Raw genomic sequence first — 72,089 nt, 5'->3', positions numbered from 1 at the left:
TGTACAACATAGTAATTTGATATTTTTATAAATTATACTAAGTTATTACAAAATATTGACTGTATTCCCTGTGCTGTACATTACATCCTTGTAACTTGTTTTATTTTTTTAATTAATTTTTATTGGAGTATGCTTTACAATGTCGTGTTAGCCTCCACTGCACAAAATGAATCAGCCATACACATACAGATATCCCCTCCCTTTTGGACTTCCCTCCCATTTAGGTTACCACAGTGCATTGGGTAGAGTTCTCTGTGCTATACAGTATGTTCCCATCTGTTGTCTATTTCATACATAGTACCAATAATGTATATATGTCAATCCCAGTCTCCCAATTCCTCCCACCCCACCCCTTTCCCCCTTGGTATCCATACATTTGTTCTCTACATCTGTGTCTCTATTTCTGCTTTGCAAATAAGATCATCTATACCATTTTTCTGGATTCCACACGATATTTGCTTTTCTCTTTCTGACTTACTTCACTCTGCATGACACTCTCTAGGTCCATCCACATCTCTACAAATGACCCAATTTCATTTTTTTTATGGCTGAGTAATATTCCATTGTATATATGGACCACATCGTCTTTATCCATTCCTCTGTCCATGGACATTTATGTTGCTTCCATGTCCTGGCTATTGTAAATAGTGCTGCTGTGAACATTGTGGTGCATGTGTTTTTTTTGAATTATGGTTTTCTCTGTATTTAATTTATATATAGTAGTTTGTACCTCTTAATCCCCTTGACCTATTTTACCCCTTGTCCCAGCCCTCTCCCCACTGGTAACCGATAGTTTGTGCTCTGTATCTGTGAGTCTGTTTCTCTATAATTTGTTCGTTTGTTTTATTTTTTTAGATTCCACGTATATATGTGAAGACAGTATGGAGGTTCCTCAAAAAAACTTTTTTTAAAGAAGCTGTTTCTTAAAGATTAGTTGCCAGGGCCAGAACAAGGGTGAGTGAGGCACTCAGGGTACAAACTCAAGGAGGCACTCATTCTCAAGGGTGTGAAGTGCCTGCGCTTCATTCCTTGCACCTACCACCAGTCCTGCTGGTTGCAGTGTGAACTTTGAAACCTCAGCAATAAGCTTTGTTTTGTACTCTGTTCCATTAAAATTCACTTTTCTGTCTCGTACTTTGAATGGGTCCTTTGCCCATGCATGGTTTTGTAACTGTCAGGACTGGGATTGATTTTATCCTACTTAGAAGGTACTAAATCAGCTTGTTGCTGTTTCATGAATGCTGGCAAAAGACATGAGATTCCTTTGTCAGAGACAAAGGGCTTTATTACTCACAACATGCTTCCACAGCAAGCACTGTAAGCATCAGCCTGTTTACAGCACTTCTCTTTGCCCCTCAAGTCCCACAGAGGTGATGCAGAGCGGCCCGGATAGATGCTGCGCTAGCAGTGGGTTTGTGTTGCAAGTGACAGACCCTGAGCTTGGGAACCGATGTATTTTATAGCATACAGCAAGCAAGCCTGCTCTTTGACCTAAAGGGAGACAGTGCCTCATCCTTCAAGGCAGCTCACTACAAACAATTCCGAGAAACAGCTTGAATAAAGAGAGTGTCAGGACTTGCATTCTTGGCACATCCAGTGAGACCTGTGGGAGTGGGAGAAAGCCCCAGTGGAGGACTGTGTTCTAACAGAGACATGATGCATGGCCATTTGGAAAACACTGGTTCTCTAAATCATACAGAGCTTCCAAATGTTGACACGTTGCTTTAAACAATATCAAAAATCACATTCATTAAATCATCATTAATCTCATCAGAAAAGTTATGTATTGAGAAGCTGCGTAAACTCACAGTGGTAGGTACATGTTTCCCAAATTTCTAATTTTCACTTGAAAGTTCAAATTTTCTCTTCAACCACAAATACTATCAGTTGTTTTCTTTAAATGGACAAGCTTAGATCTTTTTCAATAGACTGTACTCCACATACTCAAGTCTGAATATCTTTGTGTGTCTGTCAGTCAATCTGTCAAGTCCAGGGCCATATGATCACACTCTTACCACTCTCCCCCTCATGTCTATTTCTCTAGCCCTTCTCAGTTTCTTGCTGCACCTTAAGAGAGTATGTCTCTGCCTCAGGGCCTTTGCACATGCTATTCCCTTCTGTCTAGAATGCTCTTCTCCCACAGGGCTTCCTCCCCCACTGCATTCAGGTATCTGATTTAAAAAGCACTTTGTCAGAGAGCACTGCCCTGACTTCCTGGCCTGTAATAATCACTGCCACACATACACTGAATACCCTCACCCTGCTTTAGTTTCTCCTTAATGTATACCATTTCTTGAAATTATATGATCTATTTTCTTGCTTATTTGCTATCTGTTCTTCCCACTACCACCATCGCCACTAGAATGCAGCCCCCTGTGGGAGGTAGTCCAGCACCTAGGACAACACCTTGGCACATGGTAGGTTCTCAAGAACTATTTGCTAAATGGATGTAGAACAGCTGTTACTAGGCACCAGGCTCTAGGAGACAGAATACAAAACACACACAGTTGCGACTTGTAAGATACTTGCAATTTACTTTATAGTTGACAAAGAGTCTAATAACAATGAAATGTGAAACTCTATGAGAAATAGGTATAGAGAGGGAGTGAAACAGTCAAAAACTCAAATACCCATCAACAAAGAAATGAGTAAATTGTGGCCTATGTATATAATGGAATACTATGAGAGAGAGAGAGAGAGAAAGGAATATTCTCAGTAACATGGATGAATCTTATTATGCCAAGTGAAAGAGCCAGACACAAAAGAGAATACACTGAATGACTTTATTTATATAAAGGACAAGAACAGGCAAAACTCTGTTATGATAGAAATCACAACAGTGGTACAGCTTGGGATGGAGAAGTATATAGACTAGGAAGGGACATGATGGGGGCTGTCTTGAAATGGAATTTTGTTTTTAATCAGATATGCTAAGGTGACAGACAGAGAGACAACTGCCTTTGAAGGAAAAGTTTACTACTTACAGTTCCCAAGAGAAAAGGGCTTGCCAGGCCATGCAGGGCCACTTGGGGAAGCACCAGGTTGGTCAGGAGGCAGAAGGAGCCAGAGGAAAGCATGGCCAGGGCTCATATTGTGGTTCCCAGGAAAGAAATGGGAGAGGCAAGTAGGCAAGTTTAGGATTGGATAGTTTGAATAATTTTGGCAAGCTCTGGACTATGGGGATGGTCTCTAGCTGTCTGGTACCTGTACTGGGGATGAGTTAGGGCAGGGGGATATTGGCTTAGCCTGTGAGTTAGATAAAGGAAGCAGTTTGGATTGGTTGGTTTGCATATAAAAGACACTCTTACAGGCAAGTTGTTTGCTGCCTCTAGGCTGGAATGGGCAGTATCACCCCAGCCAGCAAAGCATCAGAAGGTGCCAAAGCATGATAAAATACTGAAAGTAAAAAATGTAATTAGTATAGGAGCCTTACAGAGTGCTGATAAGCCTCTCTATACATGTAGAAATATTCACTGTAAAGATCTGCTTAATATTGTTACTGAACCAAACTTGGATTGGCTTGCCCACGTGCAGTAAAGTCAATCTATTGACACAAGGTTGTGGTGAAGGAAAGTGCAGCATATATTGCAGGCACCAACAAGGAGTCCAGGTGGCTAATATTCAAAAGACCTGAACCCCCTGATGGCTTTTTTAAAGACAGGGTGAGGGAGAGTGTTGTGGGATGTGTGATCAGCTCATGGACATTCTTCTGCTTGGTTGGTGGTGAGGTAATTGGGAGTCAACATCATCAACCTTCCAGTTCCAAACATTCTGGGATCCAGGTGCTTGTGAGCAGCATACAGTTAACTTCTTCCACATGGTGGGGGTTTCAGTATCTGCAAAACAGCTCAAAGGATATGGCTCAGAATATTATCTATAGCTCTTGAGGAGGAACTAAATGTCCTTGACTTTGTTTAATGGCTAAACTAATATTATTTTGTCTTGCTTGACTGTTTTCCTTTGTTTCTGCATTTTCTCACTTCTCTGATTAAATTTATTCTTTGGAAGGCCTAGGAGACTAAAGTTTTTCTACAAACATGAGGCAGGCGGAGTTTGGGGGGGTGGGGTGAATCTGTCCCAGGAAGGCCCTATAGGGTCCTGCTTGGTCATTATATGAGTGCACTTTATGCACTTTGTCATGATACCTCAATATTCTAAAAATACAAATATAGAATTCAGTTGGAAGAAACACAAAGACTAAGGAACTTACTAACTCTCACCGGTCACCACTCAGGCCCCTCGTGCTCTTTCCAGCATCAGAATCCTCCTCCTCAAGCCCAGATTTCAGTCTCAGGGGTCTAGGCACAGTTCCATCCCCTTCCAGCCTTCAGGCAGCTTGGCGCACTCACAGGAACCCTTTAGTCTCTCTGCAGCGACCAGTTGAGAACTTAGCAAATTCTCCCTTTGACTTACTATTTCTCCTGAGCCTTCCTGTAGGCAAAAAGGAGGGGAAATGAACTGCAGCATGCCACCCACTGCCACCTTCTCCAACCACTGTTCTCCCCTGTCCCACCCGCCTAGGATACTTGGGGGTTCCATCACCCCTTCTTGGAAATTGCTCATTTAGCAGCATGAATTTTTATCTCATTACTAGAAATAAGGCAAGAAGTGCTCACTAAGCACACAGGACTCCTGGAGTGAGCAGGGGGCAGGAGTGGAGCCAGAATAGCCATGATGAAGCCAAGCTTTAAGGCAGCCTGGGGCAGAGAAGGGTGGCTTGGCACTCTGCACTCAGGCAGGGAGACCGGGGGGACACCCCCCAATGCTGGACCAGGCATGACCTGCTCAAGTCAGACACAGACGTTCTTCTGGCCCGGTTCCCTCAACCTTTACCCTATTCTAGCAGTACATCTTCACATGGGGGTGCCTGTGTCCTAAGGCTCCCACCACCATGAGGCTGGAGTCTCTCACCTCTTCTGAGGCCAGCACGGAGCCTGCTTGGCACAGAGGAATGGGCAGTAACCATTGTGGATGGAAGCCATGGGTGGGTGAGGGGTTAGTATGGAGGTCATCAGAGTGACATCTGAGAGATTAGGGCACATTCTCTGGAGTGTCACCTCTGACATAGCTCAGTTAAGCACTGCCCAGAGCTGAATTTCCAGAGCATCCCTTCCAAGACATCATATTATAGGATTCCAGTGCTTCCATCCTGGGACAAGCTCAACCGAGTGGCCATGAGGTTGCTCCCAGCTTGATTCTGCAATATTACTATGAAATGCCTACTTTGATGGTGGCCAAGCCCTGGCCCAGCCAAGGACAGTTGGGGAGAAGCAGGGCCAACCCAGACGGCACAAACAGATGGGCGTACGGGCGAGACAGCCGGCAGCCCAGGGAGCCGGCTCTGGCCCGCTGCGGAGAGCCCTGGTTCAGGGGCTGTGTCAAGAACCTGCTCGCTCGGACAGTCCTTCCTCAATCCTGAAAGGGAACAGCCTAATTATAACAGCTCACGGCCGCACAGCTCTCAGCAGAGAGGAGGCCTGCACTGCCAGATGGGCCTGCTCATTAAGTTGGGGAGTGTGGTATTTCTTATGCAAATGAGGGCAAATAAATCCATCAGAGAAATGTGAACAACAAACATGAACAGGAGTGTGTGGACTTCGTGGGTGCTGGCTGAGGGAGGAGAGAGGAGAGGGAAAGGAGGCCTGGGAGACCCCCGGCGCTGTCCTGGCACTCTCCGCGCAGGTGCTCTGGATTCGCCTGCCCAAGCCGCCCAAGAGGGAAACAGACTCCGGGTCCCTGTCCAAGGCCAGACACAAGGGTAGCAGCTGAGCCTGGCCCGCAGCTGAGCGCAGGAGTGGGCAGGGAGAGTGGGAGGGGACCAGGAGCTGACAGGCCTGAGACCAGGCCCACAACTGTCCAGCCCACTTCCCAGCTCGAGCAACCATGCATATAGAGGGATGCTGACCACATGCAGCCAGCAGCCAAGACATAATGGAAAGGACACCAGGGCCCAGTCCATGGGACCAGTCCCATGAGAGGCAGGGCCTGTCCAGATCTCCTAGGTGCCTCCAGGACACCGCAATTCAACACACTCAGCTCTTGCCTGAGGACAGTAGTTCCCTGCTCTATCCAGGCCCATCTGACAAATGGTCCAGACCTAGGAGTCATCTCAAACCTCCCTTGCCCTCCTCCCTGGTGTCCTGCTCATCACACAGTCCTGCCAACTCTAGCTCCTAATTATCCTCAGCAAACCCACCTGCTTCTCCATCTCTACCACCTCCTCCCTGCCCCAAGTTCAGGGGGTGGGGGGGTGTTCCAGTAACAGACCTCATGCCCCACCTACCATTGCCCAAAAAGTACCTTCTCAATGAGGCCTAACCTGACCACCCTTTTTAATGCTGAAAACCACCTCTTCATCCCCCTTACTTTATCCTTCTTTGCCTTTCCACAGCACTGATCATATTCTAGCATCTTAGATAATTTATTCATTAATTTTTAGTGCTTATTACCCATTTTCCTCACTAAAAAGTGAGCTCCATGATGGTAGGAATCATTTTCTGTTTTGATCTCTGATGTATCCCGAGGGCTTGAACAGCACTTGTACATAGTAGGTGCTCAACACATATTATTTGAGTGAGTAAATACAAAATGCCTCATGACCACACTGTTTTTGAACAGCAGGTGAGTACAGCCCTGGGTTTAACCTCCCAAGCTTAAGACAAGAGATTAATAGGGTGAATATCTTTCAAGTGTCTTCCAGTTGAAAGTGGCAAACTTAACTCAAGATGACATAACTGAAAAGGTCTTTATTGGCTCATGTACCTTAAAAATCTAAGAGTAACTAGCTGCATGTGTGGCTGTATCCAAATAAGTAAATGATGCTGTTATAACTTGGTGTCATTATTGCTAGTTTGAGCTTCAGGCAGGCTGTCCTTCGTGTGTAGCCCTAATAGTTTCAGGGCAACTCCTTCCCCATCTCAGGTCCACAAGGCAGAGACTTTCTCATAAAAAAGAGTCCCAAAATTAGCTTGCCCAGCCCTGGCTTGAGTCGAGTGCAACCCCCCACCCCTGCCCCAAATGAATTGCCATTCCCAGGGAATGGAATACAGTGACTGGCCATACCTAGAGTACTGGAGTCAGCCTAAACCATGGACTTGGATCGGGGAGGAGTGAGGTCTACTACCCTACAAAGGTAGGGGCCACAGATTCAGGGCAGGCATAAGCAGCTGTCCACCCCTGGTACTTGCCTTCCAGGGGTGCAGGAATAGCTCCCAGATGCCCTGGTGGCTTCTAATGCTGACAGTGTTTGGCCTGAGGAGTGGCCTGCCTTACCCAGAAAACCTGAGCTGTCTTCTCACCACCCCAGGCTCCATCCAGATGAGAAGTAACTCTAGAAGGTGAAGACCTCAAAATACCACTTTAGCCAAAGTCTGGAATCTCACAATTAGATGTGAGAAAAAAATACAAAGTTTAAATATTCATAAAGAGTTGGCAATAGTATCATTATTTGTAGATGATACCATTACAAACCTGAAAAACTCAAGAGAACTCACTGAAAGTTACTAAAAATAATAAGATAATTCACTGAGTTATAAAATCTATACCCAAAACAAGATTGATTTCCCATAGTTTGTTATAAGAAATAGAAACAATACCAACTAGATTGTGTAACAGAAGAAACTATATCATTCACAAAAAGGACAAAAAAATTTTCAACTAGGAATGAACTGTATGAAAAAAATATTAAATGATGTAAAGGAGGACCTGAATAGACATACCTTGTTCTTGAATACAATACTGATACAAATTTTAAAGATGTTCTACAGGGTTTGAGTGTCCTCCCAAAATTCATGTTCTTCCTGAATCCTCAGAGTGTGACTTTATTAGGAAATAGGGTTACTGAAGATGTAATTAGTTAATATGAGGTCATACTGGAGTAGGGTGTGTCTTTAATCTAAAACAACTGGTGTCATAAGAAAAGGGCAAGATACACACAGGGAGAGCACCATGTGATGACAGAGACAGAGATTGGAATCATGTCTACCAGTCAATAAATGCCAAGAACTGCCAGTAACCACTGGACACTAAGAGGAAGGCATGGACCAGATTCTCTTCTAGAGACTTCAGAAAGAGCAGGGCCTGCTGACACCTTGATTTCAAACCTCTGGCCTCCAGAACTGTGAGACATTAAATTTCTGTTGTTCTAAGCCATGTAGTTTGTGGCAATTTGTCACTGAAGTCTAGAAAACTAATACAGATATCAATTCTCTCCCATATTAACTATAAGCTTAATTCAATCCTAAACAAAATCTTAACAGGATTTGGTTGGATTTGAAGTTTGGTTTGGTTTGACATTGCCTTCCTTCCTTCCTTCCTTCCTTCCTTCCTTTCTTTCTTTCTTTCTGGTTTAGGATAGTATCTTGCTCTATTTTTTTCTTCTATTTTTTTTTTGGAAAAGGAAGAGATTTAAAAGCCAATCTTGGGACTTCCCTGGCAGCACAGGGGATAAGACTCCATGCTTCCAGTGCAGGGGCCTGGGTTCAATCCCTGGTCAGGGAACTAGATCTCACATGCATGTTGTAACTGAGAGTTCATATGCTACAACTAAGGAGCCCGCCTGCTGCAACTAAGGAGCCCTGGAGCCACAACTAAGGAGCCCACATGCTGCAACTAAGGAGCTGGTGAGCCGCAGCTAAGGAGCCCGCAAACCACAACTAAGGAGGCTGCCTGCCACAACTAAGACCTGGTGCAACCAAATAAATAAATAAATAAATATTAAAAAATAAATAAATAAAATGTTGGCATTTAAATAAATAAATAAATAAAAGCCAGTCTATCCAAAGGAAAATAAAGTTATAACCAGGAAATTTCTGGAAACCAAAAGTAACAAAGCAGGATTAGCACTCTCTCCTGGATGTGATAATCCCACCCGGCACCACTGCCAAGAAGGAGAAATCGGGGCAGACAAGGGAGGTCAGAAATAGTATAAGTAAAAGCAGGGATCTGATATGTGTTAGAGGAGAACCATTGAATCAGTGGGCAAACATAGTTCATTCAATAAAAGGCATTAAGACAACTGGAAATTTAATCAGTTAAAAATAATACTAAAAATTTAATGCCAGGTCACAACCATACTCCTTTCACTAAAATAAAGTTCTCATGGATCAAATATTTAAAGCTAAATGAGTCAAACAGAGATGGCCAATTCAAGATGGTGAGCCATATTCATATCATATCCCCTACTTCCAAAATAGCTAAGAAATAGCAGGAGAAAACAGCATTTTCAAATAAATAAGTCCCCCCAGCAATATGGAGAAATAAAAATGATGCTCTTGATGGACCACATGTTTTGAGGAATTTCTGAAAAATAGAAAGCAACTAAGATCCAACTTATGAGAGAAATCAGAGCAGAGGAACTTTCATTCTGGGTGAGGATTTATTTTTCACACCAAACCTCTTTGCTGCTCTTGCAAAGGGATCCCGACACCCAAACGTACCTGAGACCCAGGGCATGTGCCTGCAGTTACACTTAGAAGGATTCTCAGAGATGAAATCCAACATTCTAATAAGGAAAAATATTACTAATCAGATAAAATTTTCTATTCATCTTATAAACCATTTTCCATTCAAAGATTTTAGAAAACTGAAGCAAACTCAGGAATTCCTGAAATCTAAAGGTTGTTATTCAAGTAAACCAATGTATAAGACATAGATGACATTGTATAAGACACTGTGTAAACCTAGGTCCCACTACTGATTTATACTCCTGCCACACCGAGCACCACTTGTCATGTTTTGCTCACAGCTCTGTCCAAAAGAGGAAAATAAACAATTGAGGGTGAAGCTGCTGCAACACCCCACAAGAGAAGAACACAAAGGACACTGGATTCAAGCAAAGGCCAAATTCCCTTCTCCTTCTCTCCTCCTACACAAATACCGTTCCGACAGTTTTTAGGCTTTTTGTAAGCTATCCTCCAAAGACCTCCCCCAACAAGGACTGCATCTGCTGAAATGGAATCATTCTCCTGACAACATCTCTGAGCTTGGCTGAGTCCTGCTGGTGTTCCTGCAGCGAGTGTGTCCTTTGAGTTGGTTCCAGAAGTTGTGATGGATTTTCACTTATCACCTCCTTGGCCCCTCTCAGGCAGCCCACAGAAACAGAGCTGGCCCCGTGGTGGGAGCAGAACACACTGGCCTTTGCTACACAGTTGGAGACATGCTCTGTATATTCTTGAGAAATGAGAAGACCACGTGGAGGCCAGGCCCTGTGTCCCAATTCTCTGGCACAGTCTGAAAGCAGCCCCATGGGCAGTAGCTAAGGAATAAACACAGTCCCACCACAGGAGAAAGAGCCCACACCAAACAAATCCATAGACATCTTCACCCCTTGCTATTAAAATTAAAGCAACATTGAAGTTTCATTTTACACCCATTAAATTAGCAAAGAATAGGAAAGTTAAATGGTAGCTCTGGATGCTGGCAAGGGCATGATGAAATCTGTGCACTGGTGCACATGGGGCTCCTGGGCAAGGCCCTTCCCCCAGGAGTTCTAGGGACCAATATCCCTCAGCTACTCAAGTCATCTTTGTCACTTACAACCAAAGAGTCCTGACTAAAACCAGGACTAAACACAGAGATGCTTAGAGCATCTCTGCAAAATTAGAGACAATCTCAGTCTACCACACAAGATTTACTAAAAAGCAATGACACACCAGCACAATAGAATCGGATGTGGCCTTAAAATGATATAAAGACTAAGTAGTACGTATATCAAATCATGTTGTACACCTAAAGCTCATACAATGTTACATGTCAATTATATCTCAATAAAAACAATAATAATAATAGATACCTTTCTAATTATCGGAAGAAATACACATAAAAAGACAGATAATATACGGAGTTTTTTAACAGCCTTAAAAACTAAATTATATGACAGAACTAAGACAAAACACATTTGTCATATAGGCTAGTACATAGATTAATACACAATTGGGACTTCCCTGGTGGTGTAGTGGTTAAGAATCCACCTGCCAATGCAGGGGACATGGGTTCAAGCCCTGGTCCGGGAAGATTCCACATGCCGCTGAGCAACTAAGCCTGTGAGCCATAACTACTGAGCCTGTGCTCTAGAGCCCACAAGCCACAACTACTGAAGCCTGCATGCCTAGAGCCCGTGCTCCAAAAAAAGAGAAGCCACCACAATGAGAAGCCCGTGCACCACAATGAAGAGTAGCCCCCGCTCACCGCAACTAGAGGAAGCCCGCACACAGCAACAAAGAAAGACCCAATGCAGCCAAAAATAAATAAATAAATAAATAAGTTTTTTGTAATTCTAAAAAAAAAAAACTACACAATCAAAAATGTCCCAAAAAGCAACATCCCACTCCACTCTAGGTACAAGAGATATAACTAAAACAGAATAATTGGGAAAGATAAACATAAAAGTATGAACAACTTATATCAGAAATGCAGCAGAAAGAGTATAAAGGAGGTTGGGTTCATGGTGAAAAACATTAATTAATATGAAGACTGGCCCTTTTTTATGGTCAAAGGTGCAATTCTCAACATAGATAATGATACCTAAATAACAAATAACATAGCATCAATATTCATAAAGCAAAAATTACAGAAGATATAAAGAATAATAGACACATGAATATTAAAACCTTAAGTTCACATCTCTTCTCCATGACAGTGCAGGAGACCAAAATAAGGATTAATTAATTAATTTAAAATAAATAAATAAAAGCTTAAAGTAAATAGTCTCTTTTGTGCATCTTCCCACTTAAAAAAAAGAAAACCTCCTCCTCAATATCAACAAATAGAAACAGACACAGACACACACAAACACACAGTATGAAAAAAACACACATGATGCCCAATTAAGGGAAAGAAGAACTCAGAATGAGATCCATCTCATCCTTCCAAATATACAAGAAGTTACCACATGTGTGGGCAAGAATGGGTCTTTACTTGGCCCGCATTTTATGCCAGGACCAGTGCTAAGTGACATACATATACTATCACATTTAACATTCACTACGGCTCTCAGGCAGGTAGGTTTTGCAAACAAGGACACCGAGGCTTCAAGAAGTAGCCTTAGGGATAACCCTCACCAAGGAGGTGAAAGACTTATATGCTGAGAACTATAAAATTTTAATAATGGAAATTAAAGATGATTTAAAGAAACGGAAAGATATCCCATGCTCTTGATTGGAAGACAATATCATTAAAATGGCCATACTACCCAAAGCAATCTACAGAATTAAAGTGTTCCCTATCAAATTACCCATGACATTTTTCACAAAACTACAACAAATAATCCTAAAATTTACATGGAACCGTAAAAGACCCAGAATTGCCAAAGCAATCCTGAGGGAAAAGAACAAAGCAGGAGGCATAACCCAAGACTTCAGACAATACTACAAAGCTACAGTAATCAAAACAGTATGATATTGGCACAAAAACAGGCATACATCAATGGAACAGAATAGAAAGCCCAGAAATAAACCCACACACCTATGGTCAATTAATCTTTGACAAAGGAGACAAGAATATAAAATGGGAAAAGATAGTCTCTTCAGCAAGTGGTGCTGAGAAAGTTGGACAGCTGCATGTAAATCAATGAAGTTAGAACACATCCTCACACCATGCACAAAAATAAACTCAAAATGGCTTAAAGACTTAAAGACAAGACACCGTAAAACTCCTAGAAGAGATCATAAGCAAAATATTCTCTGACATAAATCGTATCAATATTTTCTTAGGTCAGTTTCCCAAGGCAGTAAAAATAAAAACAAAAATAAACAAATGGGACCTAATCAAACTTACAAGCTTTTGCACAACAAAGGAAACCATCAACAAAATGAAAAGACAACCGATGGAATGGGAAAAAATATTTGCAAATGATGCGACCAACAAGGGCTTTATTTCCAAAATATACAAACAGCTCATACAACTCAACAACAAAAAAACAAACAACCCAATCGAAAAATGGGCAGAAGACCTAAATAGACATTTCTCCAAAGAAGACATACAGATGGTCAATAGGCACATGAAAATATGCTCAACATGGTTAATTATTAGAGAAATGAAAATCAAAACTATAATGAAGTACCACCTCACACTGGTTAGAATGGCCATCATTAAAAAGTCTACAAATAACAAATGCTGGAGAGGGTGTGGAGAAAAGGGAACCCTCCTACACTGTTGGCGGGGATGTCAGTTGGTGCAGCCACTGTGGAAAACAGTATGGAGGTTCCTCAGAAAACTAAAAATAGAATTGCCATATCATCCAGCAATTCCACTCCTGGGCATATATCTGGACAAAACTATAATTCAAAAAGGTACATGCACCCCTATATTCATAGCAGCACTATTCACAATAGCCAAGACATGGAAACAATGTAAATGTCTACCAACAGATGAATGGATAAAGAAGATGTGATACATATATACAATGGAATATTACTCAGCCATAAAAAAGAATAAAATAATGCCATTTGCAGCAACATGGATGCAACCAGAGATTATCATACTAAATGAAGTAAGTCTGGAAGAGAAAGACAAATACCATATGACATGGTATCAAATACCATATGATACCACACTTATATGTGGAATCTAAAATATGGCACAAATGAACCTCTCTACAAAACAGAACCAGACTCACAGACATAGAGAACAGACTTGTGGTTACAAAAGGTGGGAGTTGAGGGTGGGATGGACTGGGAGTTTGGGGTTAGTAGTTGCAAACTATTACATATAGAATGGATAAGTAGCAAGGTCCTACTGTATAGCACAGAGAACTATATTCAATATTCTGGGATAAACCATAATGGAAAAGAATATAAAAAATAATGTTGGGCTTCCCTGGTGGCACAGTGGTTGAGAATCTGCCTGCCAACGCAGGGGACACGGGTTCGAGCCCTGGTCTGGGAAGATCCCACATGTCGTGGAGCAACTAGGCCCGTGAGCCAGAACTATTGAGCCTGCGCATCTGGAGCCTGTGCTCTGCAACAAGAGGGGCCGCAACAGCGAGAGACGCGTGCACCACGATGAAGAGTGGCCCCCGCTCACCGCAACTAGAGAAAGCCCTCGCACAGAAACGAAGACCCAACACAGCCAAAAATAAATAAATAAATTTATTTTAAAAATTAAAAAAGTTTTTAAAAAATAATGTGTATAACTGAGTCACTTGGCATACAGCAGAAATTAACACAACATTGTAAATCAACCATACTTCCATTTTAAAAATCAATGTAAAGAAAAGAGTTAAGTAGTTTGACGGTGATCCCCAGCCACAGCTCTCAAAGGAAAAGGAGCATTCATTGAAGGTAGGGAGGACTGTTCAGAGGCTTTTCATTTGTTGGTTTGTTTTCAAATTCCATTTTGAGTTTTTCTGTCATCTTTTCCAATTAAAATAAAATCAAGAAAGCTGTGAAAAGATTAGCACCTTCCACCTGGCTCTCAAATCCACCTCCTTTTCCCCGTGCCTGGCACCCACTGCCCCGGTTCAGTCCTGGCCTCAGCCACACACTCTTCATTCTGGAGTAGTCTTTCTTCTGCTTGCCACCCTCCTGTTCATGTTTTTCACTGGCCCATCATGGCCTTCAAAGAAAATCCAGGCACCACAGCCTGTGTGCTCCAGCCCATGCCCACTGCTCTCGTCTTCCGCCACACCAGTGCCCCTCCACTCACTGCCAGCTGCCATCATCACATCAAATGTTCCAAGTTCCCAAACACACCCATTTATAATGCCGTTCCCCAGCCCAGCATGCTCTTCTTACTGCTGAGCGAATTCTTTTTTTATTAACAATTTTATTGAGATACAATTAACATACCATGAAGTTCACCTTTTTAAAGTATACAATTCAATGGTTTTTAGTGTGTCACAGAGTTATGAACCATCACCAAAATCAATTTTAGAACATTTTCATTACTCTCCCCAAAACCTCCATACCCATTAGCCTTCAGCCCCTTTTCCCCTCCAGTCCTAAACAACCAGTAATCTACTTTCTGTCTCTGTAAATTTGCCTCTTCTGAACGTTTCATATAAATGGAATCATATAATTGGTCTTTTATGACTGATTTCTTTCACATAACATAATGTTTTCAAGGTTTATCCATGCTGTCACATATATCAGAACTTTATTCCTTTTTATTGCCAAATAATATTCTACTGTATGAGTATACCATATTTTGTTCCATTCATCAGTTGATGGATTTTGGAGTTGTTTCCACTTTGGGGCTATTATGAATAAAACTACTATGAATATTCCTGTACAGGCATACCTCATTTTATTGTACTTCACTTTATTGCCTTCATGGATATTGAAATTTTTACAAATTGAAGGTTTATGGCAACCTGTGTTGAGCAAGTCTATTGGTGCCATTTTTCCAACAGCATTTGCTCACTTCGTGTCTCTGTGTCACATTTTAGTAATTCTCCCAGTATTTCAAAATTTTTCATTATTATGTTTGTTATGGTGACCTGTGATCAGTGATCTTTGACGTTACTATTGCAAAAAGATTACGATTCACTGAAGACTCAGATTATGGTTAGCATTTCTTAGTGTTAAAGTATTTTTCAATTAAGGTATAGACATTGTTTTTTTAATGTAAGGCTATTACACACTTAATAGACTAGAGTATAGTGTTAACATAACTTTTATATGCACTGGGAAACCAAAACATTCATGTGACTCACTATGTTATGATATTTGGGAACCGAACCCACAATATCTCCAAGGTACGCCTGTACAAGCTTTTGTGTGAACATGTCTTATTTTTGTTGGGTATATACCTAGGAGTGGAATTGTTGGGTCATATTGTAACTCCATGTTTCACCTTTCAAGGAATTGCCATATTGTCTTCCCAAATGACTGTACTGTTTTATGTTCCCACCATCAGTATATGAGGGTTCCAATTTCTCCACATTCTCACCAACACTTGTTGTTATATGACTTTTTTATTCTAGCCAAGCCAAGTATGAAGTGGTTCTCATTGTGGTTTTTTTTTTTTGATAGATCTTTATTGGAGTATAATTGCTTTACAATGTTGTGTTAGTTTCTGCTGTATAACAAAGTGAATCAGCTATATGTATACATATATCCCCATATCCCCTCCCTCTTGATCCTCCCTCCCACCCTCCCTATCCCACCCCTCTAGGTCGTCGCAAAGCACCGAGCTGATCTCGCTGTGCTATGTTGCTGTTTCCCACTAGCTATCTATTTTACATTGGTAGAGTATATATGTCGATGCTACTCTCATTTCCATGATAGCTAATGATGTTGAACATCTTTTTATGTGTTTATTAGCCACTTGTATATCTTCTTTGAAGAAATGTATATTCTGATCTTTTGTCCTTTTTTTTTTTTTCTTTTGGCCACGCAGTGCAGCATGCGGGATCTTAGTTCCCCGACCAGGGATCAAACCTGTGCCCCTTGCAGTGGAAGCGTGGAGTCCTAACCACTGGACCATCAGGGAATTCCCCATTTGCCCATTTTAATTGGGTTATTTGTCTTTTCTTAGTAAAATGTAAGAGTTCTTCAATATTTAAATACAGGGCCCTATCATATATACAAATATTTTTACATGTTTGATGGTGTCCTTCACAACACAAAGGTTCTTGACAAAGTACAACTTATCTCTTTTGCTGCCTGTGCTTTTGTTGTCAATCTGTCTATGTGCTATAGGTCTATTCAGATTTTCGAGTTCCTCCTGAGTCAGTTTTTGCAGTTTGTCTCCTAGAATTTGTTCATCTCATCTGTTATCTAATTTATTGACAAATAGCTGTTCGTAGTATTCCTTTATAATCTTTTTATTTCTGTAACGTCGATAGTAATATCCCCTCTTTTGCTTAGTAAAGTCTTATTCATCTTGTAAAATCCAGCTCTTACTTAGTGAGTTCACCACCTTCCCAACACACACACTCACACACCTTCCTGAGTGTTCTTCTGTGTTCACTGCCTACCTCAGTCACACTGTAGCCAGGGCACCTTGTCACTCAGTGTCACAGTCGGCTTGCTTACACATCAGGAGACTGTGAGTTCTTCAAAGGATAAGACATCCCCACTCATCTCTGAGTACCCAGCTACCAGGGCAGGGCTGGCTGGACTGTCACGGAACTGGATGAGTCTTTGCTGGCATCAAAGAAGGGGATATCCTTGGCTTTCTCTGGCAGTGCTGAGGACTCAAAGAGTGGGAGTAGAGAAATCAGGTGTGGGGGAAAATGAAGTAAGAACTAGTAAGGGGGCTCCTTTCCAAATGTAAGTGGTTCCCCAAGCCCTCAAAGAACAAATTCTTTGTAGATCATATAAATTAACTGCTAAGGAAGCACAGTGCATGGAGGGCCCTAGGGGCAACACTACACTATTAGGTATTCATAAAGTGCCTTTATGCAGCCCTCTTTCTTTCTCCAGAGGTATTTGGCATAAGGGACTTGACAGATAAGGTTTGAAAGTTAAAACCAGTTCCCACTAACACAGTCCCGAGGTCCTTTGGATACTATCACCAGCCATCTGAGCATGTAATAAATACTGGGGCTGAACAAAGCCTGGCATGGCTGTTTCATCAGGGCTGGTGAGATTTTATGGGATCCCTTTGCTAATTAAAATTCACTCTTCCAGACAGCTGTGATCTTTGGTGTCTTATGCACCTGAAAAATATATCTTGACATTTAAGCCACACTCTCTGGGATGGTTCTAGTGGCAGTAATAAGCCCTAAATTCCAATCAGAATGAAAATGCTAAATTCTATGTTGGGGCTTGATTTAAAGGGCAAGGACACCCAGACTCCTAAGGTTTGTCATTAATCCATCACTACCCAGAGGAACAACCCCTCTCCCTGTCCTTGGAATGACAAGGCCAACAACCCAAGGCCACTGCCCACTCCAGAAATTTGAGGCTATTATCACAACATACCACCTTCTTGCTCTGGACAATTTGGGGTGCTTTTAATGGGCAGTTGGAATATAGTTCAGAAACTCACTGGGCCACACAAGGTCAGGAGACTGGGTGAGTAGAGCCCCCAGCCCTGCTCCAGGCTCAGTCCCAAGACCATGGTGACAACTAGCTGCCACCTCTGCCCAGGATCCCAGGGTCCCAAACAGGATCCAAGTGACTGGGGGCGGGGGGGGAGGCTCCTCGCTTTCTGCCGGATCTCTGCTCTCAGGCTCTCCTATCCTGCGACCCTGGCCTTTCGGCCACCCACACAGGCCTCCTCCCCAGTCCCTCCCAGGTCCCCAGGAGGGAGCCCACGCGGAAAGGAAACACTGTGAGTGCAGTAGTCCTCTTCTGTCTGTGCAGGCCAGGCAGTGCATTCCTGACCAGGAAGGCTTTGAACCCTGTCTGAAGTGTGGGCCCCAAGCACACTTTGCCTTCATGCCTTTGCAGTGCTGCTGTTGGACCAAAATGCCCCTCCGCATCTGCCCCTAGACCAGGACTGCACCCCTCACGGTGGCTTCCCTCACCTGCACCCCAGCAACCAAAGAAGATCAACTACCTCCATCCTGGGGTCCCCCACATCTCTGGTGTAGACAGCCCTGATGGGCTAGTCGTGCTCCCATGGTCAGCCGTTGCCTGTCCCCTCATGTAGGGAAGGCAATAATGGCTCACGGGGTGGGGCTGGGGTCAGGAACACAAGGAGAAATCTGCCCCGGAGGTTAGCTAGACCCATCACCTGCCTCTTGGTCACATCAGGCCCAGGGAACAGGAGGAGCTGGGCTGTCTTCTCAGGTGGAAGAGCAGTTTAAGGAAACGCTGTCTTTGTTCTTCCTTCCTCTAGGAGACTGCCAGAGAATGCAGTTTTTACAGGAGACAGAGTCAAAGGATAAAGGGAAGAGTGAGAGAATGAGGCAGAAGATAACTGCAAAGGAAAGGGACACTGGGACAGCAGCCCTGAGACAGCCAGTGATGCTCATTCCAAATAAGCTGCTTCCTGCTCCAAGCTCTGTGTCCCATCTGTAACCCAGCACCAAGGTTTTTGGTTTGGTTTGGTTAACAATACAAATGTATTACCTATTCACAAAATTAAATTTATCTTAAAAATATGTGTGGAAGCTTGAGGCTGGAACATACCAGGCCGGCCGCCAAAGCCCTTTGTTGCCCTTGGGCCCGGCAGGCATGTCTGGTGAGGGTGAGTTGTCTAGGTATGACTGGAGATGCCCCTGCTGGGTCAACGCCACCAGCTGCAACTAGGGGAAAGCAGGATGAAGTGGTCCAGCTTTTAGGATAGTCGCTGCAGGGCAGCTTCCTACACCCTCTACTTCAGGGATCCCCAACCCCCATACCGGCCCGCAGCCTGTTAGAAACTGGCCGCGCAGCAGGAGGTGAGCGGTGGGCGAGTGAGCGAAGCTTCATCTGCCGCTCTCCATCACTCGCATTACCGCCTGAACCATCATATCCCCCCGCCACCAGGTCCGTGGAAAAATTGTCTTCCACGAAACCGGTCCCTGGTGCCAAAAAGGTTGGGGACTGCTGCTCTACTTAATATTCTCTTTAACTCAAGACATTCTGACTCTATCTTGGAGGCTGGTACCAGAAAATCCCACAGCAGAAGACTGTGTCTGAGGTGACAGCCCCAGGCTCCACCTTTTCTCTCCTCCATTGCCATGCTTGGGTTGGACCCAAGGCTGTTGGAACTGTGACATTTAAAAGCTCCTTGCAAAATATTTGTTGACTTTATTGTTAACCACCCCAGATTTTTGTTGCCTTAGTAGATTTATTCATTTTCATTGTTTTTTGGAGTATATACAAAGGCAATTGATTTTTGTTTATTGATTATATATCCAGCAGCTTGCTAAACTACCTTATTAATTCCAGTCTTCTGTCTGTCAATGGAGGGAGGGGGTCTATTTATACAAGCATATCGTCAGACAATAATTACTATTTGGTTTCCTTTTTCTAATCCTTTATGTTGAATTTCTTTTTCTTCTTTGTCTGCACTGTCTGGGACCTATAGGACAATACTGGATGGAAAGAGCACACTGGGTATCCAATCTTATTCCTGATTGGCTAAGAACTACGTCTAGCATTTCACCCTGGAGTGTAATGTTTGCCATATAGTATATAGCTTCTTCTATTTCTAATTTGCCGGAAGTTCATTAGGGTTTTTTTTTTTAATCTATTTATTTATTTATTAATTTTTGGCTGTGTTGGGTCTTCGTTGCTGTGCGTGGGCTTTCTCTAGTTGCCGAGCGGGGGCTACCCCTCGTTGTGGTGCACGGGCCCCTCACCACCGCGGCCTCTCCTGTTGCGGAGCACGGGCTCTAGGCGTATGGGCTTCAGTAGTTGTGGCTCACGGGCTTAGTTGCTCTGTGGCATGTGGGATCTCCCTGGAGCAGGGCTCAAACCCGTGTCCCCTGCATTGGCAGGTGGATTCTTAACCACCACGCCACCAGGAAAGCCCAGGTTTTTTTTTTAATCATGAGCAGCTTTTGAATTTTATCAAATTCTTTGTCTGCATCTATTGAGAATATCATTTGCTATTTTCTCCCTCAGCCTATTAATGTGTTGAATTCACTAGTAGACTTTCTAATTCAACATTGAATTTCTGGAATATTACAACCTAGACATGCTTATATTTATATATATATTGCTTTGATTCAGTTTGCTGATATTTTACTTAGAAGGGTTTTGCACCCATGTTCAGGAGTAGATTGGCCTATGATTTACTTTTCTTCTAATTTTGTCTAGTTTTAGTATCTCCGTTATTTTAGTATTAAAATTTGAATTGGAGAGTATTTTTTTCCAGATTTTATATAACCCTAAAATGATCTTCTCCTTCAAAGTTTTCTTAAACTTACCTCAGTCTGTTGTTTCATTTACAAAGTATTGTTTACTAATAATTTAGTTTCTTTAAGTATTATTAGGTTTTTTTCTTCCTCCCTGAGCTAGTGTTGTTTAATTGTATTTTCTAGATGTTTTTAGAAAGTTCTGGATTTAAGGGCATCAAATCTTCCATGTTATTTTCCTATTGTCTTTGCTTTATCTTCTCTTCATTCCTGAAATTTTTGGTGTGCATGTGTGCCTTTTTTTTCCAACTTTATCAGGATATATTTCATATAGCATAAAATTCACCATTTAAAGTGTAGAGTTCTGTGGTTTTAGCATATTCACAGAGTTGTGCAACCATCTCCACCATCTAATTTTAGAACATTTTCAATATCATTAAGAGAAACCCCATTCACATCAACAGTCATTCCCCATTCCCACTCCCTCCTTACCACCTGAATTGGCTTTTAATATGTTGAATGTTTACATTGGTTCAAAAGTCAAAAAACATTAAGTGGTATAAAATAAGTATAAAAATATACACAGGGAATTCTAACTCCCACCCCCTCTTTATAGGTAATCATTTCATTAGTTTTCTATTTATTTTTTCTGTATTTCTTTATGCAAACATAAGGAAATGCAAATACATTTATTCCTGTTTTCCATACTTTCCTTACAGAAAGATAACATAATTTACACACTATCTTGCACCTTGTTTTTTCACTTAGTAGCTAGAACTGCTGGTACTATGTTGAATAGCAGTGGTGAGAGCAGACATCTTTGCCTTGTTCCTGATCTTAAGGGGAAAGGATCTAATCTTTCACCATTAAGTACAATGCTAGCTACAGGTTTTTTGTAAATGTTCTCTTTCAAGTTGAAGAAGTTCTCCTCTATTCCTAGTTACCTAGGAGTTTTTATCATGAATAGATGTTGAAATGTGTCAAATGCTTTTCTATATCAATTGATACAGTCTTGTGATTTTATTGATATAGCAGATTGCATTAATTGATTTTTGAATGTTGAACCAACCTTGCATCCTTAGAACAAACTTTATATGATCATGGTGTATAATTGTTTTTATATATTGTTGAAATCTGTTTGCTAATATTTTGTTAAGAATTTTTGAAATATCTTACAATTCTATATGTCAGTTATACCTCAATTAAACTGAAATTGTAAAATAAAACTAAATTAGCAGAGAAAAAAGAATTTTTGCATCTATATGCATGAGGGATATATACATTATGTCTATACGCATGAAGGATATATACGCTAGTCTGTAGGTTTTTCTTTTTCTTTTTCATTTTCTTTTCGGCATTGTCTTTGTTTTCTAAGTTCTTGAGTGAAAACTTAGACTATTGCTCTGAGACTTTCCCTCTTTTCTAATGTAAGCATTTGGTGCTACAAATTTCCTTTTCAGCACTGCTTTAGCAGCATCCCATGAATGTTGATGCTATATTTTCATTTTCAATGTATTTTTTTAATTTGCTTTAAGAGTCCCTCTTTAATCCATGGATTATTTACAAGTGTGTTGTTTAGTTTCTAAGTGTTTGGAGATTTTCCTGTTATTTTTCTGTTACTGATCTCTAGTTTGATTCCAGCATAGTTGGAGAACATACTCTGTATGATTTCAGTTATTTTACATTTGTTGAGGTTTATTTTATGACACAAGATATGGTCTATCTTGGTATATAATCTGTGGGTGCTTGAGAAGAACGTGTATTCTGCTGTTGTTGTGTGGAAGGTTGTATAAATGTCAATTAGATCTTATTTGTTAATGGTATTACTGAATTCTTCTATACCTTTAATGCTTTTCTGTCTAACTGTTCTATTAATTGTTCAGAAGGGTGTTGATGTCTCTAACTGTAATTGTGGTGTTGTCTATTCTTTCCATTTTTTTCAGTTTTTGCTATGCATGTTTTACAGTTCTGTTATTTGATGCATACACATTTAGGACTGATATGTCTTCTTGACAGATTGGTCCTTTTGTTTGGTGGATTGGCTTTATTATCATTATGTGATTTCTCTCTCTGTCCCTGGTAATTTTATTTGCTCTGAACTCTACTTTATTTAATGTAAATATAGCCACTCTTGCTTTTTTTTAAATTAATGTTTGCATGGTATATATTTTTCTACACTTTTACTTTCAACTATATCATTATAGCTGAAGTGAGTTTCTTGTTAATAGATATAGTTGGGTCATGTTTTTTAATCCACTTTGCCAATCTCTGCCTTGTAGTTGGTATATTTAGACCATTTATATTTAATGTAACTATTTACATGTTAGGGCTTAGGTCTGTCATTTTATTTTTTCTGTTTATTCTCTCTTTTTCATTTCTGTTTTCCTGTTCCCATTTTCCTTTGGGTTACCAGGACTTTTTTTGTTTTTTGTTTTTTAGAATTCCATTTTGATATATCTCTGATGTTTTTGAATGTATATTTTTATAGAGCCCTTTGGTGGTTGCTGTAAGTATTACATTATATATACATAATTTATCACAGTCTAATGGTATTGCCATTTTACCAGTTTGAGTGAAAGAAAACTTACCTCCTTTAAAGTTCCTTTACCCTCCACCATTTATAGTTGTCTTAAATGTTACCTCTATATATATTGAGACCCACATTAGACAGTGTTATAATTTTTACTTCAACCATCAAAACTAATTTGGAAAACTCAAGAAGGAAAGTCTATTGTATTTATCTATATTTTTGTTCTTTCCATTGTTCTTGTTTTTCGATGTTCCAAGATTCCATCATTTTTAATTTCCTTTCTGTTTGGGGAACTTCCTTAGCCATTCTTTTATGTTAGGTCTGCTGGCAACAAATTCTCTTAGTTTTCCTTCATCTGAGAATATCTTGATTATCCCTCTATTCCTGAAGCATATTTTCATTGGGTTGACAGAATTCTGGGTTGACAGTCATTTTTTTTCAGCTCTTGAAAAATATTGTACCACTTTCTTCTAGTCTCCATGGTTTCTGGTGAGAAATCTGCTGTAATTTGAATTGTTTTTCTCCACAGGTAATACATTGTTTCTCTCTAGCTGCTTTCAAGATTTTTTATTTGTCTTTATTTTTCAGATGTTTGACTCTAATGTGTATTGACCTGGCTTTCTTCAGGTTTATCTTATTTAGAGTTGTTTCTTACATCTAGATGTATGTTTTTTGCCAAGTATGGGGATTTTTCAGCCATTATTTCTTCAAATACTTTTCAGTCCCATGCCTCCTCCTCTCCTGGGACTCTGATGTTATAGTCCCACATGTCCCTGAAGCTCTGTTCTTTTTTTTCCTTCTGTATTTTCTCTCTGTTATTTCAATTGGGTAATATATGTCATTCTATCTTTTTTTTTTAATATGGAGCACTTCAGGAATTTGCACGTCATCCTTGCACAGGGGCCATGCTAATCTTCCCTGTATCATTCCAATTTTAGTATATGTGTTGCTGAAGTGAGCACTATATCATTCTATCTTTAAGTTAACTGATTTAATTGATTCTTTCCCCTATCCTCTCCAATCTGCTATTAAGCCCATCCATTGAGGTTTTTGTTGCTGTTGTTATTGTATATTTCAGTTATAAAATTTTGCACTTAGTTCTCCTTTATATCTTCTATTTCTTTGCTGAGGCTTCCTATTTTCTCATTTGTTTCAAGCATATTCATAATTTGCACACTGCAGCATTTTTATGAAGGCTGCTTTAAATTTCTTGTCAGATAATTCTAACATCCATGTCATCTTGGTGTTGGTGTCTGTTGATTGGCTTTTCTCACTCGTGTTGAGATTTTATTGTTTCTTGGTGTGATGAATGATTTTCTGTTGAAACTTGGATGTTTTGGTGATTATGCTATAGGGCTCTGGATCTTATTTAAATATTGTATTTTAGCAGATTGCCTCTGACACTACTCCAGTGGGGAAGGGAATGCTGCCTCATTAATACCAAGTGGGGTAAAAGTTCAGGTTCTCCACTCAGCCTCCACTGACACCCAGCTTGGAGAAGGGGCTCCTTGTTACTGCTGGGCAGGGATGGGAGTTCAAGCTCCTTACTAAGCCTCCAATGAACCACCCTGCCAGGAGGGCAAGGATTACCTCATTACTGCAACCCACATCTGATCCCTTGAGGAGGCGGCCTCATTACTGCTGAGCAGTTGTTAAATTCCTGACCCTCCCTCAGGCCTCCTCTGACAACACCCCAACAAGGAGGCAAAGGTGTGCCCTGTTACTGCTGAAATGGAGGTGGAAGTCCAGGCTCCCCATGTGGTCTCCACTGACAAGCAGGGTGTTGGGGTGGCAATGCTTTGTTTTCACCCAACAAGGATAGAAGTCCTGGCTCCTCACTTGGCCTTCTCTGCCACGAAGCTTCTGATGGGGGCATAGATCGAGCTATCTCATTACAGCCTGGCAAGAATGAAGTCTAGGCTTTCTTCACAGCCTTTAATGATGGAGGTGGGGGTGAGGCCATCATTTTTTTTCTGTGGAGTTTGGCTGAAGTAAGGGGTTATTGTCTAAAAGTTTTCTGTCTTGCTAGGCTGTCTCTTTCTGGTCCTTTGGCCACAGAGAGCAGGCTTTGTTTAGTCTTTTAGTCGGTCTGCTTTTATCTCTCCACCTTTCAGAGTCTTCTTACATCTGTTTTATAAATAACTTCCAGGAGTTTTAGTTGTACTTAGCAGGAGGAGTAGGGAAAATTATATCTACTCCATCTTTCCAGAAGCAGACTGGAAGACTGTTTTAATATTGTCAAATGTATTTTACATTCCTACCAGCAATGTACAAGGGTTGCATTTTCTCCATGTCCATACTAACACTTGTTTTCTGTTTTTTTGATCATAGCCATTCTAATAGGTGTAAAGTGATATCTCATTGTGATTTTTATTTGCATTTCCCTTATGATTACTGATATTAAGCATCTTTCCATGTGCTTACTGGTCATTTATATATCTTCTTTGGATAAATGTCTATTCAAGTCTTTTGCTTATTTTTGAATTGGGTTGTTTGGGGGTTTTGTTATTGAATTTTAGGAGTTCTCCATACGTTCTGGATATCAATCTTTTATCAAACCAGTGCTTGCAAATATTTTCTCCCATCCCATTACTTTTTTACTTTGTTGGTGGTATCCTTTGATGCATAAAAGTTTTTAATTCTGATGAAATCTAATTTGTCCATTTTTTTCTTTTGTTGCCTGTTCCTTTGGTCTCATATCCAAGAAATCATTACCAAATCCCATGTCATGAAAATTCTCCCTATGTTTTCATCTAAGAGTTTTATAGTTGGGAGTTCCCTGGTGGTCTAGTGGTTAGGAATCTTTGCTTCCACTGCTGTGACCCAGGTTCAATTCCTGGTCAGGGAACTGAGATCCCACAAGCCATGCAGCCAAAAAAATAAATAAGAGTTTTACAGTTTTAGTTCTTACATTTAAGTCTTTTATCCATTTTGACTTAATTTTTGCCTATGTTAGGTAAGGGTAGAGTTCATTCTTTTTCATGTTGATATCCAATTTTCCCAGCACCATTTCACAGCACTACTGAAAAGACTGCCCTTTCCCCAATTGAATGGTCTTGGCAACATTGTCAAAAATAACTTTTTTAAAAGACTGAAATCATGAATTCATAAAAATATAAAATAAATACATTTAAAATATTTAATTTAACTCATTGACTAATGATAAAATAGATAAGATGTTACAACCAGTTTAAAGGAGAATTCAAAGGACAGAGACATACATAGAGCATGAAATGAATCTACAAATAGATATAAAATTGACCTTTTTAGGGGCGTATGTATTAGTTTCTTACTGCTGCTGTCACAAATTTACTGGCTTAAAACAACAAATTTATTATCTTACAATTCCAGAGGTCAAGAAGTCTAAAATGGGTGGGCAGGTCTTTTTCCCTCTGGAGGCTCTAGGGGAGAATCTATTTCCTGCCTTTTCCAGCTTAGGCAGGTTGCCTTCATTCTTTGGCTCATGCCTGTGCATCACTCCAACCTCAGCTTCCATTGTCATGTCTCCTTCTCTAACACTGACCCTACCAGTCAAAAGGACCCTTATGATTACATTGGGCCCTCCTGGATAATTCAGGAGACTCTCCTCATCTCAAGATCATTAACTTATCACATCTGCAAAACCGCTTCGGCTATGGAAAGTAACACATTCACAGGTTACAGGAATTAGGACATGAACATTTGGGGGGGGGCATTATTCTGCCTACCAAAATGGGGAGTCAATTGTTCCTTCCATCATAAAGAATTAATTTGCATATGTACAGGTTAAAATCATTTGCATTGCTATTGGTTATCTTTAATTTACAAAATTATAAAATAGCACAAAGACAATGAAAGGCGCAGACACAGGAGGTAATAATCCAGAAGGTAGTGCTTAGTTTTCTATCCCACTCCAAAGCATAGTTTTCCATTGAAGATACCCAATAATTCTTTTGGCCCATTTCAAAGTCTTTCACAGTTTGTACTGATTCTCTAATCTGTTTTATCACTTTATTTCTGTTTCAAGTTCTTTCCTCATTGATAACCTCTATATGCCTTATCATGCTTTCTGCTCTATTCTCCTTTGAGCTCCTTTTAATTTTGTGTTCATTTCTGATTTTGTATTTTCTTCTGCTTCTCTCCTAACTTCTACCAGGCCCTAATGTCCACTGACTATCGGCCCATCTCTTCCTCTTGTTTGGCTTTTTCTTTCCTAAGGTCTTAAATTTCTGCTTTGCTGTCTTTCTTCAAAGCTGCAAATACTTCATTGAGGTATTGTTATTATTATTAATATATGTTGTAAGGTTAGGGTACAATTTTCCCCCTCCTTTAGCAGCATTTTTTCTGATGTATTTTCTTCATCTGCAGAATAATTCTGTTGTCCCTTTTCAGGATTTTCCTTATGGTATTCTTATGAATGTGCTGCAATACCTATTATGTTGCTGATATTTAGGTGAGTTCTATTTTCTTGGACTAGCTATTAGCAGGGGAGTCCTGCGTGTTAGTGGGATTGGGGGACATGGCTCCAGGGCTCCCTCCTCTGTGACTACAAAGGACAGTTCTTTCACCTATATCTCTGCAGAGCCAGGCCACCAGACTAGAAGGGCTCCCCCAAGCTCACAAATACAACTAAACAACACACTCCCAGATAACCAATGGGTCAAAGAAGGAATTGAAAGTAAAATCAGAAAGTACTTCGAGATGAATAAAAATGAAGACACAACATACCACAACTTATGGTATGCAGCTAAAGCGTGCTTAGAGGGAAATGTATACCTATTACTGCCTATATTAAGAAAGAAGAAAGATCTAAAATCAATAACCTAATGGTTTACATTAAGACACTGGAAAAAGGAGAGCAAACCATCCTAAGGAAGGGTGTCTTCCCAGCCTCTGAGCTCCTTCAGTTCCTTCACCAGCAGCTGCTGTTTCCAAGGGATACTGAGGCTGCCTTCCAGAGATCTACTCTTTCTCCAAAGCAGTTATCCCTAGGTTGGCCACATCTGGGCCTCCTCCAGGCCCATCCACATCTTCTCTCAACCTCCTCCATCTGATTTTCAATCTTTATCACAGCAGCTTCTCCTCAGGGTGAGGCCTTCTCTTTCTAGGACCTGCTCGTTAGACTCTTCCCCACTCCCCCTGCTTCTCTGTCAGTCCTAGTGCTCCACTGTGAGAGCTTTTGGTCACAGTTAAATGCAGTTTGAGGCTTGGTGCTTTCTTCTTGTTCTTGGAGGGACAGTGGTCTTGAAGAAGGATCTTACTTCCCTGTTCAGGGATTGAACCTAGCTGCCAGTCTACCAGGGACTAGAGGCTAGAAGCAAAGTTCCCTGATTCTTACCCCATTTGAAAGCAAAAATGTTTCAAGGAGGCAAAAACTGAAAAACAGGTACAAAGTTTATTATTTAGAGACAGAGCACAACATATGGGAGAGCACACAGAGAAACAGTTTATTTATTTAAAGCAGAAATACACACCCGGAGAGGAGTGCGAGCGTCCTGAATGAAGAGTGCATGAAGAGGTGATTTAAATCACTTATATAAGACAGTTCTTCTGGGTCTTTTTTTACATTTGGCCAATTATCTTGTTTCTTTTTTTCACACCTGACTAGTCTTAGGACCCTCCCCAAGATGCCTGCACAACTCTTTTCTAAGATGGATCCCACTGCAGAGGCCTATGGGTGTATGTCCATACATATTATGGGGTGGCACCACCTCCCTTTCTGATCCCCAAGGAGCCTTCCTGCACATGTGCAGACAGGGAAGTTTTCCTTGACCCCAGGGGTGGGCACCTTATCTCTTTACTTTAGCAGAGCTCAGCTTCTGCCACTAGCTTTGTCCTTGGAGAGTCTGGGTGAGAACAAAGCTTCAATTTTACTCCACCTGACAAACACCAGCTGTCTGGCCCAGGGGCCCATCTATCTCCTACCTCACTCAGTCTCCTAGATTCACCGAAGGTGGAGCTTTGTTTTGTTATTGGGGGATGGGGGAAAGTTCAGGGTCTACACTGTTCTGCATGGTTTTTAGGACAAAAAGTGTGAAGGTCTGAACCCTCAGAATGGGAGAAAATATTCGCAAACGAATGAACGGACAAAGGATTAGTCTCCAAAATATATAAACAGCTCATGCAGCTCAATATTAAAGAAACAAACAACCCAATCCAAAAATGGGCAGAAGACCTAAATAGACATTTCTCCAAAGAAGTTATACAGATTACCAACAAACACATGAAAGAATGCTCAACATCACTAATCATGAGAGAAATGCAAATCAAAACTACAATGAGGTATCACCTCACACCAGTTAGAATGGGCATCATCAGAAAATCTACAAACAACAAATGCTGGAGAGGGTGTGGAGAAAAGGGAACCCTCTTGCACTGTTGGTGGGAATGTAAATTGATACAGCCACTATGGAGAACAGTATAGAGGTTCCTTAAAAAACTAAAAATAGAATTACCATATGATCCAGCAATCCCACTACTGGGCATATACCCAGAGAAAACCATAATCAAAAAGACACATGCACCCCAATGTTCATTGCAGCACTATTTACAATAGCCAGGTCATGGAAGCAACCTAAATGCCCATCGACAGACGAATGGATAAAGAAGATGTGGTACATATATACAATGGAATATTACTCAGCCATAAAAAAAGAATAAAATTGAGTCATTTGTTGAGACGTGGATGGATCTAGAGACTGTAATACAGAGTGAAGTAAGTCAGAAAGAGAAAAACAAATATCGTATATTAACGCATGTATGTGGAACCTAAAAAAATGGTACAGATGAACCGGTTTGCAGGGCAGAAGTTGAGACACAGATGTAGAGAACAAACGTATGGACACCAAGGGGGGGAAACCATGGTGGGGTGGGGATGGTGGTGTGCTGAATTGGGCGATTGGGATTGACATGTATACACTGATGTGTATAAAATTGATGACTAATTAGAACCTGCAGTATAAAAAAACAAAACAAACAAAAAAAAAAACCTGGGCCCTGCAGTGAAAGCGCCAAGTCCTAATCTCTGGACCACCAGAGAATTCCCTATAACCTCTCATTTATTTATGGCAAATCAAGGTTTTTTCTTTTTTTTCTTTTTTTTTAATTTTAAAAGTCCACTAAGTGTATACTCATAAAAGAAATCATTTCTGGAGTAATAAATGTTCTGAACAGCTCAAAATAAATAAATAAAGCTAAAGTGAGCTCCCCCCCCAAAAAAAAAAGTGTGAAGGTCTGGAACTAAGCTGCTGCCAAACTCCTGCCTGAGCCCCTGCAGGTGTTCCAAGGAGCTTTATCCCCACATAACTCAGTCTTGACCACAGCTCATGTGAGAGGGAACAGGGGGCTGTCCCAGCCCATGGTGTTGGGGGTACCCTAGGTTACACTAACATGGCTCCCACACCAAGGAACAGAGGCTACTGTCCCCTTGCATGCTCAATGCCACATTTTTACTGGGATTATTGAGCCAGAGTGCAATACTTCAGTTAAGTTCTGATGCCAACCACCAAGAACTAGCATCAGATTCCACAAGCCTTTCCTTACTTCAGACACAAGCTGGCTACAAATTTGGGGGTTCTCATGACCCCCTCAGTTTCAGTAATTTACTAGAATGACTCAGATCTCAGGAAAGCACTAGACTTATAGTTTTATTATAAAGGATACAAATCAGGATCAGCCAAATGAAGAGACACATAAAACAAGGTCTGGGAGAGACTCAAATGCAGAGCTTCCATAGCCTTTCCCCTGGAATCAGGACACATCACCCTCCTGTCACATCAAGGTGTTCATCAACCAGGAAGTTCACCTGAACTTCAGTGTCCAGAGTTTTTACTGGGGTTTCATTACATAGGGATGGTTGACTGAATCATTGGCCATGTGATTAAACTCAGTCTCCAGGCCCTCTTCCATCCCCGGAGGTTGGGAGTTTGGGCTAATATCCCATGGCTCAAAGCCCCAATTCCATGGTCTTCCTGCCATGACCAGCCCATCCTGAGTCATCTTTTTATTTTTTAAGTTTTTGTTTGTTTGTTTGTTTTTTATTTTGGCTGCATTGGGTCTTTGTTGCTGCACGTGGGCTTTCTCTAGTTGCGGCAAGCAGGGGCTACTCTTCGTTGCAGTGCCCAGGCTTCTCATTGTGGTGGCTTCTCTTGTTGCAGAGCACAGGCTCTAGGTGCACAGGCTTCAGTAGTTGCAGAGTGTGGGCTCAGTAGTTGTGGTGCACGAGCTTAGTTGCTCCACGGCATGTGGGATCTTCCCGGACCAAGGCTCAAACCCATGTCCCCTGCATTGGCAGGCGGATTCTTAACCACTGCGCCACCAGGGAAGTCCCCTGAGTCATCTTATTAGCATAAACTCAGGTGTGGTTCAAGGGCCACCATTAATAACAAAGACTCTCCTGTCATTTGGAAAATTTCAAGAGTTTAGAAGCTTCATCCCAGAAACCCAAGACAAAAACCAGACAAATTCTTTATCATAGAACATAAGGGCTACCAGATAAGTGTGCCCAAGACAGTGAGAAGCTGAAAACTGTCTTCAGAGCAGTCAAGGGGACCAAGAAAGAAGGCCTGGGAAAGAGAGGATGGCAGACCAGAGAGCTGTGCCCATAAGAAGCTACAAGGGACTTATTCCTCTGGGCTCAGAAGAACAGGCAATTCCAGGCCCAGGAAACAGGCTGGTCACTAGGAGAAAATGTCCCTCCTACTTGAACCCCTCTGAGACAACAATGGACTAGCATGTAAGCCAGTGGCTGCCATCTCTGGGCTCCCATGTGATGGGAGGCTAGAAAAGACTCTTCTTTAGGAAAGGAACCAGGTGACCTCTAAGGATCACTGAAACTCACAGGGGTCCCGCACAGTACCCAGACCTCAATGCACACTCAGTAAACGTTTTGTTAGTCTGTGCTAACCTGCCCCTCCAGCTTTTGGAGTAATGGGGGAGGGTGGAGTAATGGGGGAGCCACAGGATGCAGCATCAAGATTGCATTATCTGCAAAAGCCCCTCTGAGCAGAGCTCACCGGCCATCTTTCCTCCTCACACCTCCTTTTGCCATGGTCTGGGTCTACTCTCTTCTTCTCCCACAGTATCAGCCTCTTATCCTCAAATTCCTGTACACAACCCCAAATGAGGCTCCAGGACAACCTCTACTCAACTATGAACTCACTAAGGTGAACCGTAAGCAAAACACCAAGGACCCTTGGTCTCTGCCCTCAGCAGCACAGAAAGGAAGATTTGACCCCTCCTCTTTCAACACACCTGGGTCTGTTCTTAGCAGGGCCCCCACTGCAAGGGTGGGCTAGGGTGAGGTGTTTCCTCCCACTTTACCAGCCAGACCAGAGACAAATAACACCATCCTCCCAGGGGCTCTTCTGTCTGTCCTTCTGCTGCTCACCAGGCCTGGTTCCTTGGGTACTTGCTCTGGACTTGCTCGCCATGCACAAGCTGATTGGAATTCTGCTCCATGATGCCCCCTCTCTTGGTCCCCTGCCTGTCAAGTCCCCACCTGTGGTATCCTCAGAGTCTGCCCTTCTCTTCCTGTGTCTATGACTATCACACTCCCCTTAGGTGCTCCTACCCAGTCCTATGGCTTCGCATCCTACCCAAATGCTAAAGACCTCTATTTTCTGCCCAGGTCCCTCTCCCACCTGTAGATGGATATACAGGGACTTTTAACTGTGGTTTCCTCTGGGGAGAAGTTCCAGGAGTTTGGGATGGGAGGAACACCCTTTTTACTTTACTCATTCCCTACTACTTGAATATTTCACGATTCTGTGGTTTGCCATCTATGAAGGTTAGTGTTATGTATCAACTTGGCTAAGCTGTAGTATCCAGTTATCAACCCAACACTAATTGAGATATTGCTGTGAAAATATTTTGCAGACTTCTACCATCAAGTGACTTTAAGTAAAGGGGATTATCCTTGATAACCTGGATGGGCCTCATCCAATCGGGTGGAAGTCTTTAGAGTAAAACCGAAGTTTCCCTGAGGAAGAAATTCTGCCTGTGGATGCGGTGTCAGCTCCTCCCTGATGCTTGCAGCCTGCCGTTCCTCACAGCCTGCCCTACAGATTTCAGACTTGCCTAGGCAGCTCTACATGTAAGCCTTGCAATAAATCGACCTCTCTCTCTCTCTCTCTCTCTCTCTCTCTTTAATATCTTGCTGATTCTGTTTCTCTGGCCGAACCCTGACTGGTACACTGTTTAATACCATTAATTAAACTCAGACTCATTATTCTCGCTCCCTCTGCCCCACCACTGCTCCCACCCAGGTGCGCTCCCACGGTCCTATCCTGATGGACTGCACGGCCTGCTTGGTGGCTCCGCACGTCAGAAGCCCTGGGGTGAGACCTGACTCCTCCCTCCCGCCCCTCATATACCCAGTCAGCCGGGCAGAGGGAGGGGGTGAGGGAGCGCGGTTCTCTCGAATCTGTGCCCACCCCTCCCCCCCTACCCCAACCTCTTTTCCCTCTGGCTCTGGCAGTAGCCGTCTCACTGGGCTCCCTGCCCCCATGACAGCGTCACCCTCCCCATCCACCCACCAGCCACAGTGGCCTCTGAGAAACCCGCTTTCCCTGTTCAAAGACACCTCCCTTGCACAGCATGGAGTCCACACCCCTAAGCCAGTGAGCTCTGCCCATCTCTCACCACACCTCCTGCTTCAGCCGCTGCCCGCTTCAGTTCCGTGCCTGGAATGGGCCTCCCTCTCTCACCTCTGCACCTTTTCTTCAACTTTCCCGCCTCCCCCAACTGCTCCACGGGTCTAAGCCCAAGTTGTCAGGCCTTGGGCTATCACCTGGCTGGTTGCTTACTTCCCTGAATCCCCAGCAAACTCAGCCCCTGGTGGCAAGGGCTTGGGCTGGCTTCACTCAGTTCCTACTTCAGAGCCAAGAACCACAGTAAGGGCTCAAAAAATGTCTACCCAAGGAGTCATCAAATGGACTAATTTACTCGCTCTTCCCTTCTCTCATTTTCCTTTTACTGGTCATGATACAGAACCAAAGAAACGTGTTTAATTAGTTTAGGGGGTTACCAAAGGGAATTTCATTGTCTCTGTTCATGACCTAACTGCAGATGATTTAGGATGAAGAATATTTTGTCTCTGAAGAAAACTAAATAAATTGCTTTGACTCATATATGGGCTTAAAATGAGTTTAATTTTTTGTTTCCCAGTGGCACTTGATACTAAAATATGTTCCACTCTGTTCAGTGATTCTTCAGTATGTCCAAGGAGAATATGTGGCTTCAGGGCCACTTCTTTAGGGTCTTAAGCAGTTGAGAAGAGCTTTGTTCTGCTCCATGTCCTGAAGGCCCCTGCTGTTTGTGCCACCATGACTGTTTTGGATGGAACCCACTCCATCTTCATTTCCCAAGCCAAAGTCTTGTCCCTTACCTCAAGCCTTTGTCTCCATCCCCATCATGGAATTCTTTTAAGCATTAACTCATCATATAAAGCCTGGTGCACCAGAACTTACCCCAAGGGCAGAGCCCTGAGCCTGGTGTCCTTGCTGGGCAGAGCCCACAGGGTCCCATGCCTGCAGAGCTGGCTGGTCCCAGACACCACAGGGCTGAAAACATAGCAACTGCAGCCTGCCGACGTAGAAACCAGAAGCACTTGCTGAAAAAGCGTTGGGGAACTGGGACCTGACTTTGACATCCTTCTCCATTTGCGATCCTTCATTTCCCTTGCATGATCCTGAGTTCCTAGTAATCCTGTGATAATGTTTCCTCACTGGAAAATTATGGACAATGATTGAACTGACATTTCTGTCAGCAAGTAACTGCAACACATACAATCTTCTGAAGTTAATTTTTTTTTTTTTTTTTGCCTTGCCTTGCCTTGCCTTGCCTTGCCTTGCCTTGCCTAGCCGCGGGGCCTGAGGGATCCCAGTTCCCTGACCAGAGATCTAACTCAGGCCCCCTGCAGTGGAAGCACGGGGTCCTAACCACTGGACCGCCAGGGAATTCCCTGAAGTTAATTAAATGAAGAAATCCTATGAAACAAAGATGGCCAGACTCTTAATTCTAACAGCCCACGTGCCAATGACATCTGTGAAGAGAATCCCGCGGCCCTTTGGGGGCGACCCTGTCTTTCCTGCCACCCTTTGCTGGAAGCTCAGCCCTCAGAATCGGCCTCACCTCGGAGTTCCAGCCTCCATTCAGAGAGACGTGCTATCTCCCGGTACTTTTCCACCCTCGCATTCTGAATTCCTGCCATTCAATCGCTTAAAGTCGCACTTTTTATAAGCTCAGAACTTTAAGGTTCTCTCATACAGAGACCAGACTTATAAAAGGAGTAACAAAAGAAATTCTAAAGCTCCAGGAACTAAGAGGAGCGAAGAGGGCGGCTACCAACAGCAAAGCAGGTGAGCCAGCTCCGAGCGGAACGAGCCAGCCACCTGGCCTGTCCCCGCGGGCCTCCGCAGCCCACTGCCATGGAAACCGCACACAGCATCGCGGCTTCTCGCACCCTCATGGAGCAGGCGACAGTGTTTGGCAAGGCCACTCGGTGGATAGAAAAGAGCTGAGCGAAACCTTGGGAAGCTGGCCTTCTTTTCTCCGGTCTGACACCCTCTCTTCTTATGTCTGGAACGAGGGATTGCCCCATCAGGAGGACCGCCTCTCCCTGGAGGATGGGAAATAATATCAAAAGAAGAGCGGATAAGAAATCCTGATTCAAAGGCACCAGCTGCTCTGTGAGCTTAAAGGGACTCAGTGTTTCGATTATTATGCATTGAATGACAATGATGAGGCCAACCCTTGAGGGGCCAAGTGGGAAAGTGGCCCCTTGCCCCTTCCAGTCAGAAAGCATAATAGAGAAATTACCCCTCCTGACTAATGAATTCTCCCCGAACCCCCTGCATGTGATGTAACAGACAACTGCTAAATAGCAATATTACACATTTCTTACCATAGCAAGCCACAGCAGGTACATGTAAGAATTAAGAATTGCAGTCTTTAGTCTCTTCCCCCATCCTGAGGCCACTGGAATTAAAATCTGCCTTGACATGGCTCTAACCATCTCCTCCCTCTACTGTGAAACCTTCCATGACTGCCTGTTGCCTGCAGGAAAAATCCAAAGCTTTTGGTGTCTGGCAGCCCAGGTTCTCCACAATCTGTCCCTGAGCTTCCTTCTCACTACTCAGCAGCTTGAACATGGACCCCAGCCACCCTGAACTCCACATCATCCCTTAAACATTCTGAGTTCAACAATTCCTCATCTGGCGTACCACAAAGCAAATATAACACATTGTCTACTTATGAGCAGCTATAAGAAACTTGTACTAAAAGAAACCTGGACAATACTGGAGAACAAAGACAACACTGCGAAGAAAAGGGGAAAAGGTATTATTTGGTACTAGATGACAAGAAAGGATTAGAAATATTCTTACCCAGGAGAAAGAGGTGCTGTCAGACATTGCTGGGAGAGGGGAAGATGTAAAGGGACAGCTCTGAAGGGACAGCTGACAAAACCTGCCAAAGTATAGACGCAAGTACATTTTAATGCACCAATCCCACTTCCGGAAATCAATTCTGCAATTACCCCTGCACACATACAAATGACAGACACAAGATTATTCATTGGGGTGTTCACTGTAATTGCAAAAGATTGGAAACATCCCAAGTGGCCCTCAATAGGGGGCTGGTTAATGTACTATGATACATCCACCGAGGGGACTACTAAGAGCTGTGAAAGACAACAAGGGAGATCTCTGTGGACCGATATGAAAAGATCTGCAGGGTATTTTGGTAAGTATATTGCATGTCACCCTTGTTAGGAAGGGAAAATTAAAATACGTTTCCATATATTATGCATAAGGAAATATTAGAAGTAGAAATAAGAATCTAATAAAAATGGTTAGCTAGAGGGAGTGGAAGATGAGGAAAGAGTGGATGGGGATAACTTTTCATGTCATTTTGATTTTTGAACCCTGTAAGGTACCTCCCATTTGAAAATTAAACATTATTTTTAAAGGATTATACCTACACAAACAAAACATTTTTAAATTCAGGAACCACAAAAATGTGTCAATTTGGGCTGCACTTGCTGGTGATCCATGGAATCTACGCATTTTGCATTTTCTTCCCTTGAGGGAAAGCATTTTGTCCTATTGATCTTTGTGTCTCTCGGTCCAAGCACATAGTAGGCATTCAACAAGTATTTATTGGTTAGATGGCAGTTGTTTTGTGGAAACTGACAGCCACAGATAAAATGCCAAATAAGGGCCATTCACATGATTAGGACTGTTCACTTTATTTAATGAGAATCTCCATAGTGATGAGAGACAAGTGAGAGAAATGGCTCTGTGGTTGCTAACAGCAGCAGCCTGAGGCCGGCAGGCCCTGTGAGGCAAAACCTGGACAGCATTCGAATGAGGGGCTAATCGCTGGCTAGAACTTATGCTTTGGGGGGATTTTATTGTAAAGTTTTATTCATTTTAACAGCAAATGCTGAAAATGTTTAAATATGTATTATCCCTTAAAATGTGTAGCTAAAATATAGGAGCTTTGGTTTTCTTGCCATTTTTCCTTTGCTGATTAAAAAAAAAAAACAGGAAATGAAATCTGGTTTATATATAATTTGTCACACATGTAATATATCCAACTTTGTAAGCACTCCAAGTTTTCATTAACTCTGCTGAAATATATTTACATTAAGAAATCTCTCAGCCCTAGTGTCGTTAGTTTCAACCTTCCAAACTTAGTTGTTTTGCTAAAAATGCAGATCAGACCCAGATGGAGGACCAAGCACCCCCATTTGACCTCCTTCCTAATCAAAATCCCATAAATGACAGAAAAGACTTGTTTAATTAAAAGAAGCAAAAAAAAGGGGGGGGAGGAAGAAAAGGAAAGGAAAAAGAAATACATAATGGTAACCAAGAATCTCCAAACATTTGAGAAAAATCAACACCATGATAAAAAGATATCAAATATAACATAGAAGAACTACAACCAGTCAATAGGGAAAGTAAAGACATTATAATAACTATAATTTCTATCTTCAGAGAGATAAGAGAGGATATTTTACCCATAAAAATTAATTGCAAATAGTAAAAACTGAAGATTAAGTTCAAAAATAGGGTGTTGGGACTTCCCTGGTGGTGAAGTGGTTAAGAATCCGCCTGCCGATCCTTTTTGACCCACCTCATAGAGAAATGGAAATAAAAACAAAAATAAACAAATGGGACCTAATGAAACTTAAAAGCTTTTGCACAGCAAAGGAAACCATAAACAAGACGAAAAGACAACCCACAGAATGGGAGAAAATATTTGCAAGTGAAGCAACGGACAAAGGATTAATCTCCAAATTTTACAAGCAGCTCATGCAGCTCAATATCAAAAAAACAAACAACCCAATCCAAAAATGGGCAGAAGGGCTTCCCTGGTGGCGCAGTGGTTGAGAGTCTGCCTGCTAATGCAGGGGACACGGGTTCGAGCCCTGGTCTGGGAAGATCCCACATGTCGCGGAGCAACTAGGCCCGTGAGCCACAATTACTGAGCCTGCGCGTCTGGAGCCTGCGCTCCGCAACAAGAGAGGCCGCGATGGTGAGAGGCCTGCGCACCGCGATGAAGAGTGGCCCCTGCTCGCCGCAACTAGAGAGAGCCCTCACACAGAAACGAAGACCCAACACAGCCATAAATAAATAAATAAATAAATAAATAAATAATTTTAAAAATGGGCAGAAGACCTAAATAGACATTTCTCCAAACAAGATATACAGATAGCCAACAAACACGTAAAAGGATGCTCAACGTCACTAATCATTAGAGAAATGCAAATCAAAACTACAATGAGGTATCACCTCACACCAGTCAGAATGGCCCTCATCAAAAAATCTACAAACAATAAATGCTGGAGAGGGTGTGGAGAAAAGGGAACCCTCTTGCACTGTTGGTGAGAAAGTAAATTGATGCAGCCACTATGGAGAACAGTATGGAGGTTCCTTAGAAAACTAAAAATAGAACTACCATACGACCCAGCAATCCCACTACTGGGCATATACCTTGAGAAAACCATAATTCAAAAAGAGTCATGTACCACAATGTTCATTGCAGCTCTATTTACAATAGCCAGGACATGGAAGCAATCTAAGTGTCCATCAACAGATGAATGGATAAAGAAGATGTGGCACATATATACAATGGAATATTACTCAGCCATAAAAAGAAACGAAATTGAGTTATTTGTAGTGAGGTGGATGGACCTAGAGTCTGTCATACAGAGTGAAGTCAGAAAGAGAAACATAAATACTGTATGCTAACACATATATATGGACTCTAAAAAAAAAAAAAAATGATTCTGAGGAACGCAGGGGCAGGACAGGAATAAAGACGCAGACATAGAGAATGGACTTGAGGACACAGGGAGGGGGAAGCGTAAGCTAGGACGAAGTGAGAGTGTGGCATGGACATATATACACTATCAAATGTAAAATCGATAGCTAGTGGGAAGCAGCCACATAGCACAGGGAGATCAGCTTGGTGCTTTGTGACCACCTAGAGGGGTGGGATAGGGAGGGTGGGAGGGAGACGCAAGAGGGAGGAGATATGGGGATATATGTATATGTATGGCTGATTCACTTTGTTATAAAACAGAAACTAACACACCATTGTAGAGCAATTATACTCCAATTAAGATGTTAAAAAAAAAAAGAATCCGCCTGCCAATGCAGGGGACATGGGTTTGAGCCCTGGTCCGGGAAGATCCCACATGTTGCAGAGCAACTAAGCCCCGTGCGCCACAACTACTGAGCCTGCACTCTAAAGCCCACAAGCCACAACTACTGAGCCTGCACTCTAAAGCCCGCAAGCCACAACTACTGAGCCCTCATGCTACAACTACTGAAGCCTGCTTGCCTAGAGCCCATGCTCTGCAACAAGAGAAGCCACCACAATAAGAAACCCATGCACTGCAACGAAGAGTAGCCCCTGCTCTCCGCAACTAGAGAAAGTCCACACACAGCAACGAAGACCCAATGCAGCCAAAAATAAATAAATTAAATAAATAAATTTTGAAAAATAGGCAAACTGAATTATACCTTTAAAAAAAAAAATAAGGTGTTAGCAGAATACCACAGCTCAGAAGAAACTAGTGACATGAAGATCAAACAAAGGAATTCTCCTAAAGCTAAGTTTGAAGGACAAAAAAATAGAAAATATGAGTTAAAAGTCATGAGATATGAACAGTAGACCCAGAAATTCCAGTATGTGTGTAACAGGAGTACCAAAAGGAAAGAACAGGTAAAATGGAAGTGAAGAAATACTCAAAGAAATAATGGGATGATGGGTGACAATTCAACAGCTGAAGAAAGACATCCATCTTCAGACTAATAGGGTTCATTGAGTGCTAAGCAGAGTGAATGAAAAGTAAAATAGAATTTCAAAAATCTAGACATATTGTGGTAAAATTTTGGAACACCAAGGGTGGAAGGAAAATCCTACTAGCTTCCAAAGAGAGAAAATAGGTTATCCCAATAGAATGAAAATCTGCTTGACATCAGACATCTCCATTATCAACCCTGAATGCTAGAAGAGGGTAGGGCAATTTCTCTAATAATCTGAAGGAAAAATCATTTTTAACCTAGAATCTAATACCCAGCCAAACTAGCATTCAAGTGGGGATGCTAAATAAAGACATCTTCAAGCATGTGTCAGTTCATACTATTTAAAGCTTGCCCCAAAGAATCAAAGAAAGTGGAAGATATAGAATCCAATAAATAGTGGAGGGGGAAGTAAAGTAAAAACTTAGAGTTGGTGCACTAGGTTTAACAAAAAGTTAAATTTCAATCTGGAATTAAAATCTCAAATGAGCTCACTGTGGTAGGGAACTGGTTGCAGGGTTAATGGGAGCAGCTAAGAGGGAAAGAAGTGAAATCATTCTCAGAGTTCATATGATACTGACCGACTGCAAGAACAAATCTTTTACAAAGCATCCAATTATAACTGCCATGCTCTGTAAAAATAACTCAATTTTTGATTTTCAATAAATTGTTCTGATTTACTAAATAATTGGACTAGTAAACCAGGTTTGCTCTTTTAAGCTAATGAACGTGTTTATAAATTTTGTCTTTGAACTCACTCAAGGCCAGAAGTAAGGTGGGGAGTACATCTAAGAATTCATTTAAATTATCACATATCCTTTTCAGTAAATCAGATCATGCTAGGTGGAGAGCTGCCTGGGATGGAAGAGAGATCATATATGATCAGGAACTGTATAGGAAAAGTTGTATCCTGACAGGTTCTCCTAAAGAGAGTGTTGAATTGCTGACGTATGAAAAACTTCTAAAATAACTAATATATATTATATATATTACTAATATATCAACATATTAAGCTTAAAAGAAATCTATCCTTTATCCTTTTAAATCCAATAAAGAAGTTTCTTTTAACTTACAACAACAGGAAGCAGGGAGTGGTAAATTGAACTAATGGCCCCAGTTCTTCACCCTCCCTGCATCCACACCCTTGCCACAGTCTCCTTGTGAGTGAGATCCACTTTCCCACCACTTGACTTTGGGCTCAGCCAATGAGATATTAGCAGCTATGACACAAGCAAAAATTTCAAATGCGTTTGAGTGGTCAGGTGTGCCCTCTCTCAGGTGCCTGTGATGAGTATGTCCCTGTTAGTCCCAGGAGGAGGGTGAGAGTCCCAGGAAGAATGAAACGGAGCCACACAAGCCAATTTGCAAACTAATCAGTAGGAAATACTTATTACTGTATGTCATTGACATGTAGGGATGTTTTGTTAAGCAGCTTAACTGTGGCAATAGCTAACTGATACTGAACAGGTGTCAGGTGTCACTGCAGCAGATGTAGGGAGTAATTCCTGAGTCACTGCCTATTAACATGACTTCTCCCACTGTAGATAGAACATTCCACTATGGTAAAAAGTCACCACTTCTAGGAATGTTGTGGTGACAAAGACACTCTCATATGCTGCTGGTGGGAGGGTAAATGGGTTCCTTTTAGAGAGCAATTTGGGCATAGATATCAAGATTCTTAAAAATGCTCACATCTACTGACCCAGTAATTTCACTTTTGAATATTGATCCTAAAGGAGTAATCTTAAATAAGGGGAAAAGCTTTGTGCACAAGGGTAATGTGGGTTATAACAGAAAGAATTTACTGCACATTACTCCACTAAGGTTTTCACATGCATTTTCTTATTCTATGCTCACAACATGCTCTCTGTAGAGGCTCAGAGAGATTGAGTCACTTTCCCTTCAAACCCAGAATGCTGTTTCCAGGGCCCATTGTTCTAACCTCCACGCATACTGCCTAAAACAGCCAAAAGAAAGTATACTATTCACTCATATTCTGGATTATTATGCAACCATTTAAAAATGCACAATAATTTTGTTCTTTTTGATGCAATGGTAAATGGGATTGTTTCCTTAATTTCTCTTTCTGATAGTTCATTGTTAGTGTATAGAAACGCAACAAATTTCAGTATGTTAATTTTGTAACCTGCAACTTTACCAAATTTATTGATGAGCTCTAGTAGTTTTCTGGTGGCATCTTTAGGATTTTCTATGTACAGTATCATGTCATCTGCAAAGAGTGACAGTTTTGCTTCTTCCTTTCCCACTTAGATTCCTTTTATTTCTTTTTCTTCCCTGATTGCTGTGGCTAGGACTTCCAGAACTATGTTGAATAAAAGTGGTGAGAATAGGCATCGTTGTCCTATTCCTGATCTTAGAGGAAATGCTTTCAGCTTTTCACCACTGAGTATGATGTTAGCTGTGGGTTTGTTATCTGTGGCCTTTATTATGTTGAGGTATGTTTCCTCTATGCTCACTTTCTGGAGAGTTTTTATCATAAATGGACTTTGAATTTTGTCAAAATCAAAAGCTTTTTCTGCATCTATTGTGATGATCATATGGTTTTTATTCTTCAATTTGTTAATGTGGTGTATCACATTAATTGATTTGTGGATATTAAAAATTCCTTGCATCCCTGGGAATACCTAAGAATAGACCTACCTAAGGAGGTAAAGGACCTGTACTCGGAAAAGTATAAGAAACTGATGAAATAAATTGACACAAACAGATGGAAGGATAAACCATGTTCTTGGATTAGAAGAATTAATATTGTTAAAATGACCATACTACCCAAGGCAATCTACAGATTCAATGCAATTCCTATCAAAATACCAATGGCATTTTTCACAAAACTAGAACAAATAATTTTAAAATTTGTATGGAAGCACAAAAAACCCCGAATAGCCAAAATATCTTGAGAAAGAAGAACAGAGCTAGAGGAATCACACTCCCTGACTTCAGACTATACTACAACACTACAGTAAGCAAAACAGAATGGTACTGGCACAGAAACAGACCCATAGATCAATGGAACAGAATAGAGACCCCAGAAATAAATCCACGCACTTATGGTCAATTAATCTACAACAAAGAAGGCAAAAATATACAATGGAGAAAAGACAGTCTCTTCAATAAGTGGTGCTCAGGACTTCCCTGGTGGCGCAGTGGTTGAGAATCTGCCTGCTAATGCAGGGGACACGGGTTCGAGCCCTGGTCTGGGAAGATCCCACATGCCGCGGAGCAACTAGGCCCATGAGCCACAACTACTGAGCCTGCGCATCTGGAGCCTGTGCTCCGCAACAAGAGAGGCCAGGATAGTGAGAGGCCCGCGCACCGTGATGAAGAGCGGCCCCCGCTTGCCACAACTAGAGACAGCCCTCGCACAGAAATGAAGACCCAACACAGTCAAAAATTAATTAATTCATTAATTAATTTAAAATAATAATAATAATAATTTAAAAAAAAAGAATCTGCCTGCCAATGCAGGGGACACGGGTTCGAGCCCTGGTCCAGGAAGATCCCACATGCTGTGGAGCAACTAAGCCCGTGCGCCACAACTACTGAGCCTGTGCTCTAGAGCCCGTGAGCCACAACTACTGAAGCCTGAGCACCTAGAGCCTGTGCTCCGCAACAAGAGAAGCCACCGCAATGAGAAGCCCACGCACCACAATGAAGAGTAGCTCCCGCTCGCCACAACTAGAAAAAGCCCGCATGCAGCAACAAAGACCCAACACAGCCAAAAATAAATAAATAAATTTATCAAAAAAAAAAATTGGGACTTCCCTTGTGGTTAACAATCCACCTGCCAATGCAGGGGACACAGGTTTGAGCCCTGGTCCGGGAAGATCCCACATGCTGCAGAGCAACTAAGCCTGTGCGTCACAACTACTGAGCCTGCGCTCTAGGGCCTGCGAGCCACAACTACTGAAGCCCACATGCCTAGAGCCCGTGCTCCGCAACAAGAGAAGCCACCACAATGAGAAGCCCACACACTGCAAAGAAGAGTAGCCCCTGCTCACCACAACTAGAGAAAGACTGCGCTCAGCAACAAAGACCCAACGCAGACCAAAAAAAATAAAATATAAAATAAATAAATAAATCTTAAAAAAAAGATAAGTGGTGCTGGAAAAACTGGACAGCCACATGTAAAAGAATAAAATTAGAACATTCTCTAACACCATATAAAAAATGAACTCACGATGGATTAAAGACCTAAATATAAGGCCAAATACTATAAAACTCCTAGAAGAAAACATAGGCAGAACACTTTTTGACATAAATTGTAGGAATATTTTTTTGGATCTGTCTCCTAAAGCAAAGGAAATAAAAGCAAAAATAAACAAATGGGACCCAATTAAACTTAAAAGCTTTTGCACAGCAAAGGAAACCACCAACAAAATGAAAAGATAACCTAATGAATGGGAGAAAATATTTGCAAATGATATGACCTATAAGGGGTTAATATCCAACATATTAACCCCTAATACAACAGCTCATAAAACTCAACATCAAAAAAAAAAAACTGATTTTAAAATGGACAGAACTGAATAGACATTTTTCCAAAAAGGAAATGCAGATGGCCAACAGGCACATGAAAAGATCCTCAACATCACTAATCATCAGAGAAATGTAAATCAAAACCACAATTATATATATCACCTCACACCTGTCAGAATGGCTATCATCAAAAAGACCAAAGATAACAAATGTCGACGAGGATGTGGAGAAAAGGGAACCCTTGTACACTGTTGGTGGGAGTGTAAAGTGGTGCAGCCACTGTGAAAAACAGTATGGAGGTTTCTCAAGAAACTAAAAATAGAAATACAATATGACCCAGCAATTCTACTCCTGGGTATATATATGAAAAAAAACACTAATTCAAAAAGATACATGCACCACAATGTTCATAGCAGCATTATTTACAATCGCAAAGATATGGAAGCAACCTAAGTGTCCATCAACAGATGAATGGATCAAGAAGATGTGGCGTATATATACAATGGAATACTACTCAGCCATTAAAAAGGAATGAAATATTACCATTTGCAGCAAAATGGATGGACTTGGACGTTCTTATGCTAGGTGAAATAAGTCTGACAGAGAAAGACAAATACTGTATGATATCATTTATATGTGGAATCTAAAAAATACAATAAGCTAGTGAATATAACAAAAAAGAAGTAGACTCACAGATATAGAGAACAAACTAGTGGTTACCATTGGGAAGAGGGAAGGGGGAAGGAGCATTACAGGGGATTAAGAGGTACAAACTGTTCTAAAAAGTACACAATCATTTTTTAAATACTTTGAAAATACATTATGATATAAGGCAGTATATTATAGAAAAAATATAGAAAGCAAATTAACTGCCTGAAATCCTTCTTAGAATAGGGCAGAGTTTAAATACACTAATAAGTAAAAAATATATATATAAAATTGAACATATGTGCAAATTAAAACTATAAGATATTACTACACACACACTAAGATGTTCACATTAAAAAGATGTATAGGGGCTTCCCTGGTGGCGCAGTGGTTGAGAATCTGCCTGCCAATGAAGGGGATGCGGGTTCGAGCCCTGGTCTGGGAAGATCCCACATGCCGCGGAGCAACTCGGCCCGTGAGCCACAATTACTGAGCCTGCGCGTCTGGAGCCTGTGCTCCGCAACGAGAGGCCGTGATAGTGAGAGCCCCGCGCACCGCGATGAAGAGTGGCCCCCGCTTGCCACAACTAGAGAAAGCCCTCGCACAGAAACGAAGACCCAACACAGCCATACATACATACATACATAAATAAAAGAATGTAAGCAGACAAGAATCTCATGAAAAATATTTTTTAAAAAAGATGTATAAATTGATACAAGTATTGTGGAAAAGTTTGACAGCTTCTTATACTGTTAAACGTTCTCTTACCTTATGACCCAGCAATTCCACCCCTAGGTATTGACCCAAGAGAAATGAAAACATGTGTCCACACAAATCCTGTACAAGAATGTTGATTGCAACTTTATTCATAATAGAAAAAATTGAAACAACTCAAATGCTCCTCAACAAGAAAATGGATAAACAAATTGTGGTATATTCATACGATGGAACACTACTTGACAATTTTAAAAAGGAATGGTTTACTGATACAAGCAAAAACAAGGAAGAACCTTAAAAACAGTGTTTTGAGCTAAAGGAATCAGATCCAAAAGAGTACATACTTTATGATACATTAATATGAAGTTCAAACCAGGAAAAAAAAAAACTAATCTTTTGGAATAGAAATCAGAATAGTGGTTGCTTGGGGAGCAGGATGGGGGCAGGGGGGAGATGGATACACTGGAAAGGGGCTGATGGAAATTTTTCTAGAGTGATGACAATGTTCTGTATCTTGATTGGGGAGTTGGCTACACAGATATATAAAAATTTGTCAAAAATCATCTATCTATACACTTAAGATCTGTGCATTTGACTGAACTATACCTCAATTTTAAAATGTATATGTGTGGAGTTGGATATGGTATCCGGCTGAAGCTGAGGGACAGACAGGCCCATCTGTGGAGCTGGACAGCCCCCAACACACAGCGGGCTCTCAGCAGACAGAGCTCGGTGCTCTCGTGAAGAGTCTGGAACACTTTTCGTGGGGTTCAGGGTCTGGGCCCATCTCTAGATTTTTCTGAGGGCCCAGACGAATCATAGGAAAGAACTTCAGCTGGGCTCACAATCACATTGAAACATGTCTGCTGCATGGGAGGGAAGGAGGCTGAAGAAGGCAGGTGAGCAGAGGGAACAACAGGGCATGTGCTGGCGAGCAGAGTATCAGTAGCAGGAGGTTGGCCCTGAACCCTCCTGGGCAGCCCTGCCTGGAGTCCCATGGGCCCTGGGGAGGCAGGGTGGAGTCCCCCTTCACTGGCTGCTCTGTTCAAGGAACCTCCTTCCCACCTTGGCTCGCCAAGAGTCTTATGTAACTCTGCAGTTCCAGCAATCTATACCTTCTGAGAGGTGAACGTGGGCCAGGCAGGCTTTTCTCAGCTCTGTCATAGAAGAGAGATGCATGGGAAGGTCCTGGGAGCTGGCCCTGCCACAGGTGCTAAAGAAGTGGACACCATGGGGCCCACACAGAGCCTGAAAATAGCATCAGTGGAGCAGCAGGTCATGGCAGGGGCCCCGACCCGGGAGGGCAGAGTGAGCAGAGGCCAGAGGAGCAGGAACAGGGCACCAAAAGGCCATGGCCCCCTCACAGGATGGCAGACACCCTCCACACCCCACAGAGGCCAAGAGGGACAAAGGCAGGGGGCCTGAGGGCTGCTGCCTGCAGGTAAAAACACCTGGGGACATGCCTTAGCCAAAACGCACAGGTGACAACCTAGAGGCAACTAGAGTTATTCAAGTAAGACCCATTGAAGGCCATTAAAATACTGAGGGGCATGGCCCGCCTAGGATCCTGGGCTGCAGCTTGAGCAGGTGAAGGCTCCAAGCCGCCACATGCACATGTCAACATCAACAAGATGGGACTTGGCTGATGCAACCTGGGACTCTGAGCTTATATCCAGAACACCTCAGCTGTGCAGGAATATGTGCAGAAACACTGGGTCAAAACATGGCAAAACATCAATAGCAATTGTCTCTCGTCTCTTGGCCATACCCTGGAACCAGTCCACCCCTGTGTGTCTTCCCATGAACAGGAGACTTTCCCAAGTGGCCTCCAAATGGGTAGGCAAGTCACAGCCATTATAGCAAATAACTCATATTAATTTTGCATACGATCTTAATTTGTATATTTTTGTGATTTATTTTGGCATTGTTATGAGTTTGATTCTCAGGGAGTTTTGTTGTTACAACCCTTGTGTCTTTTGTCACAAAACAATGATAATATTTGCTAGACAATATATGGAATTTATTTTTGATTGGTAATAATGAAATATGTATTTTTTAAAAGTGATTTTCCCTTTCTCTGTAATGTGTTGGTACTTTATAAATTTATAATAAAAGAAAAACCTTGAAATGTATCTATGGATGTGTGATTACATATAGAACAGTGACTGTCAAATGTTTTTGCCTCAGGATACATTTATACTCTTAAAAAAATACATTGCAGACGCCCTAAATAACTTTTGTTTATGTGAGTTATATCTATCAATTTTAACTGTATTAGTAAAACTGAGGAGATTTTGAAGTATTTATTTATTTATTTTAAAATATCAATAATAAACCCAGTACATGTTAATATAAATAACACTTTTATGAAAAATAACTATGTCTTCTAAAAATTTAGTGAGAAGGGTGGCATTGTTTTACATTTACAAACCTCTTTAATGTCTGGCTTAGTAGAAGACAGCTGGATTCTCAGATCTGCCTCAGCCTTCAATCTGTTGCAATGTCACACAACATGGAGTCTCTGGAAAATTCCACTGTATACTCCTGGGAGAAACAGTGAAAAAAGGCAAATGGCATCTTAGTGTTATTAGGAAAATAGTTTTGGCCACATTTGAGAACTAATAGAGAGTATAATCACAACTATATAAAAACAGACAAGTAAAAATGCCTGATTAAAAGTGTCATGATGCCACTTGGTGGTATCTCTAATTATTGCACTTCCTGGTTACCACACTTGTGTGTACGCATGGAGTGTATGGAGTGTATGTGCGTGTGTGTGGTGGAGTATGTGCGTGTGTGTGTGTTCACATAGGTCGTATGTGTGATGTGTATTGTGTGTGCGTGTGATACAAGTGTGTGGGTGGGTGGTATGTGACATATGTGAGGTTGTGGCATGTGTGCATGTGTTGCATGTGTGTGGTGTGTGTGCATGTATTGTATATCTAGGTGTCTGTGTGTGCATGCATGTATGTGGTGTCTGTGTATGCACATGCACCATGTCTATAGTCTGCATGTTTGTGGTATGTGTGCCTGCAGTGTGTACTGCTGGGGTGCACGTGGTGTGTGTATGTGGTGTGTGTGCATGTGGTGTGTGTGTTGTGTGTGTACATGGGAGAACAGAATTACTCTTTCACTGTCTTCTGCATGTGTGCCTGGTCCTTTGCTAGTTGCTCTACTGTTTAAAAAACTCCTATTAAATTGCCAAGCACAGCTCCAGGTAGGTAGGTATAAGCAATCAAGAGACATTCATTGCTGTCCACCAGCTTCGTGAATCAGGCATTATCTCCATTGACAAGGAAGCCTTTTGGAGATAAAGTACTTGCTCAAGGTTCCACACCTAGTGAGTGGTGAGCCCAGGATTCAGACCTAGGTCTTCTGATCAACTAGGAATTTAATCATCTGTACTAATGATTACCTCTAAGTTATAAAAATCATCTACACGGTATGATCCAAAATGTGCTAAAAGGCAAACAAATTTCTGAATGAAAATAGTATGACAGGGGCTTCCCTGGTGGTGCAGTGGTTAAGAATCCGCCTGCCAATGCAGGGGTCACGGGTTTGAGCCCTGGTCCAGGAAGATCCCACATGCCGCGGAACAACTAAGCCCGTGCGCCACAACTACTGAGCCTGTGCTCCAGAGCCCGTGAGCCACAACTACTGAGCCCGCGTGCCACAACTACTGAAGCCCGCATGCCTAGAGCCCGTGCTCCACAACAAGAGAAGCCATCACAATGGGAAGCCCGCGCACCACAACGAAGAGTGGCCCCCGCTCACCGCAACTAGAGAAAGCCTGTGCACAGCAACAAAAGACCCAACGCAGCCAAAATAAATAAATAAATAAATAATAAAATAAATAAATTTATTTTTAAAAAAATAGTATGACAGCATCACCTGGGCATTTTCTCTGCTCCATTACCCTTTCCACTGATGTGTGGGCACATATCTAGGCTCTGTGCATAAATGAAAAGACATTAACGAGCACCTACTGGGCACCAATTGTATGCACGATATTTTCACATTCAAGTATAAATGTAACAAGTACAAATTCTCAGTCTCAAAGTTACATGTTCAAAACCTAACGCTCTATTTTTCATAATGCAATCTGAATTTCTGATTCCAGTTTCTGTACACCTCATCTAGTCCCCTGAAGGAAAACTCAGTCCCATCTAAGGTTACTCAGACATTTCAGGCAGATCCATCCCACCCTGTCCCCCTTTCCTCAGGTGGAGCCCCGGCTGCAAGGAGATGGATGCCTGATCCCAGCTCCACCAGCATCCTCCAAGGCAGCACAAGATGGACTGGTATCTGCTGGTATCTGTGCCCACTGCATCCCCTGAAGCTCACCCCCAGCCATGGCCACCTGCTGGGGAAGCACTCTTCGTGTTTTGTCACCACTGAGAACGTCCCTGAGGTTCTCTCTCAAGAGACCCAGGCTGTTCAGCTGCTCTCCCTGTCCCCAGCCCTTGGGGTGCTGGGGTGCTGGATTGCTGGGACCCTGCAGCCAGCAGGCTTTCCAGGCTCATGGCACTTCTTGCACACACTCACAGCCCACACACAGTCCCGCCAGGCTCCCAGTCAGTGGACTTATCTCTCAGCTCCTACATCAGCCTGCAATCTTCCCCACTCAGTTCTTCACACAGAAAAATGTTTAGACAAGAGTCCTTCAGGATTAGCCTAAGCAAATCAAAAAAAAAAAAACAACTTGATTTTCAAATTAGTCTTTCCTCGGTTGTAAGTTCTTTTTTTTTTTTAATTTATTTTATCTATTTATTTTGGCTGCGTTGGGTCTTCATTGCTGCGCGCGGGCTTTCTCTAGTTGCAGCGAGTGGGGGCTACTCTTCGTTGCGGTGCGGGGGCTTCTCATTGCGGTGGCTTCTCTTGTTGTGGAGCATGGGCTCTAGGCACCTGGGCTTCAGTAGTTGTGGCACGTGGCTCAGTAGTTGTGGCTCGTGGGCTCTAGAGTACAGGCTCAGTAGTTGTGGCACATGGGCTTAGTTGCTCCGAGGCATGTGGGATCTTTCCGGACCAGGGCTCGAACCCATGTCCCCTACATTGGCAGGCGGATTCTTAACCACTGCGCCACCAGGGAAGCCCGTAAGTTCTTTAAATCCATTTTGAAACTCAGCTGACTTTGTGTTATATCTGGATCTGAGACCTCAGTGTCCTACCTTTGTTGGGCCTGGAAGAGGCCTGAGAAAGCCCTCAAGGATCACAGTGAGAACAGTGAGGTAAGAACAGTAATTAACATGCACAGGGCTGGCTGGGTGCCAACTCAACCCAAAACATACACATGGAGAAGTGGAGAAATGGGGAGCCAGACCTTTGTTGGCCAGCTCACTCACCATTCTCTTGTCCCCACACCCCTAAGAGAAGGAAGGACTTGCTTCCATGCCTCATGCCAGCTCCCCAGTGCAGCTGGCCAAGAGCCCCCGGTCCTCACTAGTGCAGGTCTGGAGGGGCCCACATTCCTCACATGAGTAGGAGAGTAAAGGCCACAGGGATATAAGCAGCAGTTCTCAACAGAATCCCTGGGGAGCTAGTAAATATGCACATTCCTGGGCCCCGCCCCCAGAGATTTGATTCAGGGGGTCTCCAGCGGAGCCTGAGCATCCGCATTCCCAACAAGCTCCCAAGTGATGCTAATGTCCCGGTCCAGGACCACAGCGAGAGCACTGATACAAAGGACCCAGTGGCTTGAGGGAAGGGGACAGAGGCCCACCATCAGAGCAGGTGGCTCCAGGAGAGGCAGACTTCAGAGAGGAAACAAAAATAGCTTTGAGAGAAACACGAGAAATACTGTAATGAGAACCCTTAAGAAGATAGTTATGTCTATGTAGGTAGATAGAGATAGAGACAGAAATTAGATATAGATTTGGAATAGATATATTCCAAAATCTTTGTTTTTTCTTATTGTTTCTTTGTGATATCTTCTTGACTCTCCTTAAGAGTTCTCATTACAATTATTTTTTAGATTTTTGTTACAATTTTAACTTTATTTATACATTTTTATATATTTGTATACTTTATATTTTATTTTATTTTATTTTATTTTATTTATTTTTATTTTTGGCTGCGTTGGGTCTTCGTTTATGTGCGAGGGCTTTCTCTAGCTGCGGCAAGCAGGGGCCACTCTTCATCATGGTGTGCGGGCCTCTCACTATCGCGGCCTCTCTTGTTGCGGAGCACAGGCTCCAGACGCACAGGCTCCAGACGCGCAGGCTCAGTAGTTGTGACTCACGGGCCTAGTTGCTCCGCGGCATGTGGGATCTTCCCAGACCAGGGCTTGAACCCATGTCCCCTGCATTGGCAGGCAGATTCTCAACCACTGCACCACCAGGGAAGCCCTATATTTTATTTTTTAATACAGTTTTTATTCTATATACATACATACATAACATATATACATACATTCAAATTATAAAATTCAGTAGAGGTAATGTAAAATAAAATGGATGCGGCTGGCAACATAATTCATGATCCAAAGGTCAAAAAGAAGAGCTAACATTATCATGATTATCACTCCCTTGCATACACCCCAAACTCCTGCCCCTCCTCACTTCCTTGAACTCTCTTGATGAAACCTTAACCATGTTAAATCCAACTCTCCAGCAGAAGATGGCTGGGAAAATCACAAGCCACATGGACCTGACGGGCTTCACTCCAATTCCAGACCGTGAACCTCAAGAGGCAATTTGTCCTGCCCAGGTCACGTTGCATTTCCCTGGTCTGTCCAATCCCCAGTCTCCAGAGGCTGTTTCACACTTTCCCCTCTCTTCCCAAACCCCCAATATTCTGCCTTTGCCAGCCCCCTTCCACCAGAGTCTGTCCAACTTTTCTACCTTCCACCCACTCCCTGAGATGGACTGTCCAGGCTGCCACCCACAGACAGTCCCTCCTTACCTATTCAAGTGCCCTGTTCCAACAACATTGCTCTCTCTCTGCTACATCATCAGTTCTCATTCTTTCATTCTACTAGATCTTCTTCAACAGTATATAAAAATGCTGTTACCTCTCCCAGCTGAAAAGAACCAGCAAAAACACCCTAGTCTTTTTTGTTTGTTTTGTTTTGTTTTTCGGGGTTTTTATTTTGGCCACGCAGCACAGCATGAGGGATCTTAGTTCCCCGACCAGGGATTGAACCCACACCCACTGCAGTGGAAGCAAGGAGTCTTAACCACTGGACCACCAGGGAAGTCCCCAAAACACCCTAGTCTTGAACTTACTTCTGCTGCCAACATTTGTCCCATTTCTTGTCTATACTTGTCTCAAACTCCTCCCCACCCACCATCTCTCTTTAACTCACTTCAACCAGGCTTTTGCACACAGCAGTAATAAATTTCTCTCCTCAAGGTTACAGATCATTTCCACCTAGATCCAATGGCCTGTCCTCATCTTACTGTCCCATCTTGGTCACCCCCTCCTCCTTGTAACATTTTCATCCTTGGGTTCCAGGATACCATCTCCTGGAACTCCTTCCACCCCCTGAACATTTCTTCTCTGTCTCCTTTGCTGGTTCCTCTTCCTCTCCATGACCTTCTTTTCCCTCTATCTACTTGCCTTCCCTGGGGATATCCACATCTCCTCCCACATCTTCCCAGCAAATAGAAAACCATATGGGACTGGTTCTGGCCAATAGACTGAGCAGAAGAGATGGGTCACTTCCCAGCAAAGCCTGGCATACAACTCTCCAGCTGTCTTTTCTCCTGCTGCAGCTATATAGAGAAATCCTCATGTTGACGTGTGGGACCAAATAACCAAAGCAGCCTGATCACTGAGTCAGTCTATAAGACAGGTGTCCTGGAAGTGAGCCCAGACCTGCATCAAGCTTCATATCATTGAGCAATAAACATCTGTTTGTCAGCCACTGGGATTTGGGAGCTATTTGTTACCAAGGCAGAAGCCTAGCCTATCCTGAGCAATAAAGTTACCTCATCCAGTTTTATAGCTTTAAATACTATCTCTATGCCAATAACTCCCAAATTTGTAGATTCAGCCAAATTTGTCTCCTGGATTCTAGACTCAAATATCCAACTACCTACTCAACATCTCCACTTGGGATGTTAGACTTCTCAAACTTAACATATTCAAAACCAAATTCTTGGGTTTCCCTGGTGGCGCAGTGGTTAAGAATCTGCCTGCCAAAACAGGGAACATAGGTTCAAGCCTTGGTCCGGGATGATCCCACATGCCTTTGAACAACTAAGCCCATGTGCCACAACTACTGAGCCTGCACTCTGAAGCCCACATGCCACAACTACTGAGCCCACGTGCCACAACTACTGAAGCCCACACGCCTAGAGCCCATGCTCCGCAACAAGAGAAGCCACCGCAATGAGAAGCACGTGCACCACAGCGAAGAGTAACCCCCGCTCGCTGCAACTAGAGAAAGCCCGCGCACAGCAACAAAGACCCAACGCAGCCAAAAATTAAATAAATAAATTTATTTATTTTTTAATTATTGATTTACTCTCATAGCATTCCGCATTTCAGCTGGTGGCAACTCTACTAACCATTAGAGTCCACTGCTACCAACCTCCACAGCTACCACCCTGATCCCAGCCCCTATCACCTACTGTTAAAGAAGCACTTCCTATTAGGTCTCCTGCTTCTACCTTTACAATCTATTCCTATACAATCTATACTTGTACAGTCTATGCCTAATATGTTAGCCAGAGAGATCCTCTGATTTTTTTATGAATCTATACTACAAAGTTTTTTTTACTGAAGTGTAGTTGATTTACAATGTTGTGTTAATTTCTGCTGTACAGCAAAGTGACTCAGTTATACACATATATGCATTCTTTTTTTATATTCTTTTCCATTATGGTTTATCATAGGATACTGAATATAGTTTTCTGTGCTATACAGTAGGACCTTGTTGTTTATCCATTCTATATATAATAGCTTACATCTGCTAACCCCTACCTCCCACTCCATCCCTCCCCTAATCTCCTCCCCCTTTTATAATAAGTCAGATCAAGTTATTCTTCTGTCTCAAAACACTACAATGGCTTCCCATTTTAGCAGGAGTAAGTACAAAGTCTTTACTGTGGCCTACAAGACCCTACAGGTTCTGTTACCCATCAGAACCCCCATACCCACTCTGTATCAGTCACACCAGCATCCTTGCTCTTCATCCAACACACAAGGTACACTCCCTTCTTAGGGCCTTTGCACTAGCTGCCTCATAGAATGTTCTTCCCCCAGGTCCTGCAAGGCTCACTCCCTCACCTTGTTTTATTAACTCTCACCTTCTCAAGAGGCCTACCCTGAACACCCCATTTTAAATTGCAGATCATCCCTATATCACCAATCCCAACCATCCTTACCCTCCCCTACTTGTCTCTTTCTTCCTTAGTACTCATCATCTTCAAATATTGAATATATTATGGAATCTACTTCTTTACTTATCATCTGTCTCTTCCCACTAAAATGTAAGTTCCGTGAAGGCAGGGTTCTCTGTATTGTTCATGATATAACCCAAGTGCCTGAATTTGGGCAAAGAGGAGGTGCTCAAAAATGTTTGTTAAGTAAATACATAAATAAATAACTCCACAAACACAATAAAAGGTAAAGAAATCATTCATGAAAAGAAAAGAAACACGGAGAACAAACAATGAATAATAGTAGTTCCAAAATGAAAGAAAGGAACAGTAGAGAAAATAATAAGATATAATACATGAAAACTTCCCTTATCTGAAAAAAAGGCTTGAATTTTTTGATTGAAAATGCCAAGCTAAGTATCAAGCAGAGTTAATTTTTAAAGTCATAAGTATAGACATTTCCTGTAAAATTTTTGAACTATGATTGTCAAAAGAAAGTCTTAGGAGTTTCCAGAAAGAAAGAACAGGATACTTGCCAAAGATAATCACACACTTCCAACATATTTCTCATAAAGTCCACCATAAATATGCCCTTTCTGAGGAAATAACTCAAGAATAGTCCAATGAACATGAAAATTAAATCAGAACAATGACCTCAAGATAGGAGAAGCCAAACTATACAAGAAATATCAGTGAATGATAAATCTAATTAAAAATATAACCTCTTTATGAAATAATTTTACCAAACTGCCCATTAGGAACTGGGTGCTATTTGACCCACCAAATCATAAAATTGGGTGTTCCCAGAAGCATTCCATTATAACATGGAAGTGGTACATACTAGACAGGTCTGAGTGGCTCCAGAAGTCCCAAATAAACTACCTATGGGTCACATCCCACAGGACCTGCCCCTACTGCTTTGCTGCCATGCCTGCAGCTATTCCAGGATCTCATGGGGACTCCCTGTGACCATAAAATGAAGAGGAAAAAAGCACAATATGCCAGCACCAGCCTGAAGTGGACAGCCACTCAGGGAAAACTCTGAAAGACAGTAGGGAGGGGAGATCTTCCCAAAGGCAGAATTGCAGACAAGGCATCTGGTGGTCCATGTTGTATGGAAGGAAAGATGGCCTATGATATGGGTCTACAGTGGTTCATGGGCAGTGGCTAACAGACTGGTCAGCTGGTCAGGGACTTGGAACGAAGCAGACTACGTAGAAGACGGCACCCATCCCCTGAAGAGAATGTTCTCATAACCCTTCTATGGATGTCAGCCAGCCTCTTTCCCAGCCACCCAGTACTTGTTCATTAGGTCTAGGTACAAAGTGGCCACGGAAGCAAGGTGAAGGCTCTTGTGTAGACTTTCCTTCATAGAGACTGCTCTGGCCACAGCCACTGCTGAGTGCCTACCCTGCCAAAGGCAGATGCAATGATGGCACCACTTCCCAGGGAGACCACTCAGCCCACGCCAGGTGATTACACTGGGCACTTCTATCATGGAGGGGACAGAGATTTGTCCTAACAGAGACAGACACATATTTGGGGTACAAATTTGCCTTCCCTGACCACAAGATTCTTGGAGGCTGCCATAATCATGACACCAAAACTAGACAAACAAAGATGTTTTTTAAAAGGAAGTAAGATGGACAGAGGGAAGAAAAGAAAGAGAAGAAGGAAGGAGGGAAGGAAGGAAGAAAGGGAAGACAGGAAGAAGGGAGGAAGAAAGGGAAAGGAGGAAAAACAAATCTCCTTACAAACCAAATGCAAAATTTCTAAATAAAATATTAGTAAATAGAATCCAGCATTCTATTAAAAGAATAATAGTAATAACCAAGTGGAACTTATTTCAAGAATATAAGAATGGGGCTTCCCTGGTGGCGCAGTGGTTAAGAATCCACCTGCCTGGGCTTCCCTGGTGGCGCAGTGGTTAAGAATCCGCCTGCCAATGCAGGGGACACGGGTTCGTGCCCCGGTCTGGGAAGATCCCACATGCCGCGGAGCCACTGGGCCCGTGAGCCACAACTACTGAGCCTGCGCGTCTGGAGCCTGTGCTCCGCAACGGGAGAGGCCGCAACAGTGAGAGGCCCGCGCACCGCGATGAAGAGTGGCGCCCGCTCTCCGCAGCTGGAGAGAGCCCTCGCACAGAAGCGAAGACCCAACACAGCCAAAAATAAATAAATTAATTAATTAATTAATTAATTAAAAAAAAAAAAAAGAATCCACCTGCCAATGCAGGGGACATGGGTTCAAGCCCTGGTCCGGGAAGATCCCACATGCCGTGGAGCAACTAAGCCCGTGCGCCACAACTACTTAGTCCGCATGCCACAACCACTGAAGCTCGCGCGCCTAGAGCCTGTGCTCCGCAACAAGAGAAGCCACCACAATGAGAAGCCCGCGCACGGCAACGAAGAGTAGCCCCCACTCGCCTCAACTAGAAAAAGCCCGTGCACAGCAACAAAGACCCAACGCAGCCAAAAATAAATAAATTTTTAAAAAAGAGGAATATAAGAATGGTTCAAGAGTAAAAACTCTCTTCTTACCACATTAACAGATCAGTGAGAAAAATTTCATTACTGTCTTGATAAACACAGGTTTCTCCTACTATCCAAAAGTAGAACGTTCCTATGAAACCTTTCGTAAAACAAAAAAAGGGGGCAATAAAGCTAGGAAGCGATTACCTTAGGATACATCTTGCTAAAGGACGCACAGAATAAATCGAGATAAAGCACAAATGCTGGGCTTCCCTGGTGGCGCAGTGGTTGGGAATCTGCCTGCCAATGCAGGGGACACGGGTCAGGCCCTGGTCTGGGAAGATCCCACATGCCGCGGTGCAACTGGGCCCGTGAGCCACAACTGCTGAGCCTGCGCGTCTGGAGCCTGTGCCCCACAACAATAGAGGCTGCGACAGTGAGAGGCCCGCGCACCGTGATGAAGAGTGGCCCCGGCTTGCTGCAACTAGAGAAAGCCCTCGCACAGAAACGAAGACCCAACACAGCCAAAAATAAATAAATAAATAATTTTTTTTAAAAAAAGCACAGATGCTCACAGACATGGTTCACAGCTTCAGCAGCTCCATGCTGAGGTGCTGAGTATCTTTCCCAGGGAGGGAGCTTGGTGGGGCCGTTCTATGCTCAGGGAAGCGGCTGCCTCTATACCAGCTCATCTGGCTGCAAAACAAATGCTGAATGCTATTTTCGATTCTTGCCTGTTTTGTAAAAGCAAAAATCCTCTTCAGATTTCTTTCAGTTCAAAGCAAAAACAGATCATTGTAATGCAAGTCTTTGTAAAAGTGAAGTGGTGTAAAGCGGGGGATACCTGTGTCTATAAGGCATTTTATACCGGTTGATCCCATTCCTGATTTTATTTTAAAGTTGAAGAATAGAAAGAAGCTTGTTTAACTTCATAAAATTAAAAAATGTCTCCCCACAAACCTATAGCAAGAAACAAATGCCATAGCCTGAAGTATTCAATCAGCAAAAGACAAAGATATAAATGTTGGAAAAGAAAAAAAAACTGACAATATTTTGCAAAAGATGTGATTGCCTGCCTAGAAAGTTCAAGAGAATCAATTGGTAAGTGAAGAATTAATAAAAGAATAAAATAGAGAGCTATAATCTCAACATACAAAATATCAATATTTTGCATTTCAAGTAAGTGGAAGAAAGATGGACTATTGAACAAGTGTTTTGAATAAATGGCTAACATTTGGGGGAGAAGTTTATATCTTGTATCATATCAGACACAAAAATAAATTTCAGACAGATCAATATATCAATATAAAGAATAAAACTATAATAGTACTAAAGCAAAATATAGGAGTGTTTAGAATCTTGAGATGGTGGGGCAGGGGGATGGATTTTAAGAAAACCCCAAAGACATAAAATAAAAGAATAATATAAATTCCAGAAACAGAAATCCAAGAAAACTAAGCAGGCAGGATTATCAAAGATATAATCTGAAACCATTCCCAGAAAAGCAGGATACGAGTTTCCAGATTAAAAGTGTCCACTAGATGGAAGAAAGGCCTTTCAAACCATAATTCAAAATCCACTGGGGATGAAATATACAACATGATGACTATAGTTTACACTGCTGTATAGTCTATTTGAAAGCTAAGATAAGAGAGTAGATCCTAAAGTTTTCATCACAAGAAAAAAAAATGTTTTTCTCTTTTTTTCTTCTATCTATATGAGATGATGGATGTTAAGTAAACTTATTATTTTGTAATATATGTAAGTCAAGTTATCACATTGTATACCTTAAACTTATACAATGCAGTATGTCAATTATATCTCAATAAAACTGAAATTAAAAAAATAAAATAAAATTGGAATTTTAAAGATAAAGAAAAAATCCAGAGGCCACAATGGCCCTGCTTCCTGCCAACTTGGCAAGCCAAAGCTGCAGACTTGCTCCCAAGAATGGAGAAGGAAGCATGAATACCAGGAACTAACCATCCCCCTGTCCCAAAAAAATCTCTGAGAAAGCTCTGAAAAGACAAAAACTTAAGTAAAGCCAGAAGTTGCAATGAGAAGGCAGGTTGGAGAGAGCTTTTTACTTCATCCCCCAGCCCCCAACCCACCCATTTTCTTGGGACACCACGTCCTCCCTAGAAACCCGTGGTAACTGCCTGGACCATGGGTGCTACAGATCGTGAGGTGGTGTCAGGGCAGTGTAAAACTCTGCTGAGATAAAAGCTGATGGAGAAATACTATTCCACCATAAAAAGGAATGAAAATTTTCCAGCAGTATTGAAACATTACTGATATATAACATTGTATTAGTTTAAGGTGTATAACATAATGGCTTGAAATACATATATATTGCAAAATGATTGCCACAATCAATTTAGTTAAATTTTGACATGGATGGATCTTGAAAATATGCTTAGTGAAATACGCCAGACACAGAAGGACAAATATTATCTGATTCCACTTACATCAGGTACCTAGAATAGGCAAATTCATAGAGACAGAAAGTGGAATAGAGGTTATCAGCGGCTGTGGGGAGGGGGAAAGGGAAACTAGTGTTTAATGGGTACAGAGTTTATGTTGGCGATGATGAAAAAATTTGTGGTATAGATACTGGTGCTGGATATACAACATTGTGAATGTATTTAATTATTTAAGGCCACTGAATTCTATGCTTACAAAGGGTTAAAATGATAACTGTTATCACATTATAAAATATTGTGTATATTTTATCACAATAAGAAACATATTGCTAGGAAAAAAAGTTGATGAAGAGAGGTGTAGGCTCACAGGGCATCACTCCTCCACTTTTCCGCTCCAGTCCTCATGGCTAGAGGATTACAACCTATAGAAACTGCCTCTTCTTGGTGCTGCCTTTAAACACGGGGATTCGAAGGTAAAATTCAGAGCTGAGGAGATGCCCGGTGGTGGCAGCAAACAAGGAGTGATCAGTGGTGGTTCTGTGGTATCTCAGAGTCCATCTTGGGGCCCATCCCCTTTCACTCCTTAATCACCAATCTAGAACCTCACCTTCATCCAGCCCTTCTTCAATCTCATGGCCAGCTTAAGTGTCCGATACCCTCAAAATAGCTAGACATGCAAGGAGTACAACCAGCTCAAAAGGCACCAACATGTACTAGAGAGAGAGAGAGAGAGAGACGGATAACATATATCATCTGAAGCAAAAGTGTTAGAGAGGACAAACAGAGACTTTAAATAAGCTTAAGGAAACTTCAGGGGACTATATTAGCAACAGGAAATGAGAACAAAAAGTACTATAAAACATAAGTGGAAATATTAGGTATCAAAAATGTAATAGTAGAAATAAAGATCACAATACATGGTGTAAATAATACAAGAGGTAGTACTGAAAAGAGAATTGGTCATTTGGAATATCAGATAAAGGAGTTCTCCCAGAAGGAAGCTGGAAAGGGTAATGGGTTAGAAAATATTAAAAGGAACAGAAAGAGATTTAGAGGATAGAGGTAGAAATGTCAATATTTAGATGATAACAGACCCACAAAAGAAAGATAAGAAGGAATCAGAAGAAATTCCTGAAAACAAAAATGGATATAAATTTCCCAGAATCAAAGCAAGATGGAAGTTCTTGAATTGAAAAAGTCACAGGGTGACACAGAGGAGATGTAAGGAAAAACACCACGCTAGATACAGTATAATGACATTTAAGCAGATCAAAGACAATGAGAATATTTGAAAACTTCTAAACAAAAGAACAGTTCACCTACTACTGAATAAGAATCTGATTGACATCAGACTTTTCAATAGAACACTGAGTGACACAAAACGAGCAAGTCAAATTTTTCAAAGTAAAAGAAACTTGAACCTAGCCAAATATCCAGGCAAATTTTCACTCCAGTATGAGAGAGTAACAAAAAAAAGAAATCATTTCAGGCAAAGGTCCTCAGAGGTTTTCTCACACAATGATTCCCATCTGAAACAAAATTCTGATTTCCTAAATATGACTCAAAATCCAAAACCAATAAGGACAAAGACGTATATATTTGATTACATTAAAGTATGAATTGCATGGCAAAAACCACCACAAAGTGAAAAGATAAATGAGAAAAAAAATTGAAACTTATAATACAAGGGATTATTATGGTTAATATATGAGGATCTTCTAAATGTTGAAAAGAAAAAATATCAACAACCCAATAGAGAAATGGACTGAAGAGACAGGTCACAGAAAAAGAAATGGAAATGCCACTCAAATCTATGAAAAAAACTCAACTTACCTTATAATAAGAGGAGTGCAACTTAAAACTACATTGAGATATAATTTCTCATCCATCACAGTAACAAAAATCTAAAAACTTAACCATACACCCTATTGGCAAGGTTTTGAGGAAACTGTCACTCTCATATACTTTGGGTAGGAAGCCCACATTTTATAACCCTGTGGAGCAGAAATTGACAATATCTAGCAAAATTACATATACATTTACCCTAATAGAAAAAAATATATCCACACAGACATATTTGGCCCAAAACTTAGAATCTTGAGTTATGGAAAGCCACAACTGGAAGAATTTTTGAGAGAAATAATAAGTCAATAATGCTAGCATACATTCTCAGAAACTGAGAGAACGGTAGGAAGTAATAGAATCAATAATTTTAACACATCTCTCTCAGAAACCAATAAACCCAGCAGATAAAAAAAATAAGCAGAGATATGAAAGACCTGCACAATGCTTTTTAAATGTATATGTGTGTATGTGTCTAGAGCCACAATAAACCGAATCTTATAATTTTCAAGCACATTCAGAACATTTATAAGAATTAAACATATGATTGCACCGTAAAGGACACTTTAATAATTCCAAAAATTCAATATCATACCAACTGTGTTCTCCAACTCTAATGGAAATGGAAAGAAAGAAAGAGAGAGAAGAAGGAAGGGAGAGAGAGAAGGAGGAGGAAGGGAGCTGAGAGGGAAAAAAGAAAAGGAAAAACAAAGAAAGAAAGAAAGTAAATAATGTATTACTAAATAACTCTTAGCAGAAAGCAAACTAAGAAATATTTAAAACTGAACCATAGAGATGTTAAAATTTGTGGGACTCAACTAACACAGTACTTGAAGGAAAATATATATCTCTAGATACATTTATTGGGAAACAAGTAATGTTAAAAATAAATGAGATGAGCATTCAACTCAAAAAGTTGGAAAAAGAACAATAGACCAAATCCAAAGAAATGAGAGGGGGAATACAATAGAGATAATTGTAGATTAAAAGATAATAGGAAAGATTAGTAAAGGAACAGATATTTATAGCTTATAAAATGCTAATAATTTTTAAACCTAAACAAAATGGATAAATCCAGAGACAAAATTTAAGATACCAAAACTGCACAAGAGGAAAGATAATTTGAATAAATTGGTAATTATTTTTTAATTGAAATGGTCATCAAAGACCTCCTCCAACTCAAGACTAGACCAAAAAAAAACAAAACCTATTTTATAGGTGAGTCCTTCCAAATTTGCAAGGCAGAACTGGTTCTTCTCCTTATACTAGTTGTTCTAGAACTGCATTTCTAATACAGTAGCCACTAGCCACCTGTGGTTATGGGCCCTTGAAATGTGGCTAGTATGACTGGGGAACTGAATTTTTTAGTTTTATTTCACTTTAATTAATTTTAAGTTCAAACTGAACAACTGATACTCAATTCCATTATAGGAAAACTTTTTTTAATGTTGTTAACTTCAGCATTTATTAAACTTATTCAGTTGTGGAGTCTTTTTTATTTTTTTTTAATTTACATGAAGTTAATTAAAATTTACTGCCTTTGGTGTACAGTTCTGTGAGTTTTGATACATGCACAGAGCAGTAAAACCAACACCACAATTCCAATACAAAACAGTTCTCTTGCCCCAAAACTGTCCCTCATACATCTCCTTTTTAGTTAAACCCTTCCTCCACCCCTCACCTCCGGCAACCACTAATCTGTTCTCTGTTCTCATAGTTTTGCCTTTTCCAGAATGTCCTGTAAGTGGAATAATAAGCATGTAACCTATGGATGTACCTATTAGAAAGCTTTTACGGACGTCTGAAATAACTCAGGTATGTGGATCTACTTTTTCAATTATAAATTTATGAAATCTAAATACAGATCATATATTTCTTATAAAAATATACAAATTAATTACATTTGTTCACACTAGCTTAAACCAACACAAAATTAATGTAAATAAGATATCACACACAATGGCAAAGATATATGTGGATATAAAAATTATTTATAAATTAACCAAGTGGTACAAGTATGTACAAGACCACTATGAAGGAAATTTAAACACTCTTTTAAAAGACATAAAAGATCATCTGAAGAAGTGAAGAAACACACCAACGTCTCCTTCATATTAATCTATAAATTTAATGCAATTCCATTATAATTTCAGGTGAATTTATTACAGAACTTAAACTTACTCTGAAATATTTTGATACTAGTAATGGCAGTTTATTCAAACAAAGCTTCCCACCAGGAAAAATTATAATGCAACTTCAAATGTTTCTTAAATCTTCTTTAAAACAATTAAGAGATTCTGATTCCAAGTAAGATAGAGTCAGCACAGCCCTCTCTGTCTTTCCCACTGAATGAAGCTAAAAACTCTGGATACAATCTGTGGGGCGGCTCTCTGAGGGTCTGAAAAATAAGTGGTGATGGACAGATTGAAGAATCCAGAACTCAAGTACAAATGATCTGGAGGTGGATTGCCTGGGGTTCTTGGCCTCCATAGCTCCTGGTCTGGGTTCAAAGGCAGCACAAATCCTGGAACTGGATACTGGGCACCAACAGAAATTGCTCCAAGAGAAGCCCTCCCTTTCTTGTCCGAGGAGCAGGAAGAGAATCCCTAATGGAAAGAGGGAATGGAGAGTACGCCCAGGTTGGTTGGTTGGTTTTCTGTCATGGCCCTGGCCCCAAGTGATTTCAGTCTTGAAGCTGCAGTCCTGTGCTTTTTTATTCCTCTCTCTCCTTCCACCACTTAACCATGAAGACAGACTTCTTCACAGAAAGTGTGCAGAGAAGGGAGACTGCAGTCCTGATATTCTAGCCAGAGGACAAGGAAGGGGGCTCCTAGGAGTGAGAGAGTGTAGAGGAGATTGTGAATAGGGGTCCCCTAAAGTGGTATATGAACTCCTAGGCTCACCCCCCAAGTCGCACATGCGTGGATCTGACCCCAAACAGGATACCAAAGGCTTTGAGAACTGAATTACAAGTTAGATCAGTGACCAGGGCTCAAGTCAGCTATGAAAACTGAACAGATATCAGAACCCACAGAGGGCAGGTTGGAACTTGTAGTCTAAACCTAACCAAGTGAATTGCCTGCTAAGAAAAAACAAATCTCCACAAGATTTAAATAATACTCAGAGTCTCATAGGATATTATACTCAAAATGCCCAGGATACAATCCAAAATTGTTTAACACACAAAGAACCAGCAAGTTGTGATCAATTTTCCAAAAAAAGGGCAATTAACACACCAATTCATGATGACCCAGGTGCTGGAATTATCAGATCTTAAAACAGTTATTATAACCAGGTTCCAAGATGTAAGGGCAAGCATTCTTGAAACAAGTAGAACACACACTATCTCAGCAGATAAACAGAAGCTTAAAGAAAAGAAGCCAAGTAAAATTTTTATAACGAAAAAATATAATCACTGAAATGAAAATTTACTGGATGAGCTCAAGAGCAGACTGTAGAAGAAAGTGGAAAGAATCAGTGAACTTAACGACAGACCAATAGATGTTACCCAATCTGAAGAGCAGAAACTAAAAAAGATTGATATAAATGAACAGAGCCTCAGGGACCTGTGAGACAATAAGACAATACCTAGTGGTCTAAAATCCATGTCATTGGAATTACAGGAGAGGCAAAAGGATGCACTACTGAAAAAATATTTGAATAAATAATGATTGAAAATTTCCCAAATTTGGTGAAAGACCTAAATCTACAGATTCAGGAACCTCAGTGAAGACCCAAGCTGAATAAACCCAAAGAAATCCATGCTCAGAAATATAAAAATCAAACTGCTAAAAATCAAAGACAAAAAATTTTAAAGCAGCCATAAAAAAGACACACAATGTAAAGGGAAACAATTATCCAAATGACTGGAATTTCTCATAGCAGATTTATTTGCAAAAACTGGAAATAATCCAAGTGTCCATCAAGAGGGTGAATAGGTAAATTTTGGTGTATTCATACAATGGAAAACTGCTCAGCAATAATAAGGAAGGAACTGTTGATGCACACAACAACAAAGATAAATCTCAGAATAATTATGCCGAGTGAAAAAAGCCAGACATAAAAGTGTACATAGTGGGGCTTCCCTGGTGGCGCAGTGGTTGAGAATCTGCCTGCCAATGCAGGGGACACGGGTTCGAGCCCTGGTCTGGGAAGATCCCACATGCCGCGGAGCAACTAGGCCCGTGAGTCACAACTACTGAGCCTGCACGTCTGGAGCCTGTGCTCCACAACAGGAGAGGCCGCGATAGTGAGAGGCCCGCGCACCGCGATGAGGAGTGGCCCCCGCTTGCCGCAACTAGAGAAAGCCCTCGCACAGAAACGAAGACCCAACACAGCCATAAATAAAATAAATAAATAAATAAATATTTTTTAAAAAAAATCTGTGAGGCAGAGAAAGGTGACTGCCTACTTCCAAAGTTTAAAAAAAAAAAAAAAAGTGTACATAGTGTATGATTCCATTTATATAAAACTCTAGAAAATGCAAACTACCTATAGTGACAGAAAGCCAGGGCTGGGAGGATTATGCAGGAATGACTGGAGAAAGGGATTATAATGAGGCATGGGGAAAATATGGGGGGGTGATGTTCATTATCTTGATCATGGTGATAGTTTCAAAGGTATTTGCATTATGTCAAAATTTAAAGTAATTACTAATTCATTCATATGGATGAATCTCAAAAATATCATGCTGAGTGAAAGAAGCCACATATAAAAGAATACATGCTGTATGATTCCATTTACACAACATTCTAGAACAGGAAAAACTGATCTATAGGACCTCCCTGGTGGTGAGGTGGTTAAGAATCTGCCTGCCAATGCAGGGGACACAGGTTCGATCCCTGGTTCAAGAAGATCGCCACTGCAATGAGAAGTCTGCACACTGCAACTAAGAGTAGCCCCCATTCACTGCAACTAGAGAAAGCCTGCACAGAGCAACAAAGACCCAACACAGCCAAAAAACAAAAACTGATCTATACTAATAAGAAGGAGGAGGAGAGAATGGTTGCCTGCCCCTGGAGTGTGGGGACAGAAATTGACCAGAAAGGGGCATGAAGGTGATGATAATGTTCTTGATACAGGTTTAGGTTACATGAGTATATTCATTTGTCAAAACTTACAGAATGGAAACTCTAGATTGGTGCAATTCACTGTATGCTAAAGTGTTTACAAATGAAGTGTCCTGATATCAAAAACTTACTTTAAAATATACTTTTTAAAAAAAGATGAATTGATGGATGAATAAGGGGAAATAAGGATAAATGGATCAACATGTGATAAAGCGATATAGCAAAATGTAAATTCTAGAATCTGGGTGGTTTGAGGGTGTTGATTCTATAATTCTCTCAACTTTTCTGTACATTTGAAATTTTTCATAATAAAATGTTGGGAGGAAACACCAAAAACAAAACTATTTGTGTATCTCAGTCTATACACATATAAGTAAATGCAAAGGAAACAGTCTATATGGACACCCAGAAAGCTTTTAAGAGTGGTTATTGCTGGAGAAGGGAAGGATGGGGGAGACAAAAAGTGGAACTTTTTCTTTTTTGTGTTTTGATTTTTTACAGTGAACATATAGACATGTAACCATGTGTAATTTTTTTAAGAAGAAAATCACCATGTGAGCTTCCCATAAACTCACATTGCAGGTATCATTCTGGCACAGAAGAGCAAATCTAGGGCTAGATGGATGTAGTGGTCCATGCAAGGTTCCCAGAGAGACTGGAGATCAGGAACGAGAACCCGGTCCTGTGATCCCGCAGATAAAGAGACCTTGATGGAAAGGCCTCAAGTGGGTTCATCACATCTCCCACAGCCCCACTCCTTCACAAATAGCTGGAGTTAACATTTAACACCAGCATTCCTTCGCTACTATTCACATGGCAGGAGACACACTCGGCCAGGCTCTCCTGAGCTCTGGGTCCACACGTCCTACCCCATTCTGGACTGCTCCACCTGAACATTTCTTCTCTCCCACTCCACCACACATCCACTCACCTGGGTCAGAAAGCTGAGCATATCCTTCAATTCTCCCTCCCCCTCACCCCCATGTCTCACCAATATCCAAGTCCTCTAGACCCTCCTTCTCAAACATCTCTGACGTTAGACTGCTTTTTGTAATCCCCACTGTTTCTGTCTCATTTCAGATCTCCTCATCTCTCACCTGGATGACCATGAATGGTCTTCCAACTGGTCTACCTGTCTTTGATCTCATATGCCCTCAAACCACGCTGCCTGCCATCATACTTTAATTTCTAGAGCACAATCCTGAACAAGTCACTCCCCTGCTTTACAAGCATCACTGTCCCTGTTACTCACAGGATAACATCAGCATCCTCCAAGGTCTGCACTCAGGCGTTTTTCCAGACCCACCATTACCCATTCCATCAGTCAAAGCCCACATCCCATTCTGCACAAGTTGCAGGTCTTAGAGCTATTTCAGGCCTCTGTACTTTACTCTGACTGCTTCCTCTGCCTACCCCCAGCTCTGATGGAGGTGAGCAACTGCTCGTCTTTCAAGACTCAGGCCATATTAGCACCCTGTGCATCCTTTTTGGCACTTCCTCACCACCGCCCAAGAGGGTGACCACTGGCTCCTCTGTGGATCAAGAGGTATTGTGCTCTGCTACCCCTTCTAGCAGAGCCCCTCATGGCACTTTTTGTTTGTGTCTGTCTCACTAAGGAAATCATCAGTCTTGGTCACCTCCAGTTCTGGTTCTTCTAGATGCATGATGGGATTGCATTTCCCACCCCCCTGAATTTAGGCATGGCCATGCATCCACTCTCACAGATGAAATATGAGCAGAAGAGCATATGGGTCACTTCTGTGAGGAAGCCTTTAGGAGCAGGTCACTTGGTCACTTTTCTCTCTGTTCCCTTCCTCCTGCGGAGGTAATAAAGGAAGTTCCAGAGTCAGGGGCGCTCAGCCAACTGGGAGAACTCTAAGTGAGAAGAACAGAGGACAACTCTGCCAATCAAGATGGCTGTGTGATGTAAGCATGAAATAATAATAACTTTTGTTGTTTAAAATCACTAACATATGGGGGTAGTTTGTTCTGAGCACTGGTGATACAGCAGTGAACAAGAGAAATAAGCTTCCCTCGGAGCTACATTCCAGTGAGGGGAGGAAACAATACCAAAAAAAACAATACCGAAAAAACAGGAAGATGTCTGAAAATGTCATAAGTATTAATGTTATGAAGGAAGTAAAACTGTGTGAAGTGACAAAGAAGGCCTGGAGGCTGGAAGGGGGTATATATTTTAGAGTGATTAGGGAAGGTCTCTCTGAAAAGTTGAATTGAGCTTGGATATGAAGGATGATGATCAAAAGTCAGTAAGGCTAAGCCTGGGAGAAAAATCATTCCAAGCAGAGGGAGAAAAGCATACGCAAAGAATAAGCTTGATGTGTTTAAGGAACAAAAAAATCATGTATAACTTAACAAATCCACATATAATGATACAAAATGGGATCAGAAAGATTCGCAAGTATCAGATCACATAGGGCCTTGTACACTGTGATGGCTACACGGATGGAAAAATGGATATGAATGGATTGAAGGTTGGATGGGAGGATGAATGGATGGATGGGTGGGAAGATGGATATGGATGAATGGAGGATGGATAAAGATAAATGGGTGGGTAAGAATGGATGGATGGATGCAAACTGTCAAATCCTGGATTGTTAGAAACCCAGATCCATTTTAGACCTCTAGATGGAGCCAAACATTGATATTTGTTACATAGTCGTGAGTGTCTTTCTTTTGGCATAAATTTTAAAGTATTCATGATTATTTCTCACTGGGAAGTAGAAAAGTCTTCACCTCTCCTTAGAGCAGAGCAGAGCTTCCAGACTAGTGAAGCTATTGGGCAAGTAGCTGTTCAGAGATGCTGATGCTTTTGGCCCAGGGGTGACCCAGTGAAGTCTGGGGAAGCCCGACTCCCCAAGTGCTACTTCTGTAGCAAAAAGCCCTCCATCCATTTACAATGCTGTGTTGTACAACAAACATTATCATGTTCTAAGTGAGTCATGATATGAAAAGATTAGGAGGCACAGCCTTAGAGAATGAGAATCTCTCATACTGATAAAGGAGTAAAAAGACCAAAGACTTTGAGAATACTGGTTCAGGAAATGACCTGGAGGAGCCATCTACCCTAACAAGTAAATATCCATCCTGGACTCTCCATTTTAAAAATAATTTGCATATGGGGGACTTCCCTGGTGGTCCAGTGGTTAAGAATCTGCCTTCCAATGCAGAGGACGGGGGTTTGATCCCTGGTCAGGGAACTAAGATCCCACATGCTGCAGGGCAACTAAGCCCATGCACGGCAACTACTGAGCCCACGTGCTCTAGAGCCCATGCGTCACAACTAGAGAGCCTGCACACCACAACGAAAGATCCCACATGCCACAATGAAGATCCTGCATGCTGCAACTAAGACCCAATGCAGCCAAATAAATTAAAAAATAATCATTTTTAAAAATAAAAATAATTTGCATATGGAATTAAATGATATCATTCATTCCTTCAAGACACACTTAATAAGCACTCAATCTGTGTCTGCTCTGTCATACAGAAGTGAGTGTTATTGTCAGGTGGTCACTTTTCTCAAGGAGCTCCCACTATAGAGAGGAGCCAGACAGGCAAACCAAGGATTATCATACAGCAGTAAACAAACTGTGCAACTAGCACACAAAATGAAGTTCAGGTTCACTAGGTATACATCATTTAGAAATACTTGCAGCTGCAAGTAAGAGATTTACTGTGGCTTAAACAAATAGAGTTATTTACTTGACTATTCCCTCATGCTTGTCACATTATGATGCCAAAATAGCTGCCATAGCTCCAGGCATCATGTCTACATTCAAGGCAGGAAAAAAAGAGAAAGGAAGTCGATCATCAGCTGATGAATACATAGACAGACATGGTAAATGTTATAGGTTTTTCCCACTTATCAGGAAAAGCAAAAGACTTCCCAGGGGGCTTCCCTGGTGGCGCAGTGGTTGAGAGTCTGCCTGCCAATGCAGGGGGCACGGGTTCGAGCCCTGGTCTGGGAGGATCCCGCATGCCGCGGAGCGGCTGGGCCCGTGAGCCACAATTACTGAGCCTGCGCGTCTGGAGCCTGTGCTCCGCGGCAGGAGGGGCCGCGATGGTGGGAGGCCCGCGCACCGCGATGAAGAGTGGTCCCCACTTGCCGCGGCTGGGGGGGGCCCTCGCACAGAAACGAAGACTCAACACAGTCATAAATAAATAAATAGAAGAAAGTGAATTTCTTTAAAAAAAAAAAAAAACTTTAAAAAAAAAAAAAAAAAAGACTTCCCAAAAGCCCCAATACATTAGTTACAGTTCATTGGTCAGAACTATGCCGCATGGCACCCCTGGCTACCAGGGAGGTAATAAACATGAGTATCCCGTGTAGGGCTTAGTCTAATAACAAAATCAGCATTCAATTAGCAAAAAAGAAGAGGGAATTGATATTGGGCGTGCAATTAACAGTGCATCTATACTTAATAATCAAAGAAAGATGAGACATCTTTCTCATTTATCAAATTGGCCCACTTTTCTAAAGGTTGATAAATATCTAGTGTTGGAAAGATGGAGGAAAGTGAACATTTTCATAACTCCTTGGTAGCAGTGTACAATCTTCATTTGACAATCTACTGCAA

The 72,089-nt window shown here is 41.7% G+C and overlaps 1 long non-coding RNA gene across 1 annotated transcript; it reads right to left on the bottom strand.

Annotated features, from left to right (window-relative positions):
- Positions 1 to 22,001: 22,001 nt before the first annotated feature.
- Positions 22,002 to 52,717, bottom strand: LOC309623046. The gene is made up of 2 exons (XR_014241252.1): positions 48,795 to 52,717; positions 22,002 to 35,805 (listed from the first exon to the last, which is right to left on the bottom strand). It is a non-coding gene; the product is annotated as an uncharacterized lncRNA (long non-coding RNA).
- Between the last annotated feature and the right edge of the window lie 19,372 nt (positions 52,718 to 72,089).

Source organism: Balaenoptera borealis (assembly GCF_965194805.1).
Source record: "Balaenoptera borealis genome assembly, chromosome: 2".
Taxonomy (NCBI): domain Eukaryota; kingdom Metazoa; phylum Chordata; class Mammalia; order Artiodactyla; family Balaenopteridae; genus Balaenoptera; species Balaenoptera borealis.
The sequence above is the reverse complement of the archived record's forward strand: the minus strand, read 5'-3'. Positions and strand labels throughout refer to the sequence as shown.